Source organism: Panthera uncia (assembly GCF_023721935.1).
Source record: "Panthera uncia isolate 11264 chromosome A1 unlocalized genomic scaffold, Puncia_PCG_1.0 HiC_scaffold_16, whole genome shotgun sequence".
Taxonomy (NCBI): Eukaryota; Metazoa; Chordata; class Mammalia; order Carnivora; family Felidae; genus Panthera; species Panthera uncia.
Genome location: NW_026057576.1, coordinates 12,850,086 through 12,922,174, shown reverse-complemented (window position 1 = coordinate 12,922,174; position 72,089 = coordinate 12,850,086). Strand labels below are relative to the sequence as shown.

At 39.2% G+C, this 72,089-nt stretch overlaps 1 long non-coding RNA gene across 3 annotated transcripts; it reads right to left on the bottom strand.

Annotated features, from left to right (window-relative positions):
- Window positions 1-25,736: 25,736 nt before the first annotated feature.
- Window positions 25,737-46,162, bottom strand: LOC125933700 (uncharacterized). 3 transcript variants are annotated; one of them, XR_007461073.1, is made up of 4 exons: window positions 45,874-45,968; window positions 40,075-40,157; window positions 29,523-29,769; window positions 25,737-26,543 (listed from the first exon to the last, which is right to left on the bottom strand). It is a non-coding gene; the product is annotated as an uncharacterized LOC125933700 (long non-coding RNA). The 3 variants fall into 3 exon arrangements; XR_007461074.1 differs by lacking the exons at window positions 40,075-40,157; window positions 45,874-45,968 and adding an exon at window positions 46,057-46,162; XR_007461075.1 differs by lacking the exon at window positions 40,075-40,157.
- Window positions 46,163-72,089: the final 25,927 nt, after the last annotated feature.

Sequence of the window (72,089 nt, the reverse complement as noted above, 5' to 3'; positions counted from 1 at the left end):
TGTGTGAAAAGATTCTACTTCCACTTCTAAAGATTCTACTTAGTTTGAAATTTTCAGATTCCCAAATGTTGCTTTCAAATGCTCTTTCATTTTCTTGTCCTCCAAGAAGCTAGCTGTCGCGATGATGCTGAGCCAGCCTGGTGATTCTTGGGCTACCTCACTGCGTGTTAAAAGGATGGGGTGAACCCTGTATATTTTGTCTATTTTTTTTTTATGGCATGAATTGTATGTGTGTAGGAGGGCGTGTGTGTGTGTGTGTGTGTGTGTGTGTGTGAACATGTATTCCTCTTTAGTTTTTTTGAAATTAAAAAAATCATAATATATTTAGACTTCCATTAAGTAGCAGATTATGGGCTGTGTGTGGTTCCATGTTAATTTGCTTCAGAAACCATGTTACATTCACTAGTAAAGCACCCTGTGACCCACCAGAATGGTATCAACTTTGAAGATAGGCATGTATTTTTCAAACCTTCCAGAATGAGGTTTTTTTCTTTATCAACAGAAAATATTTAAATTCTTTAAATGTTCATTTATTTTTGAGAGACAGAGAGAGATAGAGCATGAGGGGGTAGGGACAGGGGTGGGGGTGGGAGCAGACACAGAATCCAAAGCAGGCTCCAGGCTATGAGCTGTCAGCCCAGAGCCTGACACGGGGCTTAAACGCACGGATCGTAAGATCATGACCTGAACTAAAGTCAGACGCTCAATGGACTGAGCCACCTAGGCGCCCTCAACAGAAAATATTTTATTTTATTTTTTTAACATTTTATTTATTTTTGAGACAGAGAGACAGAGCATGAATGGGGGAGGGGCAGAGAGAGAGGGAGACACAGAATCGGAAGCAGGCTCCAGGCTCCTAGCCATCAGCCCAGAGCCTGACGCGGGGCTCGAACTCACGGACCGCGAGATCGTGACCTGAGCTGAAGTCAGCCGCTTAACCGACTGAGCCACCCAGGCGCCCCACAACAGAAAATATTTTAAAGATTAATGTCAAAGCACAAGTTAGTATTATCCAAATCCTCTTTTAAGGATGGGCAAACTTACAGTATTTAAATAAGGGAAAACTCCATTACTCCTCTTATTTTTAATAAACTACTAATATGCTTATCACATATATATTTTATATATGATAAATAATATGTTCATAATAAAAAGGAATTTAATAGACCATTTCTTGGTTACCTTAACAAACAATCTGGTTTTCCCTAAATGTTGGTGTATATTTCATTATTTTCAACCACAAGTGTTACCTACTATTTACAAGGGACTTTGGGGATTTCTCAAAGTGATATTAGGAAGAGAAAAACAAATACTTAGCACGGAGTTATTAGGAAGAGAGAATAAGAATAATTACAGTTGGCAATTATTCAGTACTTATTTTGCATCAGGCATATCACATATTGAGGTACGATCTCATTTACTACAAATTACCTCATTTAAATGTCACCATGATTCCCACAAGGTTGCTATTTGATAGTAGGTATACAGATGCTCATGATGATTAAGAAGCCTGATGAATAATAAGGATATAAATGGAGTGAAATTACAGTGACGTGGGAGGTAGGCTCAGAGAACACTGGTCAGGGAGGCAGCATGTGAATGAGTGAGATAGCACTGATCTTCTTATGTGGATGAGAAGCCTGCCTTTTCCTCAAAATGGCGGGCGTCTCTCCATGTAAATAGACATGACCATATATCATTTTACTGGCTGTGTAGTATTCTACCTTGTAGTTGTGCCATGACTTGTGTCTTATTTTTGAACACTTAATTCCAGCTTTTGCTGCTACAAACAATGCTACAGGGAGCTTCTTGTTCACATATCCTGAGCCCTCCTGATTATTTGCCTTTGTGAAATTCCCAGAAGTAGGATTTTGTGGTTGACAAGTATAAGCATTTAACATTTTACCCACAATTCTACACAGCCTTGTGTGGCTTTTGTGTGGCAGTGGCCACACACCCAAGGCTGTCTAATCCAAGGCAAGTTTCCAACCACCAGGAGACTCTTCTATAGTCCTATTGGGAGCCCCCTCTGCATTGTTTTTTATCTTTAAGTATTTGCCAACCTGGTAATTAGGAATTGTACAAATTCTTATGATTTCTCTCTCCCTTCCAACATGCCCAAGACTGAAACGATTATCTTCCTCATTAACAAAAAGAAAAAAAATCTATTTCCTGTCCTGTGTTCTCATTTTGTTTATCCTCATCACCATTCGTTTCCTCCTTGAGACTGGGAATCTTGTTGGTTTCACCCCTGCTGTTCACCAGCCACATCCCATCAGCCACTAAACCTTGCCCATTTGACCTCCTCTCTCTAGATCTGTCTCATTTTTCCAGCTCCACTACCACTGACATGCAAGAGCTTTTCATCTTTCATGTAATCTATATTTCATATATTCTGTATTCGGTATATGTTGGTGTCCAGTATTACAAATGTCCACAGTGCCTCTGATGGCCTATCTTAGAGGAAGTGTATGGGAGAGGGTCACGTAAAACCCCGCTCAAATCCTTCCAGTGTTCCCCATTGCCACAATCGCTATGATGTCAAGTCCAAGCACTGGCATTGGGTGTGCTGGTCTTTCACAGTTGGCCCCAGCTGCCCCTTTACCTCCGAGCCTGCCTTTCCCCTCTTCCTTACGTCCTCACCTCCAGCCCCTGCAGTATTTCCAGTCTTCACAGAAACTATGCTTCTCTGGCCTATTCTGATTTGGCTCTGCTTGCCCTTCACTCATGCTTTAAGACCTGGTTCCTGTCCTGTAGGACTCGTTCATTGACCTCTACAGTCACTGCCCGACACCCCCTTCTTGGGGTCATCCATGTACCTCGTGCATACCACCAGCAGAGCAATATAAAAGGATCTTCACTCCTGGAGGCCAAACAACAAACCTTGGTCTGGGCGGTAAGATAGAAGAAATAAAGTGGAACTCTTTTAGTGAATTTATCATGTGGGGATAACACAAGTACCTGTATCATGAGGAGGTTGTGAGATAATGCTTGGAAAGCCCTTAGACGTATGTTTGGCTCACTTAGTACATGTTGATTATCATTACTGGTTTTCATTCAAAATGTGTTTCTGATCCGATGGACATTGTAAAAAGAGAAACAAAACAAATTCACAGTGAGTTAATAAGTAAGTACGAAAAGCTATCGAATACAGGAGACCTATTTCTTTCCAGAAGGATATCGAACAATACTGCTGTGCGTTAGTATGGAAATTACCTTTAGGTGTCTGAGATCATAAAATAATATTAATCCTTACTGTGATCACAACAACAGAACCAATAAAGATAATATTCCTAATAGTCATTCAATGCTTACTCTGTATCAAGCCCTGCCAGGCTAAATATTTTCTGTGAGTTGTTGCATTTAATTTTCTCAGAAACCTCTCAAGGCAAGATTTTTTGTCCCCTTTTGACAGATGTGAATCCCCGAAATTTAGGAATTTCCTTACCCAAGTTTCCATAATTGGAAAGAGTGGAATGAAGGTTTGAAGGAGGTATAATTCATTGTGATTTCACCAAGTCCCTGATGCACGTGAGTCAATGTTTTAGCCCTCTTTTGGAACATTACCCCCTATCTCCCTGTGCAAAGGTCCTTCCCCTTCGGACCGATGGAAGGCAACTTAAGCCATCTCCTGGTTGAAGAGAATCAGGAATCACTTTCTGGGTCATCATCCGTGTGCATTTGGGAATATGCTTTTGAGAGTTGCAGGGGATATAGGAAAACTTTGTCTGAATTCTAAGTTCAGCCACTGTGGGTGATTTGGGACCCTTTCTATGCTTCTGAGTGGGCTCGTGTAGCTAAAGAGGGAGGGGGTATGCATGCCGCTCTCTTTGTAGACTATGAATCCAGTAGGTGCTGAGCAAAAGTAAAGTGGGGAGAGAAGCTTGTATTTGATAAATGTTAAAAATAAGACATTTGGAACATCATATCGATGTGTAATAATGTGTCTATGCATTAAACCTTTTTTCCAAATAACTATAGGGTGTACTATGGTCTAGATAGAATAAAAAGAAAAAAAAATTGCTTCTTTACATATTACAATTTGAATTTTCTTTTTTTCTTATATTCATTAACTTCCATTATTAATAAACAGAGTAATTGACAATGTATCTCCTATAATTTGTATGCTTATTGTAGAAATGCTTGGTAAATATATCTGCTATCTACTGTGTAATTATCACTGGAAAGCCACATTTCCCAGATAAACTGTTCATAGATACACATCAGTTCTTTAGAGATGTAGAGCCCCTGTCTCTCAGTCTCATCCAAAGGTTCCCTCAGCTAGATTGCTAGATGGCTCAATAGCTGGTCAGGAGGATATGTGTGTTTAAAGAGGCTTTTAATTTTGGCCTTTCATTTAGACAACTTAGATCTCTTCTGATGAATCCATCCTACATCTCTTTGTTCAGCATAGCATCTCTGACTAGCTGGTAATCCTTGTTTCATGGGGATGGGGATGGAGCGGGATGCAAACAGATGCGGAAACAAGAGTCTGCTCCAGCAGAGCAAATGAAGTGCAGGACATTTGCACTTTCCTATTTTTTGGCTATTACAAATAATGTTGCTATAATCATTCCTTGTATGTCTGCTGGTGTGTACTTCTGTGGAGTTTATACCTAAAAGTAGAATTTCTGGGTAATGGAGATTGTATGTGTTGAGTTTCAGAAGAGCTTGCCAGTTTTCTAAATTCATTGGAACCATTTAAATGCACTGATGATTCCAGTTTTCCCTCATCCTTGTAACATTTTGTATTTTTTGTCTTTTTCATTTTTTGCCATTCTAGTGGTTCTGTTATTATTGTTTTAATTCAATGTCTCTGATAACTAGTGACATTGAACACCTTTTTAAATGCTTAATAACGTTTGGATATCATCTTTTCTGAAATACTTAAGCAAGACTTCTGTTACTTAAATTTTGGGCTCTTGGATTTTTCTCACTGTGTAGGGATTCTTTAGGGGTTATAGATACGAATGTAGTGTCACACATACTGATTGCAAATACAGTAAAACCTTGGATTTGAGTAACTTGTTCTGTGAGTGTTCCAACATTTCTAATAAATTTTAATTTGATAAACGAGCAATGTCTTGCAATACAAGTAGTACATGATGCCGGATGTCATGTGATCACAACTGAACCAATGGTTCTTCTCTTTCTTGCTGCGGGATTGTGGGGGATCATCTCCCATGCTCAGATGCCCAGTCTCAGGAATGAGGTGGTTGGCAGAAATCAGTGACTTTTCGGAACATTGGAAGGTGCCCACAACTGGCACTAGAGTATTTTTTGTCACTTCAAAGCACGTGTGGACAGTCCTTTGCTTTTCCATACAAGAGTAAGCTTAGGAATGTTTTGCTTCATTCTAGGTCAGACTGCCTGCATGTATAGGCCATTTCCTCTGCTGCCTTATTGCCAGTTACATTACATACAATACCTGGCAAGAGTTTATTAATACTGTACTGGAGTTAAAATCTGTGCGAGCATATACAATGGCCCCCATGCAGAAAAAAGGATTCCACTGAACCAATAGATAGCAGTGATTCTGTTAGTGATAGTGAAAGTCATCCTACACAATAACTCTCCTCTCTCTTGTCTCCCACACACCAGTCATGAAGGTTTTCAAAGGTAAGTGCAGGTTAATTTGTTTGTTTTTCTTTATATTTTGTATTTCCTTTATTACTTTGCATTATATTACAGTTTTGTAATTATTTTTATATGAATATTTTTGGGTTGTGGAATGAATTATGTGAGTCTCCATTATTTCTTGTGAGGAAATTCACTTTGATATACAAGTGCTTTGGATTACAAGCATGTTTCTGGAACAAATTATGCTTGCAGACCAAGGTTTTGCTGTGTCTTCTTGTCTGGGGCTCATCTTTTCACTCTCTTACTGGTATTTTGATGAACACATTTCCCAGTTTTATGAAGTCTAATTTTACGAAACTAGTTTTTCAGTATTTTCCTTGATAGTTAGTAACTTTTGTGAACTGTGTAAGAAAATATGCCCACCCTCACTGTCTTGAAGATGTTCTCCTAAATTCATTTTTAGAAGTTAATTTCCTTCCTGCTTGCCTGCATGCCTGCTATTCCTTCCTTCCTTCCTTCCTTCCTTCCTTCCTTCCTTCCTTCCTTTCTTTTTTTTTTAAATTTCCATTTAGGTTTGCAATCCACTTGGAATTGATTTTTATGTTTGTTTGTTTGTTTGTTTTAATTTCATTTATGAAGTCTATTTCCTCTAGCTATAGGATTCCAGGTTGGGTTTTTTTTTTTTTTCTTTAAGCACTTAAAAAATGTCATTTCACTGTCTTCTGGACAATGCATACAGTCGAAAAGTCAGCCATCAATCTTATTATTGCTCTTTGAAGGTAATGAGGCTTGCCTCATAGACTTGAGTCTTCAGCAGTTTTCTAGGTGTGGTTCTCTTTGTATTTATACTTCTTGACATTGGTAGAGCCTCTAAAATCTTTGTCTCCATTGTTTTAGGTCATTTGTCAGTTTTGCAAAATTCACAGCCAGTCTCTCTTCACATATTGTTTCTGACCCATTATTTCTCCTCTCCTTTTGACACTATCACTTGTAAGATTTGGTTCACAGTGTCTCAGGTTTCTCTCAGCTTTTTCTCTTACTTGCCATTCCTTATTTTTCTGTGTGGTTTCAGTGCATATATTTTCTATTGATCCTTTTCCAGTTCATTAAATCTTCCTTGTGCCCTGTTTAATGTATCATTTAACTCATCTATCAAAGTTTTCATTTAGGCTATTTTAATTTTTAATGTCTTTAATTCTCATTTTATTCTTCTTATAGATTATGTTATCTGGTGAAACTCACTGTGTTGCCACCTGTTAAATAAGAATTACCAATAAACTAAAACCCATGTCTGATAACTCCAATTTCAGTTCCCCTTAAGTGTTTCAGTTGTTTTTTTTTTAACTTCTCTTGCTTTTTAGTCATTTGCTCTTCTTGCATATTTGAACCTTTTGTGCCCCCTCCCCCTTTGTTTTGGTTATTTCACTATCTTGCATACCTATTTTTTTCTTTAAAATAAAATTATTATCTACTGGAAACACTTGATCTATCATAAATGTGAATTTATTTTTTACTCTAAAAAGTTTTTTTAATGTTTTTATTTTATTTTTGAGAGAGAGAGACAGAGTGTGAGTGGAGGAGGGGCAGAGAGAGAGGGAGACACAGGATCCAAAGCAGGCTCCAGGCTCTGAGCTGTCAGTACAGAGCCCAGCATGGGGCTTGAACTCACGAGCCCTGAGATCATGACCTGAGCTGAAGTCAGATGCTTAACCAACTGAGCCACACAGGTGTCCCTCATAAATGGGAATTTAAATGTGTAATTACAATCTTCACTCTACTTCACTTAGACTTCTTTCCTTTATATTTTTCTGTTGTGAGTCATATACAAGTTTACTTTATCCCCCAAACTCTAAGTCGCATATCAAGTTCCATGAGTTATCTCTTTTCTGATGATCTTTGAAGTGAGGTAGGTAGAATATCTCTCCATTTCCTTCTGTGCGTAAAGAAGGAAATGTCACAGCACTTCAATAATATTTTCCAATGAAATTTTCTTTTCGATCTCAGATCTTCCTAGCCTTAATAAACACATTTGGAAATAGTTTAGCACATCATTTCAGAATAAAAGAATACTGATCATTGTCTTGTGGTCTCAGGTAAAACAGACAAAAACAATTCTTTTTAATAACCTGTTACAGTGACACCTGGGTGGTTCAGTCGGTTGGGCGTCCAACTTTAGCTCAGGTTATGATCTTGGAGTTTACGAGTTCAAGCCTCACATTGGGTTCTGTGCTGACAGCTCAGAGCCTGGAGCCTGCTTCAGATTCTGTATCTCCCTCTCTCCCCCTCACTCCTGCTCTCACTCTGTCTCTCTGTCTCTTTCTCTCAGAAATAAATAAACATTAACATTATGTTAAATAAACTATTACAAATTTGAGACAATATCATCCTTCTTCCTGAAATAAGAAATATTGTTAGTACCTATTTAAAATGTTTTAGTTTTAATTGTCTAAAGTTTTGATGAATCCCTAAAAAATGTAAAAATTATTAGTCTGTGTATGCCAATGAAGTAGTTAGCTCGTGTGTGCTAGAAGTTTGAGAAAACTGACCTGAATTTGTTGTCATTGGACATAATCACATAATCTAACTGCTAAGAACAAAACTAACAAACTTGGATTCTGTGCAGTCCTATGCTTTTGAATGTGTTGGATTTGAGGTGTCTGTAGAACACCACTATCCGATACCAGTAGGCAGTTCGAATTAGGAGTCTAGACCTCAGATATTAGGATATCGTCAATAGATAGAAGTCGTAGAAATGGCTGAGACACTAGGGTAAAGGATGCAAATGGAAAGACAACAGAAGCCAGAACATGTAAGCTCAGAGGAAAGTGAGCTGATGCTGTTAAGACTTTATATATGATGAAAAAGAGATTCCCTTTACTCTGATGTACACAAATTAGCCTTATCACTCTTGCTGTGATCCCTAATTCCATGGCCCAAACTCAATATATATATTTCTAGGGTAGTTGACCCTGGAACAAAGCATAGGTGAGTGGCACCAAACCTCCTGAGCAGTATATAATTTTTGAGCAAATATAATTTTTGATTCCCCTAAAACTTAACTACTAATTGCCTACTGTTGACTGGAAGCCTTACTAATCAATAACATAAATAGACAATCAACACAAATTTTGTATGTTGTATGTATTATATATTGTATTCTTAGAATAAGTTAGAGAAAAAAGTTATTAAGAAAACCTTAAGGAAGACAAATACATTTACAGTACTGTACTGTATTTATTGGGGGAAAAAACTACATGTAAGTAGACCCATGCAGTCCAAACTGCTGTTGTTCAAGGGTTGATTGTACTTTTAACTCCACCTACTCAAAATCCAATAGGAGCTGAGCAGAGCAGAGTCTGAGATTATTTAAGTCAGTGTGTGTGTGTGTGTGTGTGTGTGTGTGTGTGTGTGTGTGTGTGTTTGAAGTACTCCTGACCCTGTGACTCCTGATAATGATTACTTGGGGACAGAATGATGATGATGATGATCATGGAATAAAATGCCATTTTAGCTAAACTAAGCTGTTCTGTCTTCCTACAGATGCAAAGTTCCACATTCCCTTTTGCCATCAAACTTGCTGATATCGCACGTATCCTAAACTATCATCATTTTGACATTCTATCACTGCTACATGCCATTAGCATCCTGTTCCATAGCACTCTTGGAGAATCTTGACTGCCCTGTGAATTGACCCAGCTATTATGGCCAAATGCTTTAGGAATGCTACTGTACATTATAAACACATCAATGGGCATGTTGATGTGATAATGATAATGATGAAATTACACTTTCTCACTTTCTGTAGCTTCCAGAAAGCCACTCACATGGGGATGCTTACTGGTCTAAAGTAAAACTCTTTGCTCACCAGTCCCCGCAATGTCTAGGGCCTTGGAAGCTGGGGGGATTGTCCCAATGAGAAATCATCTCGGCCTTTGTCTTTGTTTCTAGTTCAGTGAGAGACATAAACATAGTATTATTAGAGTCTTCCAATAGGGTGCCTGGGTGACTCAGTGGGTTAAGTGTCTGACTCTTGATTCTGGGTTCAGTCATGATCTTGCAGTTCATGAGATAGAGCCCTACATCAGGCTCCATGATGGCAGTATGTGTCTGCTTAGGATTCTCTCTCTCCCTTTCTCTCTGCCCCTTCCCTGCTCACTTTCTCTGTATCTCTCTCAAAATAAATAAATAAACTTTAAAATAAAAAGAATCCTCCAAGATTTTATACCCATTAAATTTATGTAAATTATTAATCTCAGAATATTCCTTTTTTCTCAGCCCACTTGCTAAAGATTGTGCTAAAGATTGATCACTTGCATGGACTTGAAGGATTATAACACAGAAATAGAGGAAAGTAGAGTCAAAATCTCTGTCTCCACCTTCCAGTCCCAGATGATGTTCCCACTCCTGTAAGTTGACCCCTTCGTTCCTCTTTGATGGTATCGTTACCATTACAGCCTGATCAGCACATGAATTTGGTAGTGTCTGTCAGTGTGTGTTGGCACTTTGGGGGAAAGAAGAGGTCAGATCCAGAAGGAATATTCCCTTTTGCTAGGCATTGATATATTTTTCAAAGTATGTGGGGGCTTTCACTGGATATTTAGACAAAAGTTTCAGAATTTTAGTGGACAGTATTGGTTTCGTTATTCTTTATACCATCTGTGGTCCTTCCCAGTATATGCCTGATTCTTGTCGGGGGTAAAAAACGCACTATCGTTTCCCTAACATTAGACATGCTAATGGATCCACTGAGGATCTTTTGATTTAATTCTCCATTTTTAGCTTTGATAATGTTATCTAGGGCAAGACTCTGAATCTCTCTGGACTGGAGTTTTCTCTTGTGTAAAACAAAAGAGTGAGAAAGAAAGAGAGCAAAGAGAAAAATTCTGGCTTTTTTCTTTCGTACATTTTTTTCATCAAACATTTAATGAGGGAACAACAGGAATATCAGAAGAGTGAGATACAGATAATTCCACCAAAAAATATCATAGTCTATAGAGTAGAAAAGAGAAGCCCATGAACAAAAGGCACTTACATAGTATGGCCAATGCTATGTAGTAGGGCTATTACAATATACTAGAGGATCATACTTTCAGGAATAAATTATGCTTAGAAAGACATTTGGGAGGGTTTCCCCGAAGAAGATGTCAATTGAGTTGGGGATTGAATAATAATTAGGGTTTTATCCAGTGTGGTTGCAGGAAAGCAAATTCCAGGCAGAGGGAAGGGAATAGACAAAAGTTTATGCAATGACAGACACTTAGATTTTACTAGATAACATGTATGGATAAGGGGAATGGAGGTAAATGGAATGGTGGAAGCATGTGGCACAAAATCATTAAGAGCACTGAATGTCATGCTAAGGAATTTAAGAAAATGGGCAAGCTAAGTGATTGTTTTTCTTCCGAATTTTGAAAACATAATATGACATGTCTAAATAACAGAAACCAAGATACTTCCTTAAAGGTGATAATTCTTAGCTGGATGATTTCTTAATAAAAAATAAATAAGAAGAAGTATGTATCAAGTTGTCTATCTTTAGTGCACTGTGGACTCCTAGAGTAAGTCTCCTCCTTCAAATATTCACTTCATCTGTTAATGTTTACTTTGGTTACTGGTATTTGGATTGGCTCTTGAACTATCCTGGCATTGATTCATCTTTTCAGACAGCTGCTCCTTTTGAAGCATCATTGCAAGAGATGCTTCCCTACTTATCTAGACAGTGTGTGTACTTGTCAATCAACACATAAATAGCCCTGAAGCTACCTGCATGTCCAGGGGCTGGAGGAGAGACAGGGCTGCTTTCCCATTGAAGATCTGCCAACTTTAGAAAGATCAGATTCTTTGTGAGCCCTCTGAAATTGTAGAGAGGGACCCCAACATGAAAACTTTTGCTTCTGCTGTCAGTCTTGTAGAGACATCTTTTACTATTCCAATAAGAAGTTTCTAAAAGGCTTCCTAAGACTACAAAATTACTACACTGCAGTGTTGTACCTCCTTTAGAGGCAACTGAATGTACTTTTCCATTGCCTTGCCTTCTTCCGTATTAGCAGTGGAATTTTTTGCTTTTCTCTTAGTGCCCTACACCCTCAAAGGCTCAGGAATGAAGTTTCTTATTATTCAAATCACTGAATCTCTTTCTTTAGTGACATATAACAATGAAGGCCTCACGGGGCCTGAGAGATGACCTGTGAGGACAATCCATTCACAGTTTCTGAATCAGACCTGTCTCTCATGCCAAGAAGAGATTAATCCCAGGAGTCTCTGCAAAAGCCCCAGTAGGGCTTGTGATGGTCCAGTCACATTTCTTACAATGCCTAGAAGGTTGTGAGTATGACTCTTTCTTGTCTCATACTGTGTCTCCCTTTTCAAAGAAGGACTGGCTAGCAAACAGAGAGACTTGGCAAAGCAGGAGAGACTGAGTGCCACTGAGACCAGAGTTTCTGGTGTGTATTTGTTTTCCTGTCAGGTGTTGCTGGGAGATTCATCGCCTTCAAACCGCTGCCAACTATGTGAACTCCAACAATTTGGTAGGGCAAAGCAATCATTGGCAAATACAGCACAACAAATTGTTGGCTAATAGCAAAAGCTGGAGATGCCTCTGTTAATGAATCCAGCCAAGCCTTTTGTCAACTAGGTGAAAAGTCTAATCTAAATCCTGAGAAGCTGGACCTGGAGGAGGCACAGTGAGTCCAGGGAAATTGCAGAAAACAGAGGATTTGTTTCCACCATTCATTGTCTTTTAGAAAGGAAACCCAGGCTTAGGGTAAATTATGAAAAACAATGATAGTCTGGATGCTCAGAAACTCTAGTGATTTCAGAAATTGTAGAGAAAAAAAACATATGGTAGCATCTCCCTGTAGAATTTCAGTCTTTCCTCATCAGTTTCTTTGACAAAGAAGAAGAGATGTCACAATAATTTAAATGTGTTGTTCCTTGGCCCTGTCTCACAGAAATGAGATGAATTAGGAGTGAGATGATGATAATGTCAGTTCACAGAATTCATTGGTGCCACTTGATTAACTAACTCTACAGATTTTTTTCATGTGTCTTTAAATGTGTGATACCACTTTACTGTTTTCAACTTCTTCTACTGTGTTCAAATTTGTTGGTATATATTCACAAACATATAGATCAAAATTCTGTTGAACATTTATTCAGAAAATATTGTCAATTACTGTTTGTTAGGGAAATCTGTCACCTTTTATTCATTAATTTATTTCATCAGTAAATATGCTTGAGAACTCACTATGTGTTTGGCACCATATTGGGTGCTCAGGATATAGCAGTGAACAAAAAAAAATTCTTACAATCATGGAGTTTATATTCTAGTGAGAGGAGACAGATGACAAATAAATTTGTAAGCAAATATATATTATTTTGATGGTAATAGAGAGGAAACTAGAGCAGGAAAAGGGGATGAGGTGTCAGGGGTGCCTGGGTGACTCAGTCCATTGAGAGCCTGACTCTTGATTTTTGGCTCAGGTCATGATCCCAGGGTGGTGGGATGGAGCTCTCTTCCTCTGCTCCTCTTCCCCACTCACACACACTCTCTCTCTCTCTCTCTCTAAAATAAAAGAAAAAAAAAAGAGTAGTCAAAGAAGACCTCTGTGATTAGGAGTCATTTGCACAAAGACTTGAGGGCAGGAAAGGATTGAGCCATGTTGGGTAAGAATATTCTAGGCAGAGAGAATCACAAGCAGAAAGATCTTAAGCCTGGAGGATGCTTGGTATGGTTTGAGCAAAAGCAAGAAGGTTGGCATGGCTGCAGTTATGGGCACAAGAAGGAGTTGTTGGTCTCGAGATGAGATTAGGTTTCCTGAGAAGGGCAAGCCAGTGCTGAAACATCAGGTAGGGTTTGGTAGCCATGTACAAGAACTTTGGTTTTTATGTAAGGTAGAGGGAAGTAATGGAGGACATGAAAAGACATGTTTTAAAGAAATCGTTCAGGCTATAGGGTTGAATGAGGGATATACATTACAAAATTATTGCAAGAACCTAGATGAGACATGATGAGGGCATGGCTTGTGCTAGAAGTGGTGAAGGTGGAGAGTTGGAATCTGGAGATATTTTGAAGCTGGATCAATAAGCTGTTGGAGTAGGCAGGCCCTGAGGAGGCAGATCTTGGGAAAGGCTAAGAACATTTCCCTGAAGGGACAACGGCAGTTAACGTTCTGGGAGCTGGAAAAAATGAGTTGTTGGTCCTCTCATGGGCATCTAGACCAGTATCCACTACATCTACATTTGTACCTTCCGGTGAGGTAACCAGAGTTATGACTGTTATTTCCATTGGGCAGATAAGAAAACTAAAGCTTCAATACATTGAACAGTTTACTCAGATTCCCAAAGTTGGAGGTTATGCATCTGGATCTCAAACATATTCTGCCAACACCCTTTCCTCAATCCCATAATGCACCTGCCACCTGCCTGCCACAGGTGTTTACTTACTAAGTTGAAGACCAGATTCCATTTGCAGTGCTGAAGTACCTGCTCTTAGAGTGACTGTTGTGACTAAGTTGCATGACTTCATGTGTGGTCAACCTGAAGATCTTTGCCCATGAGCATGGGCATAAGCTGGCACATACCTGTATGTATGAAGGAGTGAAGTGTGCACCTTGCCTCTTCTTCAATTCCTCCCTCCCTCCTTTTGTTCTTTCTTTCTTTCTTTCCTTCCTTCCTTCCTTCCTTCCTTCCTTCCTTCCCTTAAGTAACTCATAATAAGGATAATTACATTTTGTGCCCAGCAAAATACTAAGTACTCTATCCATTTCCCATGTATTTATTACTAAAAGTTTGAATATGAAAGTTAGTGCAAGAACCTGAGTATGGAGCCCTGGAGGGAGATTGGTTTGAGGTGGGGGGGGGGGGTATTCCCCTTTGAACACGCTCCTTCAGAGATGCCTGTGGGCCACTTAGGATGAAAGATATAAGGCTTAAGTTCAGAAAAGTCTGCATATAGAAACCAGTTTGAGAACTTATGAACATTCTCTTCTAAAAATGTTTCCTAAATTTCTGACTGGCAAACCATGAGTTGGTTTCCTACTTTACCTTATCCTTCCTGTTGTCTGTCTGTGTCTGTGAGTGGAACAGGTAAGCTGAACAAACAACAATTGCATTTAAGACAAGCATAACTTTATTTTGCTTCTCACAATCCCTTCAAACTTTATTCAGTGAAGGTTTTCTTTCTCAGATGCTGGATGAATATGCTGGCAGATCCCCAAAGGAGAATGGGGTACCAGTTCCTACCCTTTGAAGCTTCAGGGGCTGGAGGTCACACTTATCAAGGTGAGGGAGAAGATGTGTCCTCCTTCCTTTCTTCCTACTGAGGGGGTGAATGATTCCCTGGTAAAGAAATGATGGCAAATAACCCTCCTTCCCTTACATGTTTCTTCTCTGTTCCTCAGATACATAGGTAAAAAATACCCTGAAGGGGGAAATAAAAGTAACTTAGGAGGTTGCTTAGGCAAAAAGTTTGAGAGAGGTCATGAAGATTCTGGAAGACTGATCCCTATGATTACCCCCAAAGGAAGGGATCTTGAGACAAGCTGGAAGAAGAGCAAAGGAGAGGGTTCTCTTCCTCTCTCTGGTAGCCATGTCTCTCTTTACCTCAAATATCTTGGGATGTAGATTCAGTGGCACTGGCTTCCTGCCTTGTTATGTGCTGTGACATTTCATAGACCACGGTGTGCTTATGCACTAAAGGGGAAACCAGCAATTAGGAGAGGGGCATGGGACTGGAGATAGGCTGAGGTCCTGACTCTCAGAAGGTTCTCTTCATGCATGTACATTTTATTCCTCCATAAATGTTAAGTAAAGGGAAATAGGTAATTTTGTGGATGGGAAAACCATTCTCAACTGCAAAAAAAAATGCTTATATGATTCCAAGAATTTCAGATTGCAAGTCAGAAATTTCACACTCAAGATGAAATTGGCGAAAAGCCCAGAACTCGCCATTTTCACTCTAGATACAAAAATTCTCACGTGGATTTACTTAGAGTAACCAGGGTGTTAAAAATGTCCTTTAGGCTTAAGATTTATTTGCATATGATCTATTGACATGATTATTTAGTTACCAAATGAATTTGGAGTTGGTTCTGTTATTTTGAAACTGTTCAGGAATCATATATTCATTTATTTTTAAGATATTTTGTGATCAGAAAACATTGAGGTTCTTGCAAAGAAGATGGGTATAACTAATGATCTATTGGCATACATCCACATCTTAGATATTTGTAAGAATTCAATATAGTGTTTTTCCCTAACTGGATGCATTAGAACCTTTATTAAGTGGTTAAATCGGTTGAATAAGAGTCTTGGCTTAATCCTCTCTAATTGGATATAGCAATTTCATATTTGTTGTACTCCTATAGAGGGCTATAAACTGCATAGGATACACTGACACATTGTTGTCAGTTCTCCATGCTCCAGAACGTATGTGTGCTCACCCATATAACCGTGCTCCACATGGGCAACAAGCCTTTTAACAAATACAGTGGTCCTCATTCTTTGCGGATCCTGCATTTGCTTGCAAATTTGCCTGCTCACTAAAATTTATTTGTCACCCCCAAATCAATATTTGCAGTGTGTTTGCACTCATTTGCAAACATTTGAGTCACTGAAAAGGTGCATTCCCTGCTGAGGTCAAACAAGGTGACACCCTGCCCTCTTGTTTTAGCTCCCGTACTGTAGACAAGTATCCATTTCACATCTAGTCAGTGCCCTGTTTTTCACCACTGCTGATTTTGATGTTTCATAGGCCCCAAACGTGAAGTACTGTCTAATGTTTTCAAGTACGGGAAGGCTGGGATGAGCCTTGTGGAGAAAAGACGTGTGTTAAATAAGCTTTGTTCAGGCACGAGTTTCACTGTCGTTTTCTGTGAGTTCAACATTAAGGAATCAACTATGTATATTAAAGTGTCTTAAATGCATGTAAAGCAAGATTATTTATTGATTGGTTGATGAAAATGGCCGGAGGCTCCTGGGAACCTAATTTGTATTCCCCTTAGGAACAACAGTTCAGTATTCACTAATTCAGTGTTTAGGCTAACTTTATAGAATATGACTACTGCAAATAACAAAAATCAACTGAATCTGCTTTTGACTACATGTTGACTTGGGTATCTCATGCCCTTTGTCCACTGGATTTGATATATTTACATGGATAAGTCCAGTTTTTCATTCAACACATTTTTACTAGGTACTACCTACATGGCAAGCCCAGTTGGATATTGGTGAAAAATGGAGAGTAAAGATACCCACAGTCCCCATCTCACAGGCTAGAGGGAAAGACAGGAGATAAGCACACAGTTCAATGGAAAATTACAAAGGTATGATAATGCTGACAAGACAAAGAATAAGGCATTAGGGGAGCATAGCATGTATTGGAGGGACTGGTCATCATCTCATGGTGTTAGGGTGAGAAGTTCAAGCAGAGATCTGAGGTAGGAAAAACAGTTAGTTAGACGTGGTATAGAGGTGTGGGTGAGATTTCCAGGCAGAGGAGGCAGTACCTGCACAGGCTCTGTGGCAGCAACAGGCCTGGCTCCTCCAGGGAACTGAGACAACCAGAGTTCCTGGAGATGAGGAGTAAGAAGGGCTTGGAGTAGGATATGGCACCAGAGATAGACACGAAGAGTCAAAAGGAAGCTTGCAACATCTTTGAAGACTCAGGTTTTTATCTAAACTTCCTAGGTAAGTCATTAAAAGGCCTTAAGCCTGGATATGGTCAGGTTTGTAGTTTTAAGCGATCATGCTTGCTTCAGAAGAAAGAATAGATTGGAGCAGTTGAGGAGCCCAGGAGGCTGGTTCTTGTAGAAGTTTGTGCACCAGGTGATGGCGGCAGTGAGTGGATTGGTAGGCGAAGACAGAGGAGAAGGTGCGCTGTGAGCCGTGGAGAAGGCAACATTGCTGGTGCGAAAAGCAGACTGACGGATATCGAACGACAGCAGGTGCAGGAGGCTAATGATGGCCCCGTAGATGCTAGCCATATGAGTGCTGGCATAAGAGCATGACGAAATGTGATGCTTCCCTGCCCTGAGTGTGGGGACGCTTGTGAGACTCCATCATAAAAGTGAGATGTGGGGCTTCAAAGTTCAGCTTCCACGTTTGCATGTAATTCTCTTCCAGATTTGCTTTCTTTGAGTAAAATGTTTTTTTCTGCTTTTGAGAACATGTTTTAAAAAGGCATACAGGGCTTTGTTAATATGACTCCCCCCTCGACCCATATTTTACAAAACAAGCAAATAAAGATAGCAAAACGCAGCTTTGCAGAAGTTTTACTGGCCATTAGGAATTATTATGGGATTGAAAATGATAATACTGATTTTATACGTTACTTGTCATGGCATCATTTTATATTATTCTCTGATGTATTTGTAAGGTATGAATTATGTCATTTTATTTCTTGGATATGTTTCATCATGCCAACGAAAATTTTTAAGGGCATATAATGTTCTAAATAGTGCCTTTTTAATTGATGAAAAGATGAAAACGATTCATTCTTTAAAATCTAAGGATTAATGGGTCTATGCTTAACGAGGTAATTTCTACTTCAGAAAAGTATAAACTAGTATTCTTTTGATACTATTTTTTTACCATCTATTCTGTTCATTGAATGGGTATGGAAGAAGTGAATTTGATTCTGCCCAAATATGCCTTTGCTTTTTGTGTTGCAAAACATCTAGAGAGATTTTCTGTTTAGAAAGTGTTTGTGGCCAACAGGTTGGAAGATAAGCTTACAAGGTGAACATATTGCTCAAGGTCTGAGGTCTCCAGTTCCACCTCTATTTCTCTTGTCAACTTATTAATTCAGTTACAGGAGCCCCCAAGGCTCTGCAAATACAGACATGAAAGGAACCTAGTTTATGTCCTTTGGGGTCTACTAAAAGAAATGGTCATGTAAATGAACCAAACCTGATAAACTAATGGGGAAGGTTTTATAAGCTGCTGTGAGAGCACAGAGGAAGAAGAAATATCAGGAAGGTTTTCTAGAGGAAGGGACATTGAAAGCTTGAAGGAAGAGTTAGGATTGACCAGACAGGTGGGACAACATATACTAAAGTAAGCAAGCATTAAAAACATGACATATTTGGAGAACTGCAAATATTTGGAAGATGGTTATTAATGAATGAAGAAAGATGAAAATTTCATAATGGAAGGACTTCTCATTCCCCAGAGTCTGCCTTTTGGTGTGGGGGATGATGTTGGCTATGTAAGGAGAGATGTTGTGAATGAAGTATTTGATATAATTTCATTGAATTTAAATTAATTAGATAATGGATAGTGTAGACAAGAAAATAATCCTTTTGGGTTTTTATAATTAATTTTGAAATCTTACACCTGCTGGGATGTTGATAAAATAATTAGAATGGTCTAAATTTTTTTTTAAGCTTATTTATTTATTTTGAGAAGAGATCATGAGTGGGGAAGGGGCAGAGTGAGAGGTAGAGAGAATCCCTAACAAGCTCTGCGCTGACAGCACAGAGCCCCACGCACCTGACGTGGGGCTCAAACTCACAAACCATGAAATCATGACCTGAGCCATAATCAAGAGCTGGACACTTAACTGACTGAGCTACCCTGGCGCCCTGGGTCTAAATGTCTTATAAATTGCTTTCAGGTTTTTTTTTTTATTAACCTGTAACATCCTCTGTGAGCAGGTCTCTTCTCCTTTCTTCCTTTATTCTTCTTTTCTTCTCCCAGTTCAAGCATAATAAAGATCAATATTTACCATCTTTTAGTTTTCAAGGTAAGACTGAGGTTTTGCAGGCAGGAGATCATGTTTAAACACCTTCCTTCTAAGTCTCTATTTAGATTAGTATCAATTCATTCTTGCAATCTAAGAATTAAAAGTTCCCCTTGATCACATGTTTTTGCTATTTAAAAAAAATTAAAAACCAATTCCAAATTCTTTCAGATATATTCTCTGTTTCAGAACTATCTGCCAGTAGAAAATTATTCAGCCCCAAGATTTTTAAAATCATGCTTTTAATAAGGAGCATGCAAACAGCTTACTTTAAACAGAATATTTCAAGGGAAGTAATGCTGAATATTAGCTAAACCATTTAATATAACTATTTAATCACCTACCCTGATTATAAAATTTTAAAGATCTTAAAATAGATTTCATGCAAAGCCTATGTCTTCTTACATAAACGAAAACAGCATTCTATTATCTCCAGTTTATTATTATAAAAGGTTTTAGGTTTTTCTTTCCAAATTGGATTCAGATCAAAGTTCTAAATAAATGAAACATCTTTTTCTTCTTCTTTAAGCTGTTCTGACTCTGAAGGCCTTGGTTTCCTCAGGTTGGAGCTGATTCAACATCTTGAAATGAAACGACTAATTAAGGTGTTTTTGTATTGGCTTGGAGTCTTTCTTTTTCTCTGGCTGGAGTTCTGTCTCTAGCTGCAGCCAGTGTGGCATGTTCACATTCCTAAATTTTGGTGGAAAATACCGTTGGTTGGGCAACAACAACAACAAAAATATGAATGAAGCATTTGACAATTGATTATCTACCTTTCTCTGCCTGATGCCAAGTAGGATATGTGCCAAGAATCCATCACCACTTTCTTATAACTTCATACCAACCAGGTCCTGTGATAAAATATTTTCTTTATGTGACTATCGACTTTATGCAGTACCTTCTGTCCCATGTTTCTGAGTGCTTATTGATTCCGGAAAAAAATAACTTATTTTATCAGCATTTTTTGAGAGCTTATATTGCCAGGTTTCGAGGATATCATATACTTTGATATTATTTCTTGCCTATTACTTGCCCTGCCCTCTAGACCACAAGGTCTTTTATGAAGAGCCCATGGCTTTCTTGCTCCCTGCTTAATCCCTCCCATGGGACAGTGTCTGAACATGATAATGTACTAAAGAAATTGTTAACTGAATAAGTGAGTAGATGGGCTGAATAGAAATAGTCTCTGTGTTCAAAAAGAACATAGACAAATTGGGACAGAGAAGCGAACCAACAGAGGCATTCATAAAAAGAACTACAGAGTACCAATGATAGACCAGTTCCCAAGTGTTTAGGAGGGCTAGGGAATGTCAGGAAACAATTCACAAAGGAGATCCTGTCTCAACAGTATCCTGAAGAGTAAATAAGATCTCCCTAGTGGACCTGAACAAAGAGAGGGGAATTTATGGCAGGCCAGGGAAACCACACTGACAAGACATGAAGACTTTATGACAATATTTAATTTCAGATATTTGGGGGCCATGAGGGGGAGATTCCCAGTGGGTTTGGAGCTGAAGATCAAGTCTCTTAAAATAATCTTCTTGACTAATCATATGATATATGCATTTATTTATTTACCTTATTTTCCATAGATAGGTTAGGGACCCTGTGAAAATCAAATAAATAATAGACAAGTTGTAGATTGGTCAGATTTAGCTTAAAAGGCTCCTATGAACAATTGTGTAGAATAATTGAAAACTATATAGTTGAGATAGTACAATGCAGTTTTTTAAAAAGGTCTTCAAAATACAGTTGTCTATTTGAGAAGGACCCTCTCATTCCTACACACAGGAGGCATCATTACTTCCAACAATTTATTTTGTGTGGGTCATGTGGAGAAGATTTTGGAGGCGTTATTATCCTCATTTTCTAAGAACTTACAATATAATATGTACTTTCCCATAAGAGGACACAAATAAACAAGAAAAACCATTGGGAATAGGTCTACTATAATGGGCTTTGCAATGTTAAAGACAATGAAGAGTGAAGAATAGAAGAAACTCAGAGTTTGAGTCCAAGCCTGACTAATTAGAGCAGAAAGTGCCTTGCTTTGTGCACACGGACCAGTGGGAAAAAGCATCGTGTACTAGCCTCAGAAGCTTTCAGTTCAAGGAGGTGGTTTGGGGAGACACACTCAGGCAATGGCTGAGTTTGGAAAGGTGGGGAGGTGGGAAATGGGTGGCCAGTGGAGTGTTGAAGGAGGGCTAGAATGTATTTGTGCCCAAAAGAAGTTAAGTAATCTAGGGCACTGAGGGAGAAGTTCTTGAAACACAAGGAAAGAAATCCGGGCCTTATCTTTCATGCGAAAGGCATTATAAATAGTTAGTGAATGTCTCCTTTCTCCAAGAAAAGAATATTGTAAGGGTAAAAAAAGTTATACCTCTGCAGGTAAATTTTGGGGATTATAACTCCATCTACCAATTAAATTTTGACTTTGAAATGCCATTGTTTTAAAATATCTTTCTCAGTTAGGGTCTTCCTACATGATAGACTATGACAACATCTACTTGGAAGTTCCCTTCCATGTGTATTGTGCTGAGCAGATGTATTTCTGTTTCAACATGGGCATTCTGAGATCTCTTTATGTGGTAGCCTTGAAAGTTGGCCTCCTCTGGTTATGGTTACTGTGGGAACTAAGAGTCCTGTTCTAGTAACCTGTAGAATATGTGCTATGTTTGTCTTCTCTGCTGAGATAGTCATCAGTTACGTGTGCTCTAAATGCATACTAATCTTTCTTTTAGAAGAAGGTTAAAGGATGCCAGGAATGTACCTCTGTGCTCCAGCATATTAAGGAGAATGAAATATCCCTAGAGAAGATGAAAAGAAAATAATTCAGGAAGCATGCTAAAAATAAAAATATATTCTAAAGAAGTACAAGGGAGTACCAGGAAAATCAATACCAGTGTTGAGAGGTATAGGAGTGAATGAATGTGACGTTGGGGGAAAAAGACAAGAAAAAAAATGATCAACTTTATAGCATGACTTAAAACTCTGCTTGAAGAGGAAACAATGTTCTCTTTTTCTGGGAATATTAAGAAGAATTTCTAAGTATTAGCCAGTGAGTAGAATCCTGCTAGAACCTCAGGAGGAAGTGACCCACATTCACTCCCTCTGCCACCCAAACACACACACACTCTCTCTCTCTCTTTCTCACACACACACACACACACACACACACACACACACACACAGAGTGATGATAATGTTTGATGACTCCTCACCAAGAAATATGTAGGTAATAAGATGAGAGTGAAAAGCTGTCTGACAAAACCCAATGTGTCCCCTATTTTCAACTACCCAATGCATTTGCTTTTTGTATACTTAGCTGGAAATGGATGTTTCTGCAAAAATGAACTTAAGATGTATTCCTAGTGATTTGGAAGATTTGAATAAGAAGTTAATGGGCTTATTGGCATAATATATTATTTCTTCTTCCAAAGTCATGACTTTGAAAAAGAGATAAAAAGATACAGGACATAATTGGACAGCAGGATATAAGTAAGAAAATAAAAGAATTTGATCCTCTGGTGTGTGGTTTATGATAAGAAAATGGTAAGTAGCAGATCACATTCCACGAGAACTAGGAAGAAAATATTGTTGAGGAAAGTAGCTGACTGATCTCCTGAGAGCAAGGACCATATCTCATTCATCCCTGCATCTTCAGCATCTAGTACAGTGCTTTGCATATATCAGGGATTTAAAATTAAGATGCTTTAATTTAAGAAGTAGAAAGAAGAAATTGTTAAGCAAATGAAACTATAAATCACAATTCTATAAATGAGACTAGGTAAGAGCAAAAACTAAAACATAACAAAAACAACAAATGGAAGTTCAAGAGGTGTCCATTTATGCTCATGAGAAAACAGCAGGGAAACTGGGCAAGAGCAATAACTTGTGGCTGAACTTGTTACATGTAAGTGCAGAACAATAAGGAATTCAAGCAAAATGAGCTTGAAATGTTAACACAAGGAAGCAGAAATTATCTCATAGCTATCACTATGATTCAGTGAACCAAAATAATAGAAGACCACACACTGTTCCAAGGAAAAACAGTTGAGATGGACGGGAGTCTAGGGGGGTAAATTAAGAACACGATTAATTCAAATCAGTAATGAGCATGTGCTGGGGCTATCAAGACACAAGGATGACTAAGACATAATATTTGATATCAAAAACTTCACAATCACAAATGGATATGGATACATGAGTATTTAACTAAAGTGAGAAGTATAGATAAGAACTATAATTGGTAGTCCCAAAGAGCCGTGTAGTCCTTTCCTGGAGCTACCATAACAGTGTACCACATGCTACGTGACTTAAACAACAGACATTTATTATCTCACCATTGTCGCTGGAGGCTGGAAGTTCAAGATCAAGGGATGGATGGAGTTGATTCTTACTGAGGTCGGAGAGGGGGGATCTGTTCCTTGCCTCTCTCCTTGCTTCCGGCAGTTTGCAGATGATCTTTGGTGTCTCTTGGCTTATAGGAGCATCACTGATCTCTTCTTCACATGGCGGTCTTCCTGTGAGCACGTCTGTATCCAAATTTCTCCCTTTTGTAATATTATCAGTCTATTGGCTTAAGACCCACTCTAATAACTTCATCCTAACTTGATAATCTACAAAGACCTTGTTCCTAATAAGGCCACAATCACAGATCCTGGGGGTTAGGACTTCAATATTCTTTCTAAAAGGCACACTTCAACTCATAATAGCTCATAGAACATTGGAATCATTTTAGCATATGGCACAGCATGTCTATCCTGGTGGGAGATAGTAAGAATAGATTTAAAAATTGTTTAAAAATACAAAATTTAGCACAAAGGTGAGAAATAAGACGGTTGGAAATGGGGAGGTCTGCCTATTCAGTTAAGAAATTGAATTTGTGAAATAGAACTTGATTTTCAAATTCGCTAACCATTAACTGACCATGTACTATGGGCCAGATGCCATGCATGCCACCACAGATACAAAATTGCTAAGATAGTCACCATTTCCAGAGCACATAATAAACACTTAATTTTATTTTGGCTGAAAAATGTCTCTCTCTCAGTCCATAGAAAACATAGTGTGCCCATGAGTGTGGATTAAACTCCCAATATCTGGAAATAAGAATTTACTTCTGATTCTGTGGGGAATTTGCGAGAACTTGGGAGAGAGTGACCACATCATCACAACATGATTACAATGAGAGAAAGAATGGCAGGTATAACCAGACACACCCCCACACTTTAAGAAAGCACATGCTATAAATCTCAGGGGAAAAAAGAGTTGCAGTTCTGTAACCAGAGAGAACCATAGGATGCTAGCAGTCTCATATAATGAGTTGGCCCAAACTGGGTGAGGTGCCCCACACAGGGTTGTCTGTCTCCCTCACAGCCCTAAGATTTGACTTTCATATCCAGCACCTAGGGCTTGTAGACCTTGAATCCATCCTTGCTGAATTGTGAAATCTGTTCCAAAAATAGTATAGAGAACACACACACACACAAACACAGATACAAAATCACTTTTTGACGTAATATTATAAAAGTTTGAAATAAGTTTTTAACAAAAACTTTAAAAAGTGGACATTTAGTTAGTCTTCAGGTTTGCATTAGGAGAAGCAATGCTGTTATGAATGCATTCTTGCAGATGGGCTCTGGGTACTTGTCTGCCCGTTTCTGTAGGATTTGTATGACCCTTTACTGCATCCAATCTGCTTTAAATCTCTCTCCCACAGTGCAGCCAGAACGAGCCATGCGACACGAGCGTCTCTTGAGTGTCTCCCCATTGCCTGCAAACTAAGTGTTTACAATATTTTTGTGACTTGTCCCAGGCTCCACGCCCACACTTCATCTCTAGCCATACAGGACAACATGCTGAAGTCAATTTTACAACTCTGCTTGTGCTCTCGCTGTTCCCTTTCTATTTTCACCTGATTCAATCTTACCTTTCAAGATTTCAGAAGCTTCCCTGAATTTTCAGCCTGGGTGAAATGCCAACTCTGACTCCATAGAATCCTTGCATAACTCTAACTTAGCAAAGGCATGAAAATGATCTCTCGATGGTCCCTCTGTGCCACTACCAGAGTAAACTCTCTTTGTGGAGAGGCCATGAGTTTTCATCCTTGTAACCACACAGTCCCAAGTGTAATGTGTAACGTCAGGCTTAATATAGGTTGGATTTTAATATTCATAACCATGGAAATAAGGTGTCTGTGCTGATGCATCATCACACACACTGCCAACCAATAGTGTGATTGGTGAGAATTGACTGTTTGGGATAGGAGAGGGTGGGAGGCCAGAATGCCTTCAGAACATTCTATGAATGAGGTGACCTAGGTGGAATCAATTGGAACTTCGTGGCCTAATGGAAGGGCTCAATTAACATTTGCTGAAATTGAATGAAATCAATCATTTATTTATTCATTCACTCAAAAATATTTTATTCAAAAATTGCAATATCCCAGAATAGTGCTGGAGGAACGAAAAGAAAGAAGTTGAGGCAGATATGTAAACAAAGCGTGACTATGTGATAGCGTGAGTGTCCTAATAATTCTCTGCCTAATGCGCTGTAAGGGTCCATAGGAGGAAGACACTAACTCCGTCAGAAGGCATCAGAGAAGGTGTAGGAGTTGTTCGCCTGTTTTCCCTCCGATGCATCCTCTGCCCTTCTCTGTCCTCTACTGTGTGTCAGGGAGCGATATTTCCAAAGCTGTCTTGTCTCCTGGCTCCCAAGGAGGCCACTGCAGAGGCACGGTGGAGAACTGAAGGGCAAGTTGAGGGAATAAATCACTGTCTCTCTTTCCGTTCCTTTGTTTGGACGGGCATTCACTCCAGTAGCTGCTGAGTTTCCTGCATGACTCCAGGTTCCACTGGGCAGGTCCCTGTCATTCCAACGTTCTCCAAGCAGCACAGCACCTTGGCTCTGCAAACACCATCTTCTTCCTGAACACCTCTTGCCTTTTCTAGTCTCTTGACTGTCCCCAGATAGGCTTCTTGGCTTTTCTATTGCCTGTGAAATCCATATTCAATAGTAAAAGTCAATGAATCACCTCAACTGCTCTTTCCCAACTCAGCCTTGGCTGATTGAGAAGCTTCCCACAGAAAGGCAGATTTAAAAGCTAGTACGATGGGGCTGATTCTACAGATTTCATTCCTTTTCATACTTAGTATTCTGCTACTGTCTTGCTTGTGGCTATAGGCAAAGTTTTAATTTGTCCTGGACTCCTATTTCTTACCTAAAAAAAATCAGAAAAAATATAATGTATTTGGTCATCTTGGAATTCACTCATTCATTCATTCATGCATGCATGCATTTGGCAAATTTTGCTGAAGCTCTACCCCCTGGAGATGCCATGCCAGACCTAGGAATGTATCACTATCAGGAAAGATGTGATCCAGGTTGTACCACAGACAAAGGGAATGAAAGATGCTTGAACCACATTCACTTTTGGAAGATGCTAGCTTTGATAACAGCACCTTAATATTCATATTTCCTTTAAAGCATTACCTTTTCCAGATCAGCATGCTTGATCCTTGAACAATGCAGGGGTTAATATGCTGACCTCCTGCATAGTTGAAAACCCACGTATAACTTTTGAGTTCCCCAAAACTTAACTACTAAGAGCCTACTGTTGACTGCCTTAACAATAACAGAAATGGTCAATTAACATATATTTTGTATGTTGCATGTGTTAAATACTGTATTCTTATAATAAAGGAAGCTAGAGAAAAGAAAATGTTTTTAAGAAAGTCATAAGGAAAAGAAAATACATTTATAGTGCTGTACCAGAATTTATCAATCAATCAATCAATCAATCAATAAAAAGCCATGTGTAAGTGGACCCGTGCAGTTCAAACCATGTTGTTCAAGGGTTACCTGTGTTAGTAAATGACCATGTTATTGTTTGAGGATCACAAAGTCTGTGGAAATCTCTCATTAAAATTAGATGGAGGCCACAGATGTTTTTAGCTCATGCAGCTTTATAAATACAACTAAAGGAATTGTGAAATTTATAGTTTTGAATAACCCCAAAGTGATTTGCTGTAACCTTCTTAATCAACAGACCTGCAATTAGGGAACACATGCGCCCTCTTTGTGGATCACTCTGAATGAAATATGTTTGGCAAGAATTTCTTCTCAGAAACTGCTTTTGTTCAGGAATGCTTGCCCTTCCTTTATGTGCTAGGATAGGGTCTTTCACAGTGAAGAATAAATGATTATCTCAAAAGGATGAGGGATGAACTTAATCAATCCCTTATTCTGTAGGTGGGAGCATATCAAATTCATTGAATTTTGATCAGGAGAAATCTTAGTTTTATATACTTTCAGAATATAAATTTTAATATCCTCCAGAAATACATTTCAGTATCAGGAAGTTTTTCATCTTATCTAAACCTCCCAGGCTGTTCTTAGCGACGATGAAGGACAATTGGCTACAATCCTCTGTATCACAGACTGAAACCATAACTATGTGTGCATTTACTCTTCCATTCAACAAATTTTTACTGAGCATCTACTACTAAGAGTCAGGCCCTGGGATAAAATAGTGAGCAAAACCACACATGGCCCCGGAGATTTCATGGCCAAAGGATCTTTGTTTCTTATATTTTTCTTTGACCTATTTTTCCAATCATTAATTTCTATTCATACCATCTCATTTACATGCCGTGTGGTTTTGGGTAAGCCATTAATACTGTGAAATCAGTTTTCTGAATCTGTAAAATGGGGTCAGGTGTACTACTTAGTTCACAGAGTTGTTTTGAGGCTTGAATGAGCAAATTGATGCTCAACGGCTTCTCTGAGTCTCAGTTCGTTTGTTTTTAAAGTGGAAATAACATTACATACTTTCCAAAATTGGGTTGAGTATTAAGTGAACTAACATATGTGAAAGCAAAGGTATGTTGCAGTTACTAAATAAATGTTATTTCCTTCCTACCTTTTTTTTTTTAGTAGTACCACTAAAAGTTACAAGAAATCCTTAATATCACAGTTGATTGCCCTCTAGGGTTACCCAACCTTGCATACAGTAAGTTAAGCATCCCACTTTGGCTCAGGTCACAATCTCACAGTTCATGGGTTCGCACCCTGCGTTGGGGTCTGTGCCGACAGCTCAGAGCCTGGAGCCTGCTTTGGATTCCGTGTCTCCCTCTCTCTCTGCCCCTCCCCTGCTTGTGCTCCATCTCTCTCTCAAAAATAAACAAACACTAAAAAATTTAACAACAACAACAACAACAACAACAACAACCCAGAGAGCCCTGTAAGATAAAACACAGATTTTGCAAAGCAGATAATCCATTCTCCTTCCTGACATTCTGATTACCATTTTGTGTGTTCTTAGGGCAACTCAGATTATAGTACATTTTCAATTACCTAACCGATAGAAGGGAGAAATGGTGAAAATAATCTACTATGACAGATAACCCAAACCCTGGATAGATGCAAAAATCATTAATATTCACTTATTTTAGAATGTTTGCTGATTCAATCCACGTTTATCAAAAGTCTTCCAGGCAAAGCCTTATGTTGGGTGCTATTTGTTTCAAAATAATTGTGACAACAGATTTACCCTAGCAATTGATTGGCTTGTACTTATTTTTAAATTGATTTACATTCCTTAAGCACAGGCTGGCTGATGTTAGAAGATGGGGCAGCTCAAGGTGGAGTGGTAAGAGAAGGGTCAGGCTGAGATTAGAAATTCACTCCAGCAATAGTCTGTGTGTAATTTCACCTGTAAAATGATGACTTCCCAGAAAGAAAGAAAGTTTAGCACTTCATGAGCAGGACTTTCAGCGTGAGAGAGCCTTAAGGACATTTCTACATGACTGAGCGCTACCCTCCCTCTCTATAGAGGCTGCAGTGATGACCTTCGATCATGTGCCTCCAATGGGCCATGGAGAGGGTACTGGGCACAGGATACAGATATTTCCAGTGTGAGCCTACAGGGAGCATCAGGTACTGAAAGGATGATTTAAAGACTTAGCAGGATCACCCACTTCTTCACACGATTCAACACTGGAGGATGGGATGACCAGCGAACTGTACAAAGTTAACACCAACTGATAAAACAGCAATGCATCTCTTCTACGATTTCTTTAAAATGGCCCTGGTAATTTAAGATGGAAATACCTGTTTACTGGATTTTAATTTAGTAAATTAAAATCATGCACCAAGATCATTTGGGAAATGAAGGGCAACAAAGCCAGAGTCAACTCACGAAATATGTTTTGGTCTCGACAGGGAAGCTTCTGAAGTCTGTGAAGTCTGTTTTGAGATGTCAGGGTGCCTTGGGTGTTGCTGTGACCAAGTTCCAATTCTTCCTTTAGTAAACCTAGGCAGCATTTGGCAGTATCCATTCAAGAGTATACCATTCTCATTAAATGTTCTAGCAATTCAGAGTAGTGAGTTCTTGGTGTATCAGATTTGGAGTCGGAGGGAAGAACATTGAGTAGGCACTTCTGCACCTGTGGTGGGGGTAGAGATGTCATTTACATTTTGGCATAATTATTGACAAAGTTAGAGATGAATGGATGAATACGTTGATGTGGTATTTACATTCGCTGAGAATTCAATGTAGAAAGCCGATAATTAGGATATTTGGAAACATGTAGTTTTGAACATTTTTCTCTTTCACTGGGAAAGTACATGGGACACAACTAGAAGCCCTGTATAGTGGACAGGAGACTAAGAAGATATTCATAAATTTCTCTCATGCTCCCTAATCAAAATGTTCCTGTGTTTTCTTCTCAAAAATCATCACTGTATCAGGAAACACATATCTCCGTGATATCTCCTGAATCCAAATAGGATCAAATGAAATGAGTTTATTTCTCCTTGTTCAAAAATCCTTTTTTTTTTTTTTTTTTTGTACCAGGAAGAGATAAATATCTCCAAAGGAAAATGAAGAGGAACTCAGAGGAGAATCTAATTGCCCACTTCAATCACTCCCACTCAAAATGCCTGGCTAAAAGATGGGCAGACAGAGCAGCAGCCTTTTGGCAAAAATTTTAATAAAAAGAAAGGGGAAAAATTGTTCCAGCAAGAGTTCTGTAGAAAAATGGAGACAGCTGCTGCTTTTTCTCCAGCCTGCTATCTCTTTTACCAGACCCGAAGACCATCCAGTTCTTAGTTTTAATTAATCACTTGCAGGTTTGATGGTAGAGAAAAATGGGGTTCACCTACTGCCTCCTGGCCAAGGAGCAAAGTTCCCAGAGAGGGGTGGACTACATGTCAGTCAAGGAAAAAAAAAAAAAACACACTTCCAAAGAGACCAGAATGTGAATTTTTCTTAATGTTTCCTCAGTGGCTTTCATTTTCCTCACTGAGGCGACTTTGCAAGCCCTATTATCAACCCATTTTAACTTTTTGCACCCCTGTAAATTCAAACTCCGATCAACACAACTACTTTAAAGTTGTGTCCAGATCCCTCCAACATTCCGAAGCCCTCATTCAAATTCTTTCCCCTCCAGGAGGCCTTCCTTGATTAATTAAAACATCCACACTGTCTAAACTTCCTCCATCTGAGGAAGAATCCTGGGGCCGCTTTTAGACTAAGCTGGAGCAGGGCAATTGCAAGCACTAGAATGAGAGCCAAAGAAGCAAGAAAGCCAAAGGTCAGTTTTTGAAAAGCAGCTGAGTCATACTTGAATGCAATTTAAAGGCTGTAGTTAGGACTCGAGGCTGGGACTAAGAATTTGGAACTGCAGAATTAAATCAGGAACCTAGATTTCATGCTGTTTAAGAGGAAAGCGTCAGAGTATTGACCATGAAAGAGACGAACTCCCCAGAGTCCACACTGGCTGGTAGCTGGCATCAGTGGTGGAGGGAGAGTGTCAGAGCCCTACAAGGTTCTTGAACTGCTTGGCTCACACCAAGCACTAATTAATGCATTTTCTGTTTTCTTACGTAACCCTACAAAAAACCCAGGGGCTTCTGGTGTCTTAAGGAGGTCAAGTTGGAGAAGGTCAGTTAGTGTTAACATAGAAATAAAAAGGAAATCCATTTTTTTTTACCTGTCTCTATTAAAGAACTTTCAAGGGGATCCGATTCTACATTGACTGCTCCTTTTTAATTGTCCAAGACCCTGCAGCCTTTCTCATCACAAACTCCAAACTTCCTTCACTGCTCAGCCTGAGATTTTCTTCACTCTGTTCCCCTGGCAGGAGTCCTTCATTATGTACATAGTGAAACCTCTCGACTATTCTTACAGGTTTCTTCTCAGTCTTCTGTTTGGTCCTCTCAACCCATTGTCCAGATTCTACATCAGACAGATCAAGGACCTGGACTAGCCCAGCCTTGTTAGCAGGCAGGAAGTTGGGGAAGAAGGCGGCAAGCTGTGTTCATTAGTGAGTCTTGGCTCCCGCTCAGCTTTTTGTCTTTTATGTTCCCCTGCATCGATCCTCTTGTTTTTGATGAGCCCTGCTTTTCTGACCCCAATAAAATAGTCTGTCCCATCACTTTGACCTTTCCAGATTTGAATTCCTAGAGGATAAGGTCTAAAATATTAGGCACTTTCGAATCACTTACCGTGTGATGCAAATAAGCTACTTGTAATCAGAATGACAGTGGGGAAGATTAGATCTGAAATGACTTAGAGAAAAGTGGAAACGCAGGGCTGAATCTCGTTGGGTAGGTGTCCAGTTGAGTCAGGGGCAGTAGGAAGGATTGAAGACACTGGCATATCTACTCAACTTCTTAATGATCTTTTCACAGTAACCCATTTGCTTTGAGGACTGCGTAAGGTAGTGTTGTTATAGAAACATAATCCCGAATATAGGGAACATTTAGGGAGGAATATTAATAATAGATACCATTTACTGAAAATTCACTACATGCTAGACTCTATTACATACTTTGATAGTTCTTATAATAGACCTAAAATGTAGCTATTTATCTATCCCCATTTTACAGTTATAGATGCTGAACCTCGTTCTGAAGAATTTATCTAAGGTCATGCAATGAATAAATGACAGAACAGTAAATTAAACTCATGCTTTCTTCACCATTAATCTGGATTCACAAATGCACCTACCCATACACAGAACACATGCCTCATGTGACTACATGTACCAGATACAGGACACATGCACAGCATGTATAGTACATATTTATATACCTACTTATTTATACCTAGAACTATATGTGTGTCAGACCAAATAGAACTATTAAGAATAGAAAGAGGCAGTGGGTTAATATTGTTGTGACCAAAGGGATCAAATTTCATCTGAAACAAAATTCAGTTTTATAGGAGGTTTTCAAAAGGACAGAATTATCAATTATTTTGGTTTATCCTCACATGCTATCACTGCAATTACTCATTTTTCTTGTAATGTGAATTTTATAACTAAACTTAAGGAAATAGTTTTCCATTTAACTTAAAGATATCCACGGGGTATGTGAACTTGATTTTTAAAGTGGGGGAAGGTAAAAGATAAAAGCAGAGCGTGGAATGTGGGCATGGGGGGAGACCAGAAAGGCTCATGTCTTCATTCAATTCTGTGTCAGTTACGACCACCCCTTCCATACCCAACACATAGCAAACGTGTTACTGAGAAGGTGGATGTGAAGTCTCCATGTTCCAGGAGCTCATCTTCTGATAAGTCAATAATGAATAAATGTGATTGGTGCTCAATGTTCTCAAGCCATGGGACTGCAAAGGAGAGAGCAACTCATTCTATAGATACACGGATGGATTGAAAAGGAAGTTTTCTGCTGTGTCATAGGATGGAAAGGCATTTTAAAAATGGAGAACAAGAGGCGCCTGGGCGGCTCAGTCAGTTAAGCATCTGCCTCTTGATTTCGGCTCAGGTCATGATCTCATCATCATGAGATTGAGCCCTGCATTGGGCTCCATGCTGAGTGTGGAGCCTGCTTAGCGTTCTCTTTCTCCCTCTCCCTCTGCTCCTCCCCAGTTTGTGTACACACGTGCAAGCTCTCTCTCACTCTAAAAAGAGAGAAATAAGAAAGAAAGAAAGAAAGAAAGAAAGAAAGAAAGAGAAAATGAAGGAAAGAAAGAAAGAAAGAAAGAAAAGGAAGGAAAGAAAGAAAGAAAGAAAGAAAGAAAGAAAGAAAAGGAAAGAAAGAAAGAAAGAAAGAAAGAAAGAAAGAGAAAGAAAGAAGAAAGAAAAGTTTAAAAAAATGGAGAACAAAGGATAGGACAGTTCTATTGGGAGTTCCTGCATGAGCAAAGGTAGGGAGTTGCAGAACAGGCAGTGCTTGCAGAAAAACAAAGTAATTAGCTAGTTGACTACTTGGGGTTGGACAATAGGTACGGACCAAAGGAAAGCAAGTGGGATTAAAAATGTCTGGGGCCCTGCTGGAAATAGATACATTCAAGTATTCTTCTGGTTCTCAAAGAAAACATGGAAGCTGTCTTCTTTGGATCAATATTGAAAAGTTGGCACAGCTAGAGGAATTTTTTTTGTTTAATAATTGGGCTTCACTGTCTCTCTCACCAGCTGAGAGAGGAGTTAGTTTCTTTTATAGTTTCTTTAAATATTAGTTTCCATGACTTCATTAACAAATTGCTAAAAGAACAGACATTTATTTTCTTACAGTGGTGGAGGACAGAGGTCCAAAATGATGTTAGAGGTCTAAAACCAAGGTGCCAGCAGGGCTGGTTCCTTCTGGAGGCTCCCGAAAAGAATCAGGTCCTTGTCTCTTCCAGCTTCTGATGGCTGCACACGTTCCCTGGCTTGTGACCACATCACTCCAATCTCTGCTCTGTCACATTGCCTTCTCGTCTCTACTCAAATCTTCCCTCTTTCTCTCTCATACAAGGACACTTGTGATTACATTTGTGGAAGATCCTGGCAAGCTCTCTATATCCAGATCCTTAATATAATCACCCTGCAAGGTTCTTTTTGCCATATAATAATTACAAACTCCAGGAATCCAGACGTGGTTGTCTTTGGATACCGTTATTCAGCCTACCGCAAGCATCTTGGCCTCTCAGTTCTTTGGTCCTTCCCAGATGGACTGTTTGTGTCTCCAGACACTGCTGAGATGTGTTTGGCTCCTTGGGCTGCACATTTCTCTTTCAGTGAACTCTGCAGCCATCTGAACCAATTGTGGCCTTGAGGTCTGCGTCTCTTCTGTGGAGGGTAGAATCTGGCTGAATGATCCTTGAATGACAGGATTTGATGTAAATAACATGGGGCAGGGAATGGCAGCTGCTGATAGCTAAGCAATGCCAGCAATGAAAGGATCAGAACACATGGAAGAAGGTGCTAGGACATGTTGAAAATTCGGGTGCTTGCTGTTGGTACAGGGCCAGATCGATAAGAACAAGGGACAGAGAAAGGGCAGCTTTGCAGACAAATTTCTGCAGACATCAAAGTCCCTCTTTCCAGTTTTGCCCTGGAGCCATCTTCTTTTGTTGTTTTTCCCTGCCCACGTCCAATCTGTCACACTAGCCTGCTGGTTCTGTCTCTTTACATCCCTGTGTCTATTCTTTTCCCATCTGATCATTTACATCTACGAGGCTCTGATTCCCTGACCTGGTCCATGAAAACCTGAACTGCTCATGTTCGCCACTCAAGCCTCTCTGGCGATCACACCAGCTGCATTTCTCTCTTCATTTGTCTTGCTGGTCTCTTTTCTGTTTCAGTGCAAATGATCAATCCCTATCGTTTTCTCCAGAGACCCTTCCCTCTTACCTTTATCTCAAGGCACGGTTGAGCTCCCTATTTGGGAGCTGGGAAAACTATCTTGCCTAGTTTTCCTTATGTCATCGTACATAGTACTTCTCTTTCTTTTCAGTGGTCGCATTTTCTGGCCTGCCTGCCTTCCACATCTCTGGAAATTTCGTGACACGGAAGCCCCTAATCCCATCAACATTGGCTAAAATACCACCTTCTCCATTAGCTCTGTAATTAAATGGAGAGTCAGTGTGGTGCAGTCTTCCAGCCGCAAGGGCACTGAGTACTTTCACTTTATACGTCATTGGGTGGTGGTAAGGCTGGAATTATACGGCACGGGAGCTTAGAATAATGTGGGGATGTAGGAAGCACTCAGTAAACATTAGCAGTTGTCATTATCATCATGATTACTGGTTAGTTCCCTTAGTTTTACACTAAAGATCAGTTCTTTCTCACATTATTGATCAGTTAATATATGTAGATCCGTTCTTTCTAGTTTGCCTATCTTGTCCATTTTTGTAGCAAGTCTATATCAGTACAGACTATTTTTGAAAATGTGTTCTGCAGGGGCGCCTGGGTGGCTCAGTCGGCTAAGCGTCCGACTTCGGCTCAGGTCAGGATCTCACAGTTTGTGAGTTTGAGCCCCGCATCGGGCTCTGCTGACAGCTCAGAGCTCAGAGCCTGGAGCCTGCTTCGGATTCTATGTCTCCCTCTCTCTCTCTGCTCCTCCCCTGCTCATGCTCGGTCTCTCTCTCCTTCAAAAATAAATAAAAAATTAAAAAGAAAAAAGAAAATGTGTTCTGCAGTTCAATGACTAATGTTTTGATTAGTGTCTAGCACAGGACAAAGCCTTTAAGGACATTTATGAAGAATCGCTCAAATATGATAATTCTTTAAAAAGAAAGATTCTAAAGAAGAAAAGAAACTATCGATGCCTCACACCACCTTCATCACGTGCTCTACTCGTTACCATAATCCAGAGCCATCAGCACACAGAGACGGCGGAAGTGACAATTTATCATGAGAGTTGGGACTGAGCGTTCTGACTTGATTGGACTTATTCTCTTAACCAATGCCAACTGTCAGGGGTAAAAGGATGGCTCATATAAGCAACTTGAATTTCAAAAGTGGTTTCTGTCTTCCTGATCTGATATGTAAGTTTATCACCCGATCAAGTGAGAAAAAGACCTGTTTAAGGTTATGTCAGGTGACACTGTTCTTCAGATTGAACTGAGCATTCTCCTGATCCAAATCTATCAATGTGTAGACCTTCTGCTTCATTTGTATTCACTCCCTAAGAGTGTGCCATATGCACTTACAAAGAAATACACATCTGTATCTGTAGGAGAGGGCCAGGCATCTCTGAAAAGAAGCCAGCCAGAAGGAAAAGGATGGATTCTGTCTACCTTGCTCACCAATGCATGGCATGAGGCACAACATGATGAACACATTGAAAGTGTGTCATAGAGGGGTGCCTGGGTGGCTCAGTTGGTTAACTATCTAACTCTTGATTTTGGCTCAAGTCCTGATCTCACAGTTTGTGAGATTGAACCCCATGTCAGGCTCTACACTGGCAGTGCAAAGCCTGCTTGGGATTCTCTCCCTCCCTCTCTCTCTCTCTGCACCTCCCTTGTGCTCTCTCTCTCTCTCTCTCTCAAAATAAATAAACAAACTTAAAAAAAAATAAAGTGTATCATTGATAAATGAACAAGTGAACGAACTGACAAGTCCAGGGACCGTGGAGGAGACATGACTTCTCTTCCTTTGAATATGAGAACACGGTTCCTCCTCGTCTATCCTCTACTGTAGGTCAGGTTGAGCACAACTTCGGAGTGTCTTCTCTGTAGAAGTCTGCTTAGGCCTTGAGGCCCCTAAAGGGAGGGGTGGAACAGGGAGTATCACAGTTGCTCCATCCTCTTTCTTCAAGGTCCACAAGGGCTAACTTAGGATGCATTAGCTCATTAAAGCCTTTATTCTAATGTAGTTACTATGCCTTTATTTTCTCCTTAAAGTGCAAATTATGAAGATTGCTTGTGTGAAAACTGACCTTTTTTTTTTTTTTTTTTACAAAATGTTTCCATACAGTCAACATGCCTTTGCAGTGTCATTTAGAAATATATTTGAGGCATTAAAAAGCAAAGAGAACTAGCATTATTTCTCTCTCATTTTCTGGAACAAAATTCCTACCCTTTTTTAAAAGGTAAAAAAAATAATACGTTTCTATACCATCCCCCAAAACAGTTTTTAGAAATACTTACCAGGTGCCAAGTAGTACTTGGTAGTGGATATTTGTTGGGATTAACTGCCCAGCAACCACCTAGCTTTTCTACTTGGAAAGAATCCCATAGAAGTTGAAGGGAGACAGATATTAGGTTTAGTAGCTCCTTGGCTGCTAGAAGGTAAACACATGAACATGCCTCGTCCATCCAGTGCCCTCACCAGGGCATAGAATCCAGAGCCTATAATGTAAATACCTGAGAACAGCTTGGAAGTCTGGCTGACTCGCAGCGATGGTGCTCTGGTAAGTTGCAGGCCTCTATGGTACCAGCATCCTGTATTCAGTAGGTGCTCGTGGTATCCATGCCCATGGTGATGATGCACAGTAAACCACAACGGTGACCGCAGCCTCCTGGCCACGTTCCTTAGAAGGCACAATTGAAGTTGTGTTTCTGGCTGCCTGGACTTTTCATGGCTCCTGACTTCTTCAAATCTGGTTTTAAAGCCTTCTCACTGATACTGGAAGAAGATGGTCTTCCAAAAGTTTCAGTGCAAATCAAACGACATTTATCAAAATTCAATGAGAAAATATGGTACCTAGCTCCTAGGCATTTATAGTTACAGATAAGCCTGTCTTTCAACAACCTTAATAACATATGTAAAAACGAAGATTCACAAATCCAATAAATTAAATGTGAGTATTTCTTTCATCCTAAAGGTTTTCTATAAATTGTTAACTCCCCTGTGGATTCCGAATAATGTAAGGGATATATAGACAATGCATTAAAATAAATATAGCTATCAAAATAGCCCACAAGAGGACACATTTAGTTAAAAAATATGTAGGGTTGCAATGGCAAAATGGCAATCTTGCATTCAGATGTCAAAATCTGAATTTGTAGGGAGGATGAGCAGATCTGAATTGTGGAGACTTGAAGCTCTTCTCCAGGCCCTGGTCTTCTCAGAACAACTGCTCTTTAGGGCTTTCCTCTTACACTTGGATTCCTGGATCTGAACCTCTTCAATTCAGCTAACACAATCCATCCTTTGAACAAAGCATTGCGGTATTTACCTAAGGACAGGGTAGAAGTGGTGGTTGTGGAGTTTATAGTTCATTTTAGAAGCACCGCCTTTCTTGATTTGCCTTCATACTGCGAGCACTTTGTTCCTCTTCGAAAAACATGTACTTATCATATTTCACTGTAATCAAGGAACCAAAAATAGTTCTGAAATGGGCTTAGCATCTTTACTCCAGGTGTGGAGTTTCTGTTGTTCTTTTCTGTCTTCAGGCCATGGTGGAAGAATCCACCTGGTTGTTTAGATTTCTGCGGCAATGTCAGATGGTATGAATTCATCTGCACCCACCTAGTCGATATCTTAATTTTTAAACTATCTTAGAGAGAGATCCTAAGAGGAAATCAATCCATGGTGAAAATGAAGAAACATGGCTCTAATAATGGATAGCACTTCACTTTACTACATGGAAATTTGAAAGTACTATTTACAAGAGTAGTAAATGAAAAGTATAGTCTCTGTTGTATTTGTGGTTTTCTTAAGCCTTAAATGATCCCAGATTTGGGGGAGGAGAAAGCGAAAGGGAAGTTCACTAAGCTCTGATATTTACATTTCTCCCAGTCTCTGTGCCTAAGAAAAATGTCCTGTTTAAAAATGTGTGCAAAAATCCGTATATATAAGTAAGCATATACTTATAGCTGAAGAACCTTGTCTTGATAACTGTGCTCCTATATTTTAAAACTAATATCAACTTTTAAAAATGCTGAGTTGATTGCAATTTCTGAAGCTTTAAAGGCAAATTTGGCATTGCTGGAATCTTCATTGTGCTTCTTCTGGGTGATGAACTGATTCTTCTCTGAAACTCAACCTTCTTCTGTCGAGCCCCTTCATGCCTTCCAAGCACTTTTACAAAACTTTGCTCTGGGTAAGTTGAAATCTTTGGATGACCACGTTCTTTCATTCCTTCCCTGCTACCTATAAGCTGCCCTCCTCCCAAATTCAAAGGAGCAGGGACTCTCCTACTCTCCAACGTCGGCACTGTGAATTCATGCCCTCTGCTCCCCCAGAGACTCCTCCATCAACTCCTCTCTTTTTTCTTTAGCCTCCCTTTACTACTGACACCCCCTTCTTATGCCTCCCTCACTCTTAACATAGAAACATATAGTCAGTTATCCCTCATGTGAGAGCCAAAACGCCAACATTTTATTAAGCCCTAAACATTCTCTGTGTCAGCTCTTTGAGGGACAAACCCAGCCCTGCTCTGTCTCTTACTCACTCTGACCCTGTGGTCTGACTTCCAATCCCACCCGCTGCGACAAGGCTCTGACACAGGCCCCCGATTATCCACAATCATGGAAGCCAGCAGACTCATCCCAGTTCATATCTCACTAGATCTGCCTTATATTTGATCCTAATGGTCACAACCTCAAATTAAAAACTCTCCTTGGGGAGCCTGGGTGGCTCAGTTGGTTAAGCATCCCACTTAGGCTCAGGTCAAAATCTTGTGGTTTGTGGGTTTGTGCCCCACATTGGGCTCTGAGGCCTGCTTCAGATTCTGTGTCTCCCTCTCTCTCTCTGCTCATCCCCTGCTCACTTGTGTTCTGTTTCTCTCTCTCTCAAAAATAGATAAACATTAAAAAATTTTAAAAAGCCTCTCCTTCATTGGCTCCTCTGGCATTTCTCTCTTAAGGTTTCCATGCTTCCCCTCTGACCTCTCTTTACCACGTATAGATTTATTATTTTGGGCCAAACTTTTGGTATTCCCCAGGATTATGTCCTTAACACTGCCCTCTCCCCTTTATGTTTCCCACCAAAGCCCATGGTTTCATTTATGACCGATACTCTGGTGATCCCCTAATCCATATTGTTCATAGATCTTTCTGTCAGCCTCCAGCTCACATTTTCTGTAATGTGTGAGACATGTCCAAGACTTAATTTGTTACACTGTTGCTCCAATCCTAACTTTGCATCCTCCAGTGACCCTAGGAGGAAACAAAGACACAGATAACATCTTAGATATTTTCTGCATTGACCCTGATTCCGCCATGCTTCCCATCTGTTACTAATTCCTATATTCTGCCTTAAGCCAGATTCTCTGTAAACCACCATCTCTTTCTTGACCATGGCCATTTCTCTAGTCTTAGTTTCAGGACCATATTCCTTCTCCTCTTGACCACTGTAACAGCTTCCTGAGAACTGGTTTCCGCCCTGCCTCTACTCCCTCTACTGTAATGCTCTTTACTGCTGCCATAGCAGTGTTTTCTGAATCACAAAACTGCTTATGTGACTCCTTTGTTTGAAAACTGTAAATGTCCACATCCTTCATAGAGTTTTCAGGATAAAGAGCCAATCCCTTAGTTTAATGTGCAAGGTCTTTGTGTTTTAGACTCCTCTCTTCTCTGTACGATATTTCCAAAGTTTGTTTCTAGGAATACAGGGGGAAAGAGGGAGAGGGGTTCTTTTTTCCCACTGAAGGCCTTTCATATGTTAATGTGCACTATTAGTCTACCAGAGGTGATACAGTTTATAACCATACGGTGTTTCCTCAAATTGTTTGGCGGAGGCATCTTTTTTTCCAAGGACACTTGCCCTTAGACACTATAGTGTAGCCAAATGGAGATTCTTGAGGTTCCCAGGAAATATACTTTTTTTAAATATGAAATTTATTGTCAAATTGGTTTCCATACAACACCCAGTGCTCATCCCAACAGTTGCCCTCCTCAACACCCATCACCCACCCTCCCCTCCCTCCCACCCCCCATCAACCCTCAGTTTATTCTCTTATCGTTTGGCTCTCTCCTGTGAAAATATGCTTTTTTTTCACCTCTGCCTCACACAGGCGTACCCCTCTGCCTACCATATCTTTTCCTGATGGTTCCTATTTTTTTTTGTAGGATTAGTATCACTGCCTCTGAGCATTCCTCCCTGCTTGTCTTCACCTCCTGGATCTGATTTTGAACTTTTTCCCCCGTGTGCCCGTTAAACTCCAGTCAAAGTGTATATATACAATGTATTCACATCTGACTCTGTAACAGTCAGACTATGTCCTATTTCACTTTGTGTCATAGGCATCAATATATATTGCCTGGCACAGAATAGATGTTCAATAACTGTTTGCTGGATTTAAAATGAATAAATGGGTTGGGTTGGAGAAGAGGCAAATGTGACCCAAGATATGGCATTCTTGTGGAAAGGTTTGTGATCAGGACAATGGCTGCAACCAGCTGTGCGCTTCTTAGAAGGGGAGGGCTGGAATGTAAGGGGGGAGAGTAGAGAGAGCTTAGGGAGAGAGGGAACAAATGTCCTGCTGGAGGAACTGGATTGGGGCCTTGCTTCCCTGCTAATCTATAATGGATAATTTAACAAAATCAGATTTTTAAATGACTTTTGTCTGATCATTAAAAAACATTTACGTTTGTTATGGAAAATGTGGAAGTCGCAGGGAAGCACAGTGAAGAAAATATTACCATTACTAAAAAAAAAAAAATCGTTCTTAAGATCCAGGATGAAGTTGCCGCTCAGATCAGCAAAATTGAATTATACTAACATTATTTTTAGACATGCTTTTCTTTATTTAATGATGGGCTATAATCATTTTTCCAGGTCATTTTATATTCTTACACAATGTGATTTTTAATAACCGCAGTGCATTCCATTGTATGCTTCCTCCAACTTTGTTTGATCATTAATTATTATTGGATATTAGGCTGTTTAAAATTTTTTACTACTTTAAATAACATCACGATGAAGGTACTTGTACTTAAGAAATTTCTGGGTCAAAGGGTTCGTACATTCTGGTGATTCTGATTGCAATTTGTCTTTTAGAAAGATGATATCAATTTGTACTTTAATCAACAGTATATGGAAGTGATAATTTTCACTCATTCTCATCAATTGGATTCCAAAAAGAACTCTCTCCTATTTGGGAGATAAAAAATGGTATCTCCCTTAATTTCAGGGTTTTTTTTTTTTTTGTTATTAATGATATTACAACTTTTTAATTAAGTTTTTGACCATTTGTATTTTTCCTTTATAAAATGTCCTTTGTCCATCTCTATTGGGCTATATATTTTGATTTTATGGATGAATATGTAATGTGGATTATTACTAAATTACCTTTTGAAACACAGATTAGTGTTATTAAAATAGTTAATGATAAATATTACAGATGTTCTAAAACTAAAAATTTAGATGTCAGTAAATCCTTAAAACTAGATGGCAGCCATTTAGTCTTGGTAGTTCTCAAGAATGAAATTGTAGAATTTTTGGCCAATTAATTGCTTCCCTCTCATCTGTGTTCCCAGAATATACTTTATTATATTATATTTTTATTTTTTTTTTTAATTAAACATGTTTTTTAATGTTGATTCATTTTTGAGAGACAGAGAGAGGACAGAGCATGATCAGAGGAGGGGCAGAGAGAGAGGGGGACACAGAATCCAAAGCAGGGTCCAGGCTCTAAGCTGTTAGCACAGAGCCCAACGTGAGGCGGGAACTCATGGACGGGGAGATCATGACGTGAGACAAAGTCGGCCACTCAACTGACTGAGCCACCCAGGTGCTCCCCAGAATATATTTTAAATCATACCATATGCAAGTATTCTTAATTATGTTTTGACCAGCACGCTCTGTGTGGGCCTTTGAGTGAAGGACCACAGTCTTTGGATTTAGAAAAAGCTGGGTTAGAAGCTCCACTTTTATAGTTCGTGAATTTGAAATTCAGTCTCCCTAAAGTTGTTTTATTTTCTGTAACAAATCGGCTTAACAAACAATTGGGTTAATATCTTTGACACTGGGTTAGTGTTTAAGTGAGATATGATAGAAAAGGAGTCTAGGTCAATACTTAGAACATAGTAGATGTGCTATAATGAACCTAATAATAGTATTTCGTGATTGTTTACTATATATGATCTGGACAAAAAAATAATAATAGTGCACAAGCTTTGGCAAAACTCTGCCTCGTCCACACTAAGGAAGAGTCTGTCTTGCCAGCTTTGCTCCTGGCTCCATGTCTAAGCCTGGAGGTTTTGTGAGATCAGTTGGATGACAGACCAGACTACAGAGTTACAGTGAAAAAGGTGCTGAAGACGGATCTCCATGAGGCTGTGAGGCGACTGAGCCTCTGGCTGAAATAAACAGGCAAGATCTTCTGGCTCCAGAGCCTGTGTCCTTGCCAAATTTAATCTATTTTAAACCAAATTTTTTATATATTTCCTAGACTGAGTTCCCTTCCCAATAATCTAGTTTCTGTGAGCAGCGTCCCTTTGGAGTCATCTCTATTTCCACTCTTTTCCTTAATTTGTCATCCTGTTGAGCTTTCTGAAATGTTTGCTAGAATCTCCCTTTCTGCTCCCATGTCTGCTGCCTAGTGTGGGTCCTCATCAATTTTGATTTGGGCAAATGCAGCTGCCTGCTTTCCTGTCTCCCAACTGGAGACCCTCCATGACATGATTGCTCGCCATCTACGTCAAATCCAAGTCCTCTTGTTCTCTTAAAGCCCTGTCATTTTGTTACCAGGTTTGGATCCTTAGACCCAGCAATTATACAAACAAGGTTGGACCCCAAATTTAAAAGCACTGGCAAGTCTTAACTGGGGCAACAGCTGCAGTGGAAGGGAGACACAATCACGACAAAGGTGCCAGATGGACTCCCTGAACAACAGCGGGAAAATACAGGGAGTTGGGCACACAGGAACAGTTGACAAAACATGCTTATTCATACATCATATATTGCATTTGCATGTTAAGTCTTCACCTCTGGGGATGATTTTTAGCATTGTAATGAGGGGAAACGTCTGTGAAAAGTCACACTTGGCAGCCATCTTGTCTTGGACTAATTTGAAGGGTCTAGGCTTGCTTCTTGGCTGGTGCTTTGCTCTGCAAGAAAAAGCAATAGCTGCCAGCAGGTTGTTCTACAAGAAAAGTGATAACAGTCACCAGGGAGTGTCCCTGGTGCATAGGAGCTTGTTTCCCGGATCCCTGACTCTCTCATCAGTTTGGCCCCTATATTCATTGTATTCAGTCACACTTTTTCCTACTATCCGGTGTGACCTTTCTGTCCTGCAGAACACAAATCATGCTTATTTTTGGTGCCCCTGGTGCTCTTCCTTCTGCTCAGAGCAACCTATCAAAATCCTGAGCACCTCTCAAGGCTTAGCTTGCGTTCTTTCCTCCATGAGGCTTTCTCAGATTTGTGTCTTACTTTTCTGAGTCCCTGTTCCCTGATAATTACATTTAAGGTCAATGGTTTTTGTGTATCGGTTTTTTCTCTGCAGCCCTGCTGTGGAGACTCTGGAGGGAATGCTCATCTATACACATCTATGGCTTTTCCAGTGACTGGTCCAGGTCTGGTACACATACTTTCTATCAATGCCTTATGAATAGGATGTGGCTGCAATGGGACAGCCCCAGACTGTCAGGGTCCTTTCTGCCCCCGAGCCTTCATTTGCTGCTGGGAATGCTCCCTCCCTCTAGCGCATCCTGTACAGTCCTTGATGATCTGCCGATCTTTCTTGCCAACCACAGCTCTTTCTCTTTTTCTCTCCCGAAGATTTTTCTGGTGTATATTGATCTCCGCCCTTCCTACTCTGCGCAGCACAAATTGTCATCTCTATCCTTTTTGACACTTAACTGTATGCTGTTGGTTATAGCCACATCAGTACTTCATGTTTGGTGAGCTGTGAGCATTTTCTACTTTGAGAAGCCTGGGGCCTGTTTTCAGGCTGAGGAGCCTCCTTATGTTTCCCTTCTTCCACTCTCAGGCCCTAGGGATAACTCAGCCTTTCTTTCGTCTTTGCAATAACCTCTACCTACTTTATTTCTTGGGTTCTTTTACTATTAACACTGGCTGAAGAGTCAGCCCCTTGTATTATGCAAACAAGCATAGAGTTCTTTTAAATTTTTAGGGCTCAGCTAATAACTAAAGGGAATATGAATTTGAAGGAAAATACAGGGATGCTACACAGATACACAAAATAAGCTACACAAATATAAGGAATAATATTATGTTTATAATATTTTATTTATCATTTCTGATATTGTTTACCAGCTGCAACCCAGAAAGGCTGCTTATCTCTAGCATTTTTCTTGTAATTGAATAACTTAGTTACTTGCACAACAATTTACTATGCATAAGGCACTGGGTTAGCACTGAGATTGGCAGATGGATAAGACAGAATTCCTGCCGTTAACCTACAAATATGCTCAAGCCCTTGTATTGGAAAAAGTACCAAATTCTCCTTACACCTCCTCATTTCTTCAGAACCTACAACATAGGTCTTAAAAGTCCCATTTTTCCATTGAGCTCTTTAGTCCTTAAAGTATAATTAGAGGGGGAATAATAGGCTCTAACTAGTGTCTTATAGTTGCAACTTCATCATAACTATAAAATGTTGGAACTGGCATTTTTAATATGAATGGTGGAAGCTATCCATGGACATGAGATTTATCATTCTAAGTAATTCTCTTGGGAGTCTACACATTTATTTCACTGATGTTGCTCTCGTTAAAAAACATTTTTTAGCATCTTTTTAGATATTGTTTTCAAACCAATCTGATCGCCATTTAGGCAAATTATACCCATTTTAGCTGCACTTAATTTTGTATCCTAAATAGTAGACTCTAGCTTAATCACAAAACTTATTTTTTAGACTCAGCTTAGAATAACTTCTGGTTATTTCCAAAAAATATACATACGTACCCCCAGATGGTAAAAATTTGGCACTTTGGGGTAGATCTCGCACAAAATGTGCTTGTAGTTCTAAAAACAGATCATCAAATGGAATTCTCCGTAGGTTCTGAGCAAGGACAGAATGATTAAACTTTGTGTAAAGCTTCCCAAAGGGGTCATTTTGATTGACAATCCCATGCTAGGTTGGGTTACCTGGAGATAGACTTTGAGATGTAAAGTTGCCTGCGGAGCGCGTCCTGGGAAATGCTCTTGGGAGCACTTCTTTACCCTGTAAAGAAGTGAGAAAAGTAGGACTGGGTAGAAGGGAGAAGCCGACTCTCAACACAACTGTTGCATAGATACAAGGATTTAGGATTCTAGAAGACCATAAAACATTCCAATAAGTCATATGCCCTGAATATCACTCAAATTATACAAAAGACTAAGGCAATTTAGTAAGGAGTGTTGCTTCATGGATACGATATACACTGATCTGACAGTAAGCTTCTCATTTGATAAATGTAGGCCTACTAATACAGATCGAATTATGCCACTTAATAAAATGGTCAACAAAGGGCAGCCGGTTAGAGAATCCCAATGTAATTTAAATTTCTTAAGTAGATCGCAATTTTATTATAATTACAGGAATTATTTCTCAGTTTCTCTACTTAAGTTGGTCCAATTTTATTGTTTGAAGTATATTTTGATTAACATTGAATCTACACCAGCAGGTTTATGTGGAGAAAGGAGAAAGTAATCTATGCTAATCAGTTCAGTTGGGCTCAACCAATGCCTGGAGTAAGGGGCAGCTGAACTCCTGTCTTAGCATTAGCATTTCAGTAAAACCCTCAGCCTGGCTGATGCTTGTTACTTCGCTGAACAGATAATAGCTGAATGAATAAATGAATAAATAAATAAGTGTATATTATTTTACTGGTTCCAATTTACTCTCAAACAAGAAAGAGCACCATGAATGGTCAGCCTGCACCTTTAGGCTGTGTAGATAGGATGCTCTATTAGAACTTGTCTGGCTAAGTGAGCATAGGGGAACTTTAGTCCCTAAATCTGATAAATCAGGGTGCTGTCTTGATTGCAGGGCCTTCCACCATATCCACAAATTCTTTATCAAGTCCCCTTTCACCCAGGTCTCCTGTGCTTCCCTCTATGTGCATATACCTCCCTCGTAGCATTTAGGGATCCGTGTGTCCATTTATCCCCACACTGGTTTCTGAGCTACTCAGTGGAAGCAACAGCTAACTACTACCCAAATCAGATGATAGGGATTTTAATAGCTTCACTTTATAAATGAGAAAGAAACACTAGAACTTTCTCAAAGTCTGACAGCTACTCAGAGATGGAGCCATGACTCAAACTCATGACATTGTATCTCTCCTTACCTGTGTCTGTAGAGAGTTATGTCCTAATCATGTCTGTATCTCCAATATGAAGAGAGTGCCTGACACATAAAGGACCTATAACAGATAATTTTCAGCTGCCCAAGTAATTGAAAGTTCCCTTTAATAAACTCAGCCATCTTAAAGAATATAATAGCTATACTTTTTTTAAAGTTTATTTACATTTGAGAGAGAGAGTGTGTATGTGTGTGTACATGGGAGAGGGGCATAGAGAGAGAGGGTCAGAGGATCTGAAGCGGCCTCTGTGTTGACAGCAGTGAGCCCGATGCAGGACTTGAACTCACAAACCATGAGATCAGGACCTGAGCTAAGGTTGGACACTTAATTGACTGAGCCAGCCAGGCGCCCCAAGGAATATAATTGACTATAATCTACATAGGTTTTCTTGTCCAACCGAAGTTGTATCCCACACAGACAATCCAGCATATTCTCTGTCCCTGTTGTTCTAACTTCTGAGACACAGGGACTATTACTGACTCTGAGGAAGTATCCTTCCAACCTGTAACAAGATCCAATCTTTTCCCCTAGAGTTAGAAATCCCAGTGGAGAGACAGACCTCTTTTGGGAGAGGGGTAAGGAAAAAATGTAACTATTCATCTGGTAGGTACCAGAATTCTACATGGCCTTTCAAATCATTCATTTACCCTTTCATTTGTCCCCTTTCCTCATGAGGTCTATTACCAATCACCATAATGGTAAGAATAATCCCTGGTGCATTTGTAGGAGAGCACATGAATAGGGAATATTAACATTAATTCTCAGTGCAGACTTTACTATTAGGGCCGCTGATTTGCTAATGAGTTGATAGGCTGATGGGGCTGGATCCAAGATGAAGAGAAACACAAAATGAAGAAAAGCACTTATTCTGAGGGACAAGTCATTACCCAAACTATTGGTACCTTCAAGGACTCCCAAATCTACGTGTTCTTATCAGGGTCACTGAAGACCTTAGAAGAAATCTTTCAAAGCTTGAGTGAACCCACCTGCCTAGGTAGCCAATTGGTCTACCAAGTTGTGGTAGTGTTCCAAGATAACGAGAGAACAGCTAATTTGATTTCCCATCGGAATAAGGCTTGCTGGGCTGCAGATCACATTGGTGCACTGGTTTTTCTGTTAGTCTCCTGAAGGTCATTGTGAACTTAAATTAATTTTCTATTTCACTATCATTGCATGTTCCCGATATTTAGGCAGCAGAACTTTGTGATGGCTTCATGACTGGTTCTGCAAGGCTGATGGAAATCTCTGGTGATCTACTAGTTTTTCTGGCACGGTTTGCCACTTAACCATGCACCACCCCTGTCCTGTTCAGAGTTTCGATGCCACCCTACTTACACTGCCCTGCATCGTTGTCTGTCATAGTATCTGAATTCTTTGCCTATTCTTTTGGTGTGTGGAGGAGAATGAGAGTTGAGCTGAGATAAAGCATGTATTACAAAGACATAGGAGTTAGCATATAGCATTTCCTGAATGAGATTTCAGGACTTTTAAACTATTTCTTACCTTTTAAGTTGAAGGAGATGCCCTGATGTATAAGAGCATATTCTGACACTAACTTTTCTACATTACGGTACAAAAGGTACTAACAAAGAGCACTCCATCTGGAAAGAAAATGCATATTTATCTTGAAGAGAATGATGGCAATCACAATAAAAAAATTAACAAAGACAGTATCCAAAGGCTGCTCTAACACATTACCACAAACTTAGTGACTTAAAGCAACAGAGATTTATTATCTGACTGTTCTGGAGGTCAGAATTTTGAGATAGGACTTACAGGGCTAAAATCAAGGTATCGGCAGAGCCTTGCTCCTTCTGGAGGCTCTGTGAGAGAATCCATTCCTCGCCTTCCCTAACTTTCAGAGGCAGCCCATGTTCCTTTGCTCATGGCCACATCCCTTCAACCTGTGCTGCCATCCTCACACCTTCTTCCCTATCTCTACCCCTCCTGCTTCCCTTGCGATTACATTGGGTTCACCCAGAACCCAAGGTAATCTCCCCATCTCAAGGTCTTAACTACATCTGCAAAGCCCATTTTGCCACGTAAGGTAACATATACAGGTTCTGTGGATTAGGGCAGGGATATCTGCAGTGGCTCATTATTTCTCCCTATCACACATACTATTGCTTCTGGTGTTGAATAAAAGATTTATTTGAGTAGGTAAGAAATATGACCCCGTGCATGCTGAAAGACAGAATGGAGGTTAGTAGTACACCACGCAGTCATTTCACCCTGCTTCCCTCTCTTTGGCCCTCTTGTGTTGTCCATCTGCTACTGAACGTACATTAACATTACATTCATGCACTTGCTTGCATATTTTTCCTTCTTCCCTTATCTATGGACAACACTTAGGCACTTACACCTGTGCTATGCATGTGTCTACACATGAACATACAAACTCGACAAAGACCTCATCACAGTGGCAAAAGTGAACTCCCTTCTGAGCCCTTTCCCGGTAGCATCTGTGGCAGTGGAGTGCTCATCCAGCTTGGGATTTCTCATCTCAGAAATTGTTGAGGTAGGAAATAGCTTTCCTGAATCCTCAGGATCTCTCTGAGAACATCATTAGATATAATTTTCTGACTACATTGTACTACAGAGAGCCTTCCATGTCTGGAATATCGACATCTTGTCTGCGTCCACCCTTTATGACATGGCTCCAGGCAGAATAGGAACTGGCTAAAATCTCAAATAATTCGTTTTTGATATAACAAAGTTTAAAACTCTGGTTACACTGATGCTACAAAAACCAAAAATCAACACACACAAGCATACATATATGTGAGAATGTTCTACTAACATAAGTAATAATTGTACATTTCAATAAGACTAAATGATTCAGAGGAATTATCAGGAAAGAGCTCAAATATGAATCTTGCTTGCTTCTTTATTTATTTATAAATGTTTCTTTATTTTGAGAGAGAGAGAGCACAGGCACCTGAGCAGAGGAGGGGTAGAGAGAGAGAGAGAGAGAGAGAGAGAGAGGGAGAATCCCAAATAGGCTCCACACTGTCAGCACAGAGCCTGATGTGGGGCTTGATGCCATGAACTGTGAGATCATGACCGGAGCCAAAATCAAGAGTCAGAGGCTTAACCGACTGAGCCACCCAGGCACCCTGAATCTTTAGTCTTTTAAAAAGTTCTTTATGTCTTTCCTTAAGGGAAAACTGGGTTTGCTTTTGCTAAGCAGCTTTTAATTTCCTTTTTATTTTAGGTTCTACGGGATGTATATAATTTACAGTTTTCAAGATGTTCATTGTTTATTCTACATGAAAGTGATACAGTGTTATCATACATTTTAATTGATGATATAGAGTTAATCACTTTTTTGGTTCAGCAACCAATGTATTAATTTCTAAAGTGGTTCCTCGTTCATAACCATTGTTTTAGGCTATTAAAATGAAATTATTCTCGAAATTACTTTGCAAAAGGCTAAATATTAATTTTGCATTTTCTCAATCATGAGACTTCTTTGAAACGTTCGTGGTACAGAGTAGTATGAAATGGTACACCAGGCGGTACTGTGACTTCTCCATTATTCAAGAGTCTTTCCTCAAGCAGAGACTTCAGGCAATTTGTGACTTTGTGATCAATTGCTTGTGGCTATTTTTTGGTTTTCCCACTTACAAAGCTACGAACTGTTTTTGTTTGTTTGTTTTTTAGAATAATAATTTAGGCCGGCTCTTGAGGAGAAAATTGCAATAATAATCAGTGATTGCAACACGTTTTAGAAAAATGAGAGATTGAAAAATAGATTTACTGTGTTCACCAACAGATTCACTGAAAACTAAGAGACAATCCTGGAGTGTGGTCTAGCGAAGAAGATGATTCACTCTCAGATAATTTAGAATGTTCCGTGGTTTTTGCTCTGATGGAGGTAAGAACTGAGTGGTAAGATACAGAGGCATGGAACTGCCTCATTTTGTTTGGGAAAGCTAAGGCAAGCTTCACAGTAATGGTGTTTGAAATGTCTTTGTGTTCTTGTGCTTTTCCAGATAGGGATATGACCGGGGGAGTGTACTATGGATTGGCCAGCCAGTCAGAGGGGAGAGATGGGAACTTTTTTCTCATATAGATCATAAAATTGCTATAGGCATGATGAAGAAGTGATACAGGACTTTAAATATATAGACATATCTTGACAGTCTTATTCTGCTAAAAGTGAAGCAGCTGATAAGCTCTTGCCTGGTTTTGCTGGCGGGTTCCTCATTTATAGGTAGTAATGAAAGAAAAATGTTAGTGAAATCGCTTGTCCAATTTGAAAAGTTTTCTGACTTTGCAGAAGAAATTTATCAGATGACTGCAGTTTTGCACAGTGATAAGCCATAGACTCAAGTGTCAGCTATGCTCATTCAAACCCCAGGTATACTATTTACCAGCTGAATTAATTTGAACAAGTTACTTCTTTGAGTCACACGATTTTTATTTGTGTAATGAAGAAAATGCTCATTCATATCACATAAAATTGCTGTCGGGTTTACCCAAGATAGTGCTTATAATGTGCTTGGCACACAGTAGGCACTCAAGTATTTGTTGTTTTTATTATGATTAAAAATAACTTTAGAAAAGGGGCGCCTGGGTGGCTCAGTTGGGTAAGCAGCCAACTTTGGCTCAGGTCATGATCTCACAGTTCATGGGTTTGCGCCCTACGTCGGGGTCTGTGCTGATAGCTCAGAGCCTGGAGCCTGTCTCAGATTCTGTGTCTCCCTCTCTCTCTGCCCCTCCCCTGCTTGCCCTCTGTCTCTCTCTCTCTGTCTCTTTGTCTCTCTCTCTCAAAAATGAATAAACATTAAAAAATTTTTTAAAAAGAACTTTAGATAGGTATCAATGAACAAAGCCTGCATAGACCTGTCTTGCTATGCTGTATTACTCACGAACATTACTTTACTTTACAACCTACATGTCTGGCGTAAAAAGGCAGAACTGTCTTTGAGGAGTTGGAATCAATTATGTGTTAACAAGACCAACATGTATTTGGAATTTTTAACCCTTCTGCCATTAATTAATCTGGGAACTATGGTAATAAAATTTAAGATTTTTCTTCTTTTAAAACTAGCTGTGAATTGCATCTAAATTTACATTAAGTAGGCTATCAAAATCTTCTGCTTTTATTACAAAAGACTTGTGTAGTGGAGAGAGACAGTTTAAATGCATAAGGAATGAGGTAGAATAATGATTTGGTGCATATATTCTGATAATTACTACTTCCTTTCCCCAGGCTCCCCTGCGATAAATGTGCTGTCTTTTTAAACTTCATTAACAAGAGATTACAAATTTTAATGGGGTACAATAATTTTACCTTAATTTTAGAGCAATGCATTCCAGGTATCTGATGTTCCTGAGTTATTTTCCCTGAAATAACCTCATGATTCAGAAAAGTTCTTTAAGAATTGAAATACTATATAGTGTTAGTACCAAATGCATTAATAATTTAATTCTCATGTTAGAAATCATTAAATCTTTAATAATGCAAGGGAAACAACAGACAATTGTGTTCTTCTACAAAAACCAAAATCTTTTGACCAACTTTAAAAATTTTAATAGGAATTTAGATTTTTGTAGCAGTATGTGTGGCTTAGTGGATAACACACTAAGAAAATCTGGGAGCCAGATCTAAGGGCCTAAACTGACTGGGCTATAATTCAAGAAAGCACTTGGACCATTTTAACATTTTATGAAAAATCACAGCAACAATGAATATGTTTCAATACTGAAAATGGCAGCTGTTCAATTCAGAGACCACCATGGACAAAATCCTGGCCTTTCATTCACTGGTCTGGCATCTAATCTTTGTAACATTGATTTTTTTTTTCTTTTCTGATTGTGTTTCATATCCAGTGATGTTTTTAAACCTCTGAATTTGAAGAATGATAATCTACTGAAGCAATTAAATACACAGATCCACAAGTTTACACAAAATCCATTTCCAAAGTTCAAGAAAGAGCTAAAAAAACTTTTCCAGAATGGTTTGCATTTAGAAGGAACTTCTAAGTGGGAAACAGAAATTTTCCCCCAAGAGAAATTGTCCTTTAAAACTGTCAAGAATAAACAAACAACAACAATTATTCTCTGGTTCTCGCTTCTCCAAACACTAATAGCTTTCCAGATTGGTCCTGTGGGATATGAGAAGCCTCTGCGTTTTCTCTAAGTAAGAATTTTTGGATTTGACTCCATACTTGTAATTTTTTTTCCTGCCTCATCGTGTTATCAATTACACCCTGAGGCATTTTTCAGCTTCTGTTTAATTGATTTCCATACTGTTCTGTAGAGACTGTCACTGGTCATCAATTCCTTCAGTGTTTAATTAATTAATTAATTAATTAATTTTTGAAAGGGGGGATGGGTAGGACAGGACAGCATCTTAATATGTTTCATTATGACGCCTTCATTCAGTATGACTTTCTATCCAGCTGATCCAATGGACTGGCTCAGAGAAAGGGCACAATTCAGATAATTTAAAAAAATAAAAATAAAAGAATTAGTAGATGCAGTCATTCCCTTCTCAGCTAATTTGTTGGCCCTTAGGGATTTTACCTGTGGAGAAATTATGTGGCAAATTGCTTTCGGACAATCCTGCTGGAGTCAGAAGCTCTTTGTTCTTCAAGGACTTCTCTCCCACCCAGCCCCATTAGCCCCTTGTCTCCTGTGACTTCAAGGTCATCTGTCCTCTGAAACCATTTCCTGCCCATGCCAGGAGATAAAATAAGGAAGGAGCTCCAGTACAATTTATTGGAAAGGGCAAGAGATTTTCAGTTAGGTAAGTTGGAATTTCCTTGATTTACAGATGGTTAAAATGAGTTGAGGAGGAAAAATGTTTTTCTATCTTCTTAGTTTTGTACCTGAGGACTGAAAATTAAATAAGAAAAGACAGATCAATAGGGGAAAAGGAACACACTTTTTATAATTTTTTCATGCACAGGAGTTACAGAAAAGAAATGAAAGTCAAAGCAATGGTTAGACTTAGGTGCTTATATACCCCTTTAACAAAAAGAAGGTTTGGGCTTCAAGGGACAATAAATTGTGGGGAAGATACCAGGAAATATATGGGAGAGCTAATGGCAGTTAAGAATTATTTTTGTGAGGTCCATTTATGCAAGCTCATCTTGGTGTCAACTCTCCATCTTCAATGACAAGAGTTGCTCCTCTCTACCTGGAATGGGGGTGAAGGGAATGAAGTGAGGGGGAGAGAAAGGCCCCTCCCTCAAAGGGAAATTTATGCCTTGATTTTAGACAGACAAAGGGAGGGCAGAGAACTCTTCCTATATCTATTAATTCTCAATTGCTTTATGCCAAAGTGACACATGTGGATTGGCACATTCTGATCCCTTTCATGAGGATAATTATAGGTGACTCGTCAATAACTGTCAAATTCCTTTGGATTTACCTTTCATCTTCCCTGTTCTATTCATACCCCCTCCCCACATCTTTTCACTCTTGGCCCAGAGAACTTTTTCACAAGGTCTTTGTATATGTCCCTCATTTCTATTACCTGATTTCCTAGATAGAATCTTTCCTTTCTTACCCTCCTTGTATCCATAAGTAAACTTAACTTTCTCTTTCTTATCTGGCTTTGGTGACCTTGATGTATGATCAGATCATTCCTGACCAACTGGACTCCTAGGCCTAACTCCAGCGCCAGCTCTTTTCTCCAATGGTCATTCAATGTATATTACAAAGTCAAGGTCTCAGGGATGCATCTTGTCAAGGCATCTTCATCTATGATGATATTATCACCTGCTGAGAACTTCTTGGTGAATACAAATTAACAAGAAAGAAATCTCTTCTGTATTTTATTCTTCATGCTGAGATACTTTTGAAAACTACGTGACATATAATGTCATCAGTTTTATCAACCGTATTGGCTTTCTCTTTCTATCAAATAACTTTCATGGAGTAATGAAACAACTCATGGAGTAATGTTAGCTCCCTCTTACTTCTTTCATAATTAGTTATGATTAAGTCATCTCAAACATTTCTTACTTTAGCCATTTCTTTACTGTCCCAGACCATCCCTACCTCACCTCATATCTGAATAGTGCTTTCAGTATCTATCCCTTTAGATTCTATACTCTTTCCCTTTTCCAGTCTGCCAAATTGATCTAAATATACTATTTTTGCATTATGCTATCCTCCTGAAATACTTCCAACGTCTCTTTATGGTCTAAGAGATAAAACCAAAGTTGTTATTTTGGAATTTCAAATATTTTGCAGAGCACCTGGGTGGCTCAGTCGATTAAGTGTCCAACTATTGATTTTGGCTAAGGTCATGATCTCACATTCATGGGATCAAGCCCTGTATTGGGCTTTGCTGAGCATGGAGGCTGCTTGAGATTCTCTCTCTCTTTCTCTCTCTCTCTCTCTCTCTGCCTGTCTCCTCCACTCATATGTTCTCTCTCTCTTTCAAATAAATAAAAAATATATAAATAAAATATTTTTCAACCTAGATCCTTCTTCTGTCTACTTCTATCCTTATCATATCCTATACCTTTGAAAGAATTCTTTAACAAGGACTGATCAGGCTTTTTTAATCACAGTTCATAAAAAACCTACATGGCACCCAGCCCTTGCAACTCAGACATTCCTGCCACTTCATTTCCATTCTTTCCTCAAACCTTAAATCAAGCATTTGCTGACCATACCTCCTGGTTGGTCTGGAACATGCACAATTTTGCCTGTGACCTCATTATATTTAGAATAAGTTCCCTCTTTGTCCTTCAAAAGTGTCCTGTTTTGGAAGAGAAATGATATGGTCACTCTACTTATGAATCTTTCCTTTTATATCCCAAACTACAGTGATTATTTCCCTCTAGAATCCATTGAGACTTTTCTGTCTAAAGCACATAGTATTGCCCATAATAAAATGTGCCTACTGTATACAAGGTGCCTTAATATGTTATCTTTACTTTAATCTATAATCTATTAAATCTATCTTTTAGATAAGAAAAAAAACTACAAAGAGTGGTTTTAAATAACTTACCAGAGGCAGTTGTAGAGGCAGTTGTAGAAGACCTTTGATTTACACTTTGAGCCATTTGTCTTCAGGGCTTGTGCCTGGTTCCTGAAGTCCAGGCCAGAGGTTTCACGAAGGACAGGGCCTATCCTTTATTGTGTAGAATTTATGGAGAGTTTCTTGCTTGAAGGAGGATTTAATCTATGTTTGGTTTTGGGTAAACCTCCGTATTTATAATCCAAAAGAAATCCTTTGAGGGCACTCATTTCCTATACTAAGTTTGAAGGCTGCTTCAGAGTGAACCCTTTCTTCCTACAATTTTTTTTTTTTTGCTTATTTATTTATTCTGAAAGTGAGAGAGAGAGAGAGAGAGAGCACGTGGGAGGAGCAGAGAGAAAATCCCAAGCAGGCTCCGCATTATCAGCACAGAGCCCGATGTGGGGTTTGAACCCACGAACCGTGAGATCATGACCTGAGCCAAAACCAAGAGTCGGATGCTTAACCCACTGAGCCACCCAGGCACCCCAACCCTTTCTTTCTAAAATGATGTATATTGGGTAGCTCACTGACTTCTTCCCAAGTCAAATCTGGGGACAAGCACAGGCTTTGTCTTTCATGAAGCCTCAGGCCGGGGCTTCAGGGAACTTGGCTGGAACTGCAAATACGTTCTTCCAGTTTGAAGGCTGCATCTTTTGCTTCACCTGTGGCAACCCCCAGTTGAATCACATGGTGGTAGTGGCGGTGGAGTCAACACTTGAAGTGCCATTCAATTATCGGGATTTTTTTTTTTAAGTTTATTTGTTTGTTTTGAGAGAGACAGAGAGAGAGGGAGAGAACCTCAAGCAGGCTCCACACTATCATCGTGGAGCTAGTACGGGGCTCCGTCTCACCAACCTTGAGCTCATGATCTGAACTGAAACCAAGAGTTGAACACTTAACTTACTGAGCCACCTAGGCACCCTAGGAATTTTTTTTTTAAATAAAACAAAGCCATCTATACACTCATCAGAAATTACTTATTTTAGAGTTTGCTGAGGAATACAACCATATTAATTAAAGTACTTACGCATTGTGTAAGCCCACCTTAAAAAACTTTGCTGAAAAATGCTTGCAGAAAGCAATTGTCTTATACAAACCACACAGAAGTTGAAGTAATCCTCTTGTTCTCTTCAAATGGAGGTGGACAAGGCTATTAACTTTCTGTTGTCCTTATGTCCCTTCACCTACCCTTTTAAAATTTTTATTAGGCGCTTTAATGTGTGGGTTGAAATCAATAGAGGACAAGCTATTAAAAATTATTGGCCGGCTGTGGCTCCTCACTAAATATTAAAGCAGCTTGGCAAATTAGCACATACCTCTAGGCATTAAGCCTGGGAGAAATAATGATCTAGGCAAATAGACAGTATAATCCAAATAGAAAATATGGCCAGCATGCTGCTTTGGGGTTTCCTTTGGCTGTTGTTGTTCACCGTTAACATTATTCTCTTTTTTGCTTTTATTAGTGTGAGGAGATGAGATGGGGAGCATTAACTATTGGAAGGATCCATTTTAAGGACATATTATATCAGGATCTAGATAGATATCAGAGCATCTTGGGAGAAATAGGAAACAGGTGCAGAAACAGGTGAGTGGAATACTGCTTATTACTGCTCTGGATTAAGCACCTGTGAGAAATGGGCAATTTTTCTGGGTGCTGTGTGCCTTGTATTCTAGGAGGACAGATAGACAACCTGTTAATGCAAACAATACAAGGAAGATTGTCAACCGAGAAGCTTAGGGCAGAGGTAGGGCTGTGCAGGCAAAAAAGTTATTTTCCCAAGTGAATGAAGAGAAAAGCAAGAGTGAGGCTGATTCTGTAGGTATATACTAGAAGCTGGAAGATTCAGGAGGAGGAATTAGTTCTGAGATAGGGATGGGGTCATCAAGAAGATTAGGATAAGATGGGAAATACCCAGAAGTCAGAAGAATTGGTTTTGAATCAAAATTCCTTCATATATCATTTTTGTTCTTTGTAAATTTCAATATGCAACAAGTTAGTGTCTCAAATCTTATTGCTAAATGAGCAAAAGAAATAAACAATCCCACAATGCACCCCTGTATTTTTCTCAGTATGAAAAGTCAAGAAGTAATGGTATCTTTTGGGTGCCCACGTGTAAGATGAAGAATTTATGGTCAGTTATTCTGTCTCCACCCTAGCAATGACCCAGTCTTTGCTAACCTAATCTGGGCATTGAACCTAAGATTACATTTTGCACCCCGTATTTTACTCAGAAAAGATTTTTAATGTTTACATTTTGCCTTATAACTACTGACCATATTTACAAAAGTCATCGAGACTAAACTCTGTTTAACTCATTTATAGCCTATAGGATACTTCCCCATTTGGAGATTATTAATGTTTTTTGGTCAAATGAATTATATCAGAAAGTTTTTCTTAGGAAGTTATATGACAGGGACTATTTGTTTTTGCACATGAACAATTTGACTGAACATAAGATTCTTGGCTCATGACATTTTCCTCTCAATGGTTTCACACGTATTGCTCTGTTATCATCTAGCATTTCATATGGCCAATGAGAGCTTTGAGCCCCTAATTTTTTACCATTTGTGTACTTTTGTTGACATGTATCATGCTTCTGTTTCATCTCTTAAGCACAAACATTCCTATACAGGACAGATATTTTTCCTATAGTATAAATAATGAAGGATGGGTGTAAGGCACTGGGAATAAACCAGAGTTCCAGAAAAGTAGAGAAACCATACCATATGAAGGAAGAACTGATGGAGAATGTAGGTCACCCATAAGAATGAGGTACAAGAAGACCCAACATTATGCTGCACAATGATAAACTAGCCAAATGTCCCAAGAGGAAAGCTGAGCACCCAGAATAGTTCTCTGAGCATCCAGAGATAAGTCCTCTGGATCATTTTATTGATTACAATGAAAAAATAATGATACCCAATGAGAAATAATGATACACAATAAAGCAATCACAAAACTGAGGCCAGATATCCTATGCCGAAAAGAGAAGGACATTTAGGTAGAAAGGGGGAAGTTCTAGGAATGGAGTTGGAGGTGGAAAAGTGGTGGGAGCAAAAAAAAAAAAAAAGTGTATTTCTGTCGGTACATCTGTCAGATGCTCTACCTTGTCATCAAGTCTCTGCCAGATCAGTCCAGAAGCAAGAGCTCTTGAGTGGAAGCTGTTCAGTTGTGTTGATTAGTTACTAGAGAAGAGGGAGAACCACATATGGGTTACCTTAAAAGTGCCCTCTCTGGTAGATTTGGAGGCCTTTTAAATAGTAAACTTTGTGGGTCCTCATTTCTAGCCAAAGCACCGTTTGGAGATAGGTCAATATCTTATGATATTTTTTATCCTTTTATTTAAAATATAGCATAATATATCTAAATACATCATTAATTGGCAAATTCTTTCAGTCTGCCAACTTACTTTTTTAAAATTTCAACTGAGAAACATTTTCTTCAGTTATATCACTGGTTATTAGTTCTGTTGATTTATTCTTTCTTCCTTGATTTTCACATTTACCACATTCTCTTTTTGTTCATTTATTTGCCTCTTCCCCTGCTTTATGGGAGAGCATATTGAATTTTAATTCTAGTATCTAATTTCAATTTTATTAGAATCTTTTCTTATCTCAACATGTTCCCAGTGTTTCTCACCCTTATCTTTTTATATTATATTACTTTCCTTTATGGATTTCTGTTCCTTTTTCATGGAATATGCTATTTTTGCACTGAAGATACAAAATGGTTTCCCAAATTAGATGTTTTTCCTTAATACATTATTTTCAGAAACATATCATCCCGCTGAGTCTTCTAGTCTTTTACAGACTGTTAATCAGGATAGGATAAGTTAACTTATAATAGCAAACTAGCAAAAGATAGGATAAGTTAACTTGTAATAGCAAATTTTTTTTTTTGCCTCGCAACAAAATTTACTTCTAATTTCAATGGTTTAATTTGTACATCTAATGCAAAGCTTACTGCGGATAGGATGTTTCTCCAAGGTTCTCATCCTCCATGGGGATACTCAGCAATCCAGGCTTTTTTGATCTACTTTTGCTGCACTGTCTTGGTGTTCAGCATTCACAGCCTGTGATCTCTCCAAGGAGGGGGAAGTATAGTCAAAAGGGAACTCTGACCTCCTTTCCTGCCACTTCTGCTCACAGCCCCATTGGCCAGAACCAGTCACATGACCCTGTCTGACTGGAAAAGTGTGCTCAGGGAGAAGAGGGGGAAGAGCTGAGTGTCGGTGATCACAAATAATGCTTACCACAGCTATAACAAGAAGAAGACTGGTCAAATAAGTTTAGAAAACACCGTGTTGACCAAAATTCTATAGGTCTCCTCATGCTATGAATTCTCTGTGCTTTTGTTCCACTGACATTATTGTGAATGATCAAAATAGAGATATTGTGGGCCATCCTTCTTTCCTATACTTACATGTACTCATGCAGGGACCACAGCGCTGTAGAGCATACTTGGGAGATGCTCTTCTTTCTCTGTAAGAACCAGGTGTTCCCTGCACTGTATCCAGGATTCAGGGAACTTTGGGTGGGCAAAACTTTCCCCTAAAAGATATTCCTCTCTGTTTAGGCATATCTTAGGTTAAACGAGCACGGCATAATGCCCAAAGTTATGGTTTCTGCTTATACATGACAGGTGTGAAATAGGTGGGCACTGTACTTCAGAGTGAAGTACAGGAAATTTTCTTCAAAACCCTAGCCTATTCTTTTTATGTTTTTCATGACTTAGTTGTATCTATTTCAGTTCAGATATCCCAATTTCTGATTTATTCTTTTCTTCCCTACTAAAACCTGGAGGAATTGGACTTCAACTCATTCATACTGATTTATAACTTTGACCAGGTGCAATTTTCAAGAAGAGCCTCAGGCTTCCAGAATATGGATGGTGTGGAGAGGAGAATGGACAGTAGTGCAGGAAAGTAAAACAAAAGGGAGCATGTATTTTCCTTGAAATGTAAGCCACCCGAGGACTGAATTGTGTCTTCCCAAAAGTCGTATGTTGAAGCCCTAGCCCTCAAAGTGACTATATCTGGAGATGGGACTTTAGGAGGTAATTAAGGTTAAATAAGGCCATTAGGGGAAGTAGGTCTAACCCAATCGAGTTGATGGCCTTATGAGTTGATGGCCTCTCTCTCTCCTCCTTCTTTTCCTCTTTCTCTTAGCTTGTGCTTAGAGGAAAGACCATGTGAGGGCTGCAATGAAAAGGCAGTTATCTGCAAGCCAGGTAGAGAACTCCCACCAGAATCCAAACCCTGCTGGACCTTCATGTTCGACCTCCAGCTTCCAGAACTATGAGAAATAAATTTCTATTGTCTAAGCCCCCAGTCTGTGGCATTTTGTGATGCTAGCCCAAGCAGACTAATACAGAGGTCAAACCTATTTTAGCCTCTCCCCAAGGCTTGGAAATTCGGTCCTGTGGCATTGTCAGAGGTGACATCCTTCAGCTACTCAGGACTGGATTATTTGTGCTTTGGTAACCCTGGCCTCATCCAAGTTCAGCCGTAGGATGGAGCCCACATTATTGAAGCTCAGGTCTACTCTGATCCATATTGCCTGCACAAGGAGATGGCCAACATTCCCACCATTTCAAGGGCAAGAGTTAGAGATAATGGTGCTGGATCTGGTGCTGGGGCTATAGGTGGAGAGAACTCACAAGTAAACTGTGCCCTAAGGTCATGGTGAATAAATTTAACTTGTAATAGAGCACGTGAGGTTTTCAGGGTGTCTGCATGGCCGAGCTTACCCTTTATCAGGGAGCTTGTTAATACTGATTATAGATGTTGAAGGTGTTCAAAAGTTAGAAGAGAAAACTGATAAAAGTTTTATTTGCTTATATTAAAAAATACCAAGAACAGTCATTTATACAGTTAGTTAGCATTTATGCCTTTTTGCCGTGTAGCAAAATATTATGCATCTCATCAAATTGGTGTCAAATTAACTGTGTAAGCTGCCATTGAATAAACTTCACACTTAAAGTCTCATGGTTCACAATTTAAAAACTTGGAGTGAACATTGACGTGTATCATTCAATTTGGCCAATGGTGGCCATCTCCTTGTGCAGGCAATTTGCAGTGTTTTGTCTTCCAAGTTTTGCATTTACAGCATTTGCTTGTCTTCCCAGATACACCAGAAGCAAATGAAAGAAAAGTTACATCCTTCTTTTGTATTTCCACTGAATACCTAGTAGATTCTCGTAAATATACATTGAATAAATAAAATAACATGTATAACAAAAATCAACTTTATTATTTGTACTGAATTTATTTTACAAATAATATTTTAAAATCCATCTTTAAATGTTAAAATATAAAAAAATAGAAATATTTGTGGAATCAGAGCATCAAAAGGAACTTTGGGTGCTATGCAATCTAGACCCTAGATTCTGGATTGAATGGTAAGCCAATCAGTTGGTTAAGATGAAAGGTAAATAATTTAGAAATATTGTGGTCAGCTCTCCTAATGTTTTACCATAACAATAGATTTCCAATTCTCAACGAGATCACTCTCCATGGGCTTTGAATAGTACCCCATTAAATATCTTTTTTATGCCTCTCAAATTCTTTTGGAATGAATCACTACATCCTGATGCTTTCAGGCAACTTTGTTTATGGCTCACTTATAGCCATTATGTCTTGTCTTTAATATCTCTTTATAAGATAGCAAACATCTTGTCAAAATTTGAATTCCTTAAGGACAAAGTTTGCAATTGCCTCTGTACAGATCTGCTGATTTCTGGGAATTTACTCTTGTAGTCAGTATCTTGGCATATGCAAGATCATCACGGGGTTTTAAATCTGGTGACTAGTATCTCTTCATTGTTATATCTTTAATCTGAAAACAGAAGTGAGCTATGAAATAGAATTAAATTTATTTTTTTACAAGTATACGTATAATTTTTGTTAAATGGGTTTTACTTGCAGATATACATGTTTATGAGATATACATGTGATATATATAACATATATGAAAATCATGGACTTCATATCTATAAAATTTTAGACTTGTAATATCTTATTTTTCATATATCTTACCTTCTTTGGCCATTTTTCTAAATGTCAAGCCTTTTCTTTTCTGTCCATTTTCGTCTATTTTTTCATATTTAAATTGTAAGTTTTAGTTCCATTTTAGATATTCTACTTCTTGTACCCTCCATTACAGTCTCCTGCCCACAGATATCTTTGGTGGCTGTTCCTATTATTGACATCAAAGTTCAAAGGTCATCTCAGCAGAAACAGTCTCCATCACTCATCCCTAAGGAAAAACCAGAGCAAATAAAAACAAAGTGGCAAACAAAAAGTCATCACTTTTATTGCAGTCATTGTATCACATAGCCCTATGTTATTTTCCTTATCCATGAAAAATATGAGATGACCTTATTAATATCTTTGTTTCTTTGTTTATTCTCGATGACCCCCCACTAAAATGCAAAATTCCATGTGACACATGTCCTTGTCTTTCTGGTTTCAAGGAAGAATCTCAGAGCCTAGAGTAGGTCCTGCCTGTGTTAACACTGTAAGCGTGGAATAAGTGTTGTTGAATGAAAGGAGTATAAAATCATGTTCCTGAATGTCAATGAATCTAAGGGAGATGTTTGAATTTATGGTGAGGAATGGGCTATCACACATGATAAACCAGCCGAAGACCAGCACCAGCCTCCACTGAAGTCCTGTGAAAGTGAATGAATGCCTGAGGGCTTCTGCGGGTGGTAACCGCTCTCATTTGAGGATAGGCCTATCCTCCTTCAGCTTAAAGCTCTAAACACAATCTCTCCCCCATAGCTCATTTCTTCTATAATCCTTTTTGACGGAATCCCTTGCCTCATCCCGGCTACATTTCTTTCATGGCTGGGCTGACTGCCAATGGCCCAGATAAAGGCAGAAACTTGAGTGGAATATTTTGTTCTGGGTTGACTTTGACCTTGTAGCTGCTCGAACTTCTGGGAGAACAACAGTCTGTGCTGGATGTGGAGGTGGAGAGGTGTTTCCACATCTTAATAGCATCTCTGAGAGGGAGCAGGGGAGACACTTAAACAGCCTGGGAAGGAATCGGTCTTCTTGGAATCCCGAGAATGATAGAGCTTCTCTAATTGTGCACTCTCTCTCCAGCTGTTCAGAGAGGCACAATTTTATTACTCATGCTTGTATTTCTTTTCCAGTCAGGACTGACTTTGAGGATGTTCTGAGTGATAATGACAGAAAGATCATTCTGCTCAACCTTTCACTTAGGCATCTCCCTGGCATAAAGCGGTGGTCAGAAGCAGCTAATTCCTCTGACTTTGGCAATGCTGAAATAAAGGCTATTTGAAGTCATCCAGTTGGAAAAATAACACTAAGGCTCTAGAAGAGAGTACAGAAGAAGTAGAAATGGTGGAACTCTAGGACTGTAATTACCGCAAGTGGTCAGGTCAGTTTAAGAAAGGGTCTGTCTGGGATCCCTGTCCTAGGCACCCCTGCACGGGCTTGGAGGAGGCAAGTAGGGGGGAGGGGAGGACAAGACAGCAGAAGGCATAAAAACTTGGTTGCTGATGCATGAATAAAATCTTCAATGTTGAAGATTTATCTGGTGATTCAGCCTCTATTCATCTTTATGATATGTTAGTACCAAAGGTTTTAAAGGAAAGGTACTATGCACTTTAAAGATTCTATTTAGCAGGGGCTACAGAAGACCCAACCATCTCTCTCTTAGCACGTCCCCCCGCCCCCCTGCCCCAGGAATAACCATTTCATGATTTCAGGCTTTCCTATGGTCTGTTCTGTACATTTACAGTTTGGCCAAGCCTTCTGACATTCTCAGGGTACTATTCTGTGGGGGATAAAAAGCTAATTTGAGTTTTCTGCTATTCAACGTTTTTTTTTTTTTTTTTTTCCTTATAAAATCATCTTGTATCTTCCCTCCTCACAAAATTCTGGCAACCAGATATTGTTGAGATCCTTTATAGAGAACTGACCTTTCCAGGTTGTTAAACTCTTTCAGCTCCTGGAAAAATAGATTACTTTAGATGAGGTCTAAAGGGCTGATGGAAGTCTTAAACTTACTACAATTCCCACAGGTAATGATTGTTATAGAAGCCTTTCACTGGCATCGTTGTTCAAATGAATAACTGAGGGTGAGGGGAGAATAGACTCATGGGGTTGTTTGCCCTCATGCATATGAATTCATAAAACCAAAGACCTGAAGGGGCGAACATTATGAAATCAAAACCTCCATTCCCCCAGCCTCCAGGGAAGAGTTCATTCAAATATCTCAAGACAGAAAGTCGACTGTACTTCACAATCTCCATAAGAAACTCTGACACTTCCTGTAATAATACATCCCAGTGTCATACCAATCCTTACAGACAGGTGATTTGTCATGGAATCTAACTTGAATAATTCCAAAACTAGGCTAAAAATATTATTGTCTGTTTTTCTCGCTTGAGTATCCCCAGTTTCTTGAGAATGATTGGCATCTGGTAGGCACTGACTAAATATCTTTTGAATAAATAAATGGATAACTGAAAAAGTAAATAAAAATTAAGCTACACAGTAGAGAAGACGCCGTGATTGTACAAGTTACCAAGTATGATCGAGAACATATTCTGTGTTTAGTGCTATTTAGACACCGTATGGAATTTGAAGATGTAAAATGGAAGAGTCCGTTAACCCCAGGTGTTGACTATTTCTCACAGTCAAATAGGGGTACATCTACTTTCGCAAGTAAACACAATTCAAGGCAGATTGCAAATGATACTCTCACTGTAATCCACAGTATAATGAGGTAGCATGAAGGAAGATATGTGTTTGTACTAGGATATATAAAGATGGCCTTCAGGTAAAGATCATGAACACTTTGGCATTCCTGGTAGGATTGACGTTGAAGGCCCCGCCCACAATAGGGGCATATAGGCAGGAAAAATACATGATTGGATCCAGAACCATTGACTGTCTGGTGTGTCTTAGGGTCATGTGTGTCTGCTGATGGTAGTGATAGAGGTGGCAAGAGCAGGTGAGAATGAACTGGAAAGTTTTGCTCGGGCCCCAGAGAGTTCAGAGTAGAAAAAGATCATTCATGTCACATACCACCACATGTAGGCACCATGAAATCTGGAATGTGTGTCCATTTTATCTACAATTCTACCTGGGGCCCCTGGAATAATGCCTGGAAATAGTGGGTGCTGGATAAATATTTGCTGAGTGAACATAAAATACTATTGCTCTATGGATGGCAATCATAAATCGTGCCTTTGTGAACTGTTCAACTCTTATTTTCTCTGTCAAAGAGACAAAATTCAACGTGAGAGAGGTAGAATAATTATGAATAAAGGACATTTAAGGTCAAGACAGTAAAATAACATCCAACCCCTTGAAACAATTTCAATATTTTTGACTTTAAAAATGATGTATTTGGGTACTGAAATTAATTTCAGATATAATTTCACAATTATTATCAATAATTTTTGAGAACTCATGGAGAACAATAAAGGTGACAGGAAAATGTATTGGCTTATATTGGCCTAATTCTTAAAAGCAAATTCTACCAAGGAACATACAAAATTTTGGTTCCTGGCTAAATTCTAGAACTCTAGATTATTATTATTATTAAGCAGTTTTGGTGGGTTTTTTTGTTTTTTGGGTTTGTTTTTTTTTTTTTTGTATGTGTTTGGGGTTGTTTATTGCAGTAGTTAGCCTGTGCCATTCTTAGCTGGAAGGTGGTTGGAGAAGAAGCTATGGATGAAGGACGGGTCACAGATCTAAGTGAGTTTTAGCTGTGCACTTTCAGAGCAACGTAGCAGCAGTAAAATCAGCCTTGTGTATAGTCATTGGAAATGAGGTAGGTCTTCTAGTCCAGTGGCAATTAATCAATCAGTAAGACAGTAATCAAGTTGTAAATGGCCTAGATTCTGCAAACATGGACCGTGGCTGTGAAAACAAGGATAATCACTAGTTGGAAATTACCACTGAAATCGTAATCTGACAAATGCATACGTACTTAGTACCAACAAACAGAAGTTATAGTCAGACTAATTTAAATTAGTTCCCAACATAGTTTCAAATGTGCAACCAAGGCTTGGCCACTCACAAAAGTCCTACATTACAGGGTTATTTTCAGGTACAAATAAGTGAATTCTTGGAAAGTGCTGAGACGAATGCCTGCTACAGAGTGAGGACTCAATTACTAGTCGTAGTACAATAAAAATTAAACATCTTTTAAATAAAACCTTCATAAAAATTTCACTTGTCATGAGAAAATGATAAACATCTTACTTTTCATTAATTAAAAAATGGGAATAAGCAGCGGTGAGAAGATTTGTTGATTTCTATAATTCATTCATATATTTAGGCAATGAACACTTATTGTCACCTTCTATCTGCTAATATTTCCCTAGATACTGGGACAGGAAGACAATTAAGAATATATTTATTCTTAAGAAGCTCAATCTAGTGCAGGCTCTCATAGTAGCATGTGTAAGCCTTAAAAAACTTTATTGCACATATCAGATTCATTATTATCTCTGTTAGATTGTAAGCTCCTTGACAGCCAACCTATTTTCATCTTTTTATTTCCATCTTTACATCTTTGACAACTAGAACCTACCACCTAATACACAATATATGAATGGTGACTTCTGATCACATCAAAATAGACTCCAGTTATAAATACCTTGAAATGCAGAATACAATACAACAAACATTCTTTTACATGCAAAGCTGAGCTTACAAGGCAGAAATGAAATCCTCCAGCTGCCAAGATCAGAGATGGATTGGGAAACTAGAGCCATAAGCTCAGGCATTGATGCTGTAGCTACTGTGGGAGACAGTGCCGGTCTCAGCAATGAAGGACTTGGGCTTTAATGCCAAGAAGAGCAGGGGTGAACTACCAAAGAATGGACTTCGTAAAGAAGAAAATTGAGGGGCGCCTTGGTGGCTCAGTCGGTTAAGTGTCCGACTTCAGCTCAGGTCATGATTTCACAGTACGTGAGTTCAAGCCCCATGTCAGGCTCTGTGCTGACAGCTAAAAGCCTGGAGCCTGCTTCCAATCCTCTCTCTCTCTCTCTCTCTCTCTCTCTCTCTCGCTCTCTGCCCCTCCCCCACTCATGCTCTGTCTCTCTTTGTCTCTCAAATATGAATAAACATTTAAAAAAAAAGAAGAGAAAAATTGAATCCAGAGGAATGACTGCTAGTTAGGAACCAAACATGAGCCAAGAAGTTGTTATAAATAAGTATTGGTTGTATAAATTATTATCTATAATGTTTAATCTGGGGGAGAAAAGAAGCAAGGTGACTTAAGATATCAATACAAATAGTATGTAAGATGGAGGAAAAGATGTGTGCTGGAGGAAGAGAGAGAGAATGGTCAAATTTAGACTTTTTTAGGCCAAGTATACAAACTAAAAATTTAAATGTAATCGTCAATAAATAGATTTTATAAATTCTAAGCCAGGAGGGAATAAAAAAGGAAGAAAATATATTTGATAAAAGTCAGAAAAGGAGGTAAGGGAACAAGAAACATGGTAAATTGAAAGCACTAAATAAGGTAGTAGAACTAATCCCAATTACAGCTTTTAAATAAAATAAATTTACAATGAGAAAATAGAGATTTTGAGATTGGATTTCAAAAATGTAGGATATCCTATTTAAAGAGACATAACAAAAGGTCTCAGAAATTCTGGAACATATGTAGAAAAATATAATACGAGGCAAATAGCAAATCAAAAGGAAGTTGATATATCTATATTAATATCAGAAAAAAACACATACATTAAGCATTATCTTAAATGTATGTAATATATTATGAGGTCAATTATAGGGCTTATCTAAGTTACATTTGGAATATAAGTTTTTATTCCAATGATGAGGAATTACCATTTTTCAGAGCAAAGATCTTAGATTCATGATTCCATCTGGGCATGAATTATGATCAAATATGCTAATATTAATAACAACAGCTAGCAGAAAATAACAATGATAGTATTATCTGCCAGCCACTTTATAAGTGTATTTTATAATTTCAAGTTTAAACAATCATCTGAAATATTTACTCTCACTAAACTCCCATTTTAAAGAAAAACTGAGGTTTAGGGAAATTAAGAGCTTTTTCTCAGTGACATGAGCCACCCTGGAGTCAAATCTAAGCCTGAGGCATCTTGCTTTTATCCTGGATGCTATGTGACCTTGGTTGGCACAGAAACGTCTTGATAGATAGGTGAAGAGCCTTGGAGACAGATGAGGACAGCACGAAGTGGAAGTGAAGATCCCACGCACCGGGTGCTGTGACTAGATGTCCACCAGTGAGTCATCCCAACAATGTAAGAAGACCTGAGACACAAGGACCTTGCACTTTTAGAGTTCCTCATTTTGGATGGGGGACTCAGAATGCTGGAGCCCCAGAGGCCATGGATGACTCCTAGGATGGAAATCTTGAGCTCCGGCAGTAAAGTCTTTTTGTTCTGAGACATCCTACCACCCCTAGGACCACCACCAAGAATTGTCCCCTGTGTGAAGGCAGTTGGACAAGGGATCTATTTCCTGGGCATAAGGCTTCATAATCCCCAGGAGGAAGGGATTCCTTTTTTGATCTCACACAGAGACTGAATGGGCCAGGGGCATTTCCAGCTGTCCCTTTTAACCCTGCGAGCCCAAGTACCAGAGACATATCTGAATCCTAGTTTTTCCCACACATACACTTCTTTAGGGGTCTATAAAGTCTGTTTTGAAGACTTGTCTCTGCAGCATGCCTAGAAAAGTCTGCTTCAGTTATAATATCTTAAAAAGGAATGTCTTCTGATTGGCATAAACCCATTCAGGCCATTCCAGTCTTCCCAGTGCAAGTGTCCAGTATGCTTGAAATGATGGCTGTCTCGGACAGCAGTGAGTGTCACTGAAAGCATCCTTACCACCCATCATTCCACGGGCGAGGGATGTTTAAATGCCTCATGCATCTGGCCTCTTCTCCTGACCCCATTTTCCAGGCCGGAATCCAGTATGAGCCACACCATTGACACTTGAAAGCCCTTTTAGCATTTCAACTTCTAACTTGAAGGTTATGTGGTTTCCCACTGAGCCCAAGTTCAGCACTTGTCTCTCTTGTTCCACCACATACAGTCCAATGCTTGTTTTACTTATATGTACAGCAGAACCCTGGTTTGTGAGCATAATTTGTTCCAGAAACATGCTTTTAATCCAAAGCACTTGTATCTCAAAGTGAATTTCCCCAAAGGAAATAATGGAAACTCAGATGATTCGTTCCACAACCCAAACATATTCATATAAAAATGACTACAATACTGTAATATAATACCAAATAATAAATAAAATACAAAATATAAAGAAAAATAAACAAATTAACATGCACTTACCTTTGAAAACCTTTGTGGCTGGTGTGAGGGAGATAAGAGGAGGATTATTGTGTAGGACGACTTTCACTGTCACTAACAGAATCATTGCTATCTGTTGGCTCAATGGAATCTTTTTGTTCATGGGGGCCATTGTATATGCTCGCATGGATGTTAACTACAGTACGGTCTTAACAAGCTCCTCAAATACTGTATTAATGTCACTGGCAATAAGGCAGCAGAGGAAAGGGTCTATATCTGCAGGCAGCCTGATCTAGAATGAAGTAAAGCATTCCCAAGCTCACTCTTGTATGGAAAAGCAAAGGACTGTCCATTGGTGCTTTGAAGTAACAAAAACTACACTAGTGCCAGTTGTGGGCACCTTCCAACGTTCTGAATAATCACAGATTTCTGCCAAACACTGAAGCCTGAGACCAAAAATCCAAGTATAGGGGATGACATCTCACAATCCCCCAGTAAGAGAGAGAAAGAAAGAAAGAGAGAGAAGAACCATTGGCTCAGTTGTGATCATATGACATTTGGAATCATGTACTACTCATATTGCAAGACATCACTTGTATATCAAGTTAAAATTTATTAGAAATGTTTACTAATCTTGTGAACACTTGCAGAAGAAGTTACTGGCAATCCAATGTTTTACCATATTTGCCTTCATAATTTATCCGACTTGGGAGGTCAGAGAGGATAATGTCATTCACTAATTCAACAACCATATGCCTGGCCCTCTTCTAGATTCTGAGGATCCCATGGCAAACCTAGCAGTCAAGTTTGCACTGAGCTTGCCTGCAAGTTACATGCAAATGCATACTATGAGGTGCTGATAAATGCTAAGTAGGAAAATAAAGTAAGGCAAGGCAGATTAGGGAGAATTCGGGTGGGGGATGTTATTTTACATTGAGTATTCAGGGAAGGTCTTCCTAATATTTGGCAGAAAGAGAGAGCTAGGGAAAGAGCGAGCAGAGTTAGGTTATGTGGAACGCGTGGAATCTGGGGAAAGAGCATTCTAAGCAAAGATAAAAATCACCAAGGTCCTGAGGCAGGAGCCAGGCTGGCATTTTCGAGCAAAGGTAGGGAAGCCAGTGTGGCTGTAAGAGAAAGAGAGATGAGAGTGTGGAAGCAGAGAGCTAGTAGGGAGCCGAATATGGGAAGAACATCTGGGTATAAGGGGGCCGTTTCAGCATTGCATTTCTAGCTTGAATGTTGAGTCTGAAGTCAGTTTCTGCAAGGCTGTTTTTTCATCTTTGATTTCCCTCACTAATAAGGTGCAAAGCCATGGAATATTTGAAAGGAGGAGTGACAAAACCTGATTTAGCTCTAAAAGATCCCTCTGGCAATAGCTGTGTTTATATCCTCCACTGAATGAAGCATAATGTTTTCCATATAGTAGGCTTATTAAATAAATACATTAAATTAAAGAGAAATTCTGATTTTCCAGGATCATTTCTAGGCACTCTTATTCTAGATTTACAGCAACAAATACACGGATATTTAAAGTGGCTCCAAATAG